General features: G+C 44.5%; 1 protein-coding gene across 1 annotated transcript; it reads left to right on the top strand.

The window, feature by feature from the left end:
* Nucleotides 1-1,854: 1,854 nt before the first annotated feature.
* LOC121586601 (E3 ubiquitin-protein ligase TRIM71-like) lies at nt 1,855-43,641 on the top strand. Its single transcript, XM_041903427.2, has 9 exons — nt 1,855-3,868; nt 21,678-21,845; nt 26,243-26,377; nt 34,627-34,731; nt 34,860-34,997; nt 35,265-35,600; nt 36,330-36,491; nt 36,661-36,855; nt 36,980-43,641. Exons 1-9 carry the CDS (start codon nt 3,107-3,109, stop codon nt 37,496-37,498), a joined length of 2,520 nt encoding a protein of 839 aa, XP_041759361.2. The 5' UTR covers nt 1,855-3,106; the 3' UTR covers nt 37,499-43,641.
* Nucleotides 43,642-72,089: the final 28,448 nt, after the last annotated feature.

Genomic DNA, 72,089 nt, shown 5'->3' on the forward strand with positions numbered 1-72,089 from the left:
GCTGCACCATCGAGAGCATCCTGACTGGTTGCATCACCGCCTGGTATGAAAACTGCTCGGCCTCCGACCGCAAGGCACTACAGAGGGTAGTGCGTATGGCCCAGTACATCACTGGGGCCAAGCTTCCTGCCATTCAGGACCTCTATACCAGGTGATGTCAGAGGAAGGCCCTAAAAATTGTCAAAGACTCCAGCGACCCTAGTCATAGACTGTTCTCTCTGCTACCGCACGGTAAGCGGTACTGGAGCACCAAGTCTAGGTCCAAAAGGCTTCTTAACAGCTTCTACCCCCAAGCCATAAGACTCCTGAACAGCTAATCATGGCTACCCAGACTATTTGCATTGCCCCCCCCCCACCCCACCCCAATCCCCTCTTTTACGTTGTTGCTACTCTGTTTATTATTTATGCATAGTCATTTTAACTCTACCCACATGTACATATTACCTCAATTACCTCAACTAACCGGTGCCCCCGCACATTGACTCTGTACTGGTACCCCCTGTATATAGCCTCCCTACTGTTATTTTATTTTACTGCTGCTCTTTAATAATTTTTTATTATAATTTTTTTACTTCCCTATTTTTTACTTAACTCTTTTTTTTCTTAAAACTGCATTGTTGGTTAAGGCCTTGTAAGTAAGCATTTCACTGAAAGGTCTACACCTGTTGTATTTGGCGCATGTGGCATATACATTTGATTTGATTTGATGTATGGGAGAGTGAATTACACTCTGACTCCAACATACAGTACCTAATACTGTATATACTGCACCTACACACAGTATATTATCTTCTTAAACAAGGCATGTCAGACATGGAGGTTATCTGGAACACATCTGCTGCATACACGCCGATCATATACCTGTACGTGTCATGCGTGTAGTTAGTGTGTTGCTGCCAACTGTGCCAAAGCCTCCTGTTGGTTATTTGTGTCAAGGTTACTTTCTAGGATGTCATGTCAGACATAACACACATACACACACACACTTCACATATATGCATGCTTCACACACACACTCACACAAGCGTGCACACACACACATATACACACACACTACACACACACACAGGGACGGACTGGGACCAGAAATTGGTGCTGGCATTTATATCATACCAGCCCATTTATTGAGGCCCCCACACCGGACAATTGTTTTTCCTTGAAGCCCCCATTATTAGCCAAATAGTGATCATTTTGCGGAAAACACCCAATTTAGACAGGCCCACTGGGCTGAGAATGGACCAGCCCATCTGGCATTTGCCAGAATTGCCCTATGGCCAGTCCGTCCCTGACACATGCACACATGTGCCCACACACACACAGGGAGATTTAGGGAATATCAAATAAGTAAATCTACAGGGGATTCAAGTCTCCCCATGGACCCCATCGATCAGTGACTTTAGCATAAATGTGTACAAAAAGACAGGTGCTTCTAATGGAACAAAGATAAACTGTTATTACAACAGGCTAGGCTACAACACATTCATTCATCTAAATTATTTTACAAGAGGCCCTCCAAACTGGGAGTCGGGGAATAAATAACATTATAAATCACCTGTCTGGAAAATGTATGCACTCACTAACTGTAAGTCGCTCTGGATAAGAGCGTCTGCTAAATGACTAAAATGGAAAATGGAAATGGAAACTTGTATTTATTTTTTGAAATTTGAATTTGCCTGAGCATATGGCACACACCTCCATCACAAGGGCCTGAGCCTCCCTAGCCCCTCGCCCCCATGCAAGCAAAAAGCCAAGCCCCTGCCCGTTTCCCCTCCTCTCTCTTCCACTCCCCTCCCCTCCTCCCAGCCAGGACGGAAGTGTGTCCATTCCTCCCAGTAGGATTAAAGCGGTTGGAGGATCAGTCAGCAACACGCGCCCATAAACAGGACGGGACGAGCGCGCGGCCAGCAATAGGACCGCACCGTGTTGTGTATGTGTCTGTGTTTATATTTCAGAGCGCGTTCACCAGAACGGAAAATAGAACTACAGACAGACCGATTGGGCCTACAGAATCGTTATAAAACGGCATTTCCATAGCACCTTCTGAGTTCCTTAAGGCTTATGCGATTTGAGTGACTCGGAGGCTCGTGCCTTTTCTCCTCCAAGGTTCCAGAGAGGCGCGTGGAAAAGCCCTGTGCATTCCTCCTCGCGAAGGGAGGGAGGGAGAGAGAAAGAAGGGGGATACGCATACGTAAATACATACGTGCCTGGAGCTGGTTTCGACTGTGGGACTGTGCGTAAAGAAGTGGGGGTTTAAAAAAGGAGACGGTTGGGGTTATTTTGTCGCCAAACGGACCTATAGAGCGGCAATGAGATCGAGTCGCTGGTGAGCCAATGCTTTGATGAATAATTTACGGTCTTGTCGGTGGAGAGAGAGCGAACCACAACCACCGCCTTCTGCCAGCCTCTGACGCCGTCGGAGAGGGCCCCGATGGATGACTAGAGAGAGCCAACAACACTGACTCTGAAACGGGACGAAAGATTTGGACATTGAGTGGTGTGATGCTGTGTCGGTTGGAGAGGAGAAAAGGAGCTTTGGGCACTTTGCGGAGGATCCTGTACACATTCTGTTTTCGGATTATTCTATAAACCCGCCATGCCGCGACATCTAAAACAATAACAACAACAAACGAATAAATAAACATAAACCAGTCAACTCTAAAGGTGGCTCTTTTGGACATGCCCTCATGAAAATAACCCATCCCCCCAGAAAAAGAGAATAGATTTAGGCCTATGTAAAGTTGGCCATAATTGTAGTGAGTAGCCTATAATGATTATTCTAAAGCCATATCCAAGTAAAGAGATTTAATCATTGTGAACTGAAATGAATATTGCTAATTTGATTTGAAGAGAATCTTATGAAAGGGCTGCCTTTATTTGCATATCTGGCGTCAGTTGAGGGTAATTTTTTTGAGATAACACCTATAGGCCTATCCTATGTATGTGTATTTTGACTGTAAAAAACAACATATCTACCTCAAGAACCTCAGCCTGTTTTCCACAGAAGAGAACACAAGGGGAGAAACAAACATATGTATCCCAAATGAATACCTCAGTAATACCTCAGTGGATGTTCTTATAAAGTGTAGCCTTGTTTAAAACCCCTCAGATGGCTTCATTCTCAGACTCCGACCTGCAAACCTGTCCTCTCTGCAAGGAGCTCTGCGGCTCCTCCTCCACTCCTATTTCCTCCAACTCCTCCACCTCATCCTCCTCCTCTCATTCCTCCTTGTCGTCCTCCTCCTCCCGGCGCCTCCATGTTCTCCCCTGCCTCCACGCTTTCTGCAGGCAGTGTCTGGAGGGCCAGCGCAGCCCTGGGGACCCTCTCAAACTCTGCTGCCCCACCTGCAATCAGAAGGTCTCCATCTCCGAAGCCGGAGTGGACTCCCTCCCTTCCTCCAACTTCCTCTTCAGTAACCTTCTGGACGTGGTGGTGAGCTCCGAGGAGCAACTCCAACTCGGCCAGAATACGAACGGCCACCACCGGGGGGTCGGCGGGGGCTCCATACCCGGGTTCCACCACCCCCACGGCGGGCTCCTCCGCCCACACCGCCTGGGAGAGCCCCAATGCAGCTCCTGTGACGAGGGGAACCCGGCCAGCTCCCACTGCCTGGACTGCCAGGAGTACCTGTGTGATAACTGCGTCCGCGCCCACCAGAGGGTCCGGCTGACCAAGGACCACTTCATCGAGAGGCTGGCTGAGAGCCTGCACCAGCACCAAGCGGATCGAGGCAAGGCCAGCCCCATCGGAGGAGGTGGAGAAGGAGGGGGAGGTGTGGGCGTCTCCCTGGCCCAGTCCTTTCACTACAACTTCTCACTGCTACCTTTGTTCCAGGACAGGATGAGCTTCTGTCAGAACCACGACAACGAGGTAGGGACACACACTTGCACACACATACACACACACATTCAAATGATAATGAGGTCTGGGCCTAGAGTATATGGCACAGGAGGTAGTGCCTTCACTCTGTGGATCCACAGGGTTTCTGGGTTGAGCACTGCTTCACTACGCTGTTCTCCCTAAATCACTACGCTGCAGCTATAGGCTTAGTCCTTACAGCTGGTCTTCATATGGCCATAGGTGTGGACTTTAGACCCTCTCACATTAGCACTCTGTGCACACACACACACACTCACACACACACAGCCATGTCAAAAACAAACACCAACATAAACTGTTTAAAGCCCAGCAGTTCTGTCTGTAATGCCAGCTAGTTGAGTGATACCAGGCAGCCTTACCCCTGACCCCCTGGTACCACAGTGTAATAGCATTATCTGTGTAGTAACCACACACACACACACACCACACAAACACAGTGTAATAGCATTATCTGTGTAGTAACCACACACACACACACACACCACACAAACACAGTGTAATAGTATTACAGTAAGTGTGTCGTAGCCAGGGCCTTACGGAGGGCCATATGGCCTGGAGTTCAAAGACGAGCTCAGTGGCTTTTCACCTACTTCCCTGGAGACACAGGCAGGCATGTGCACTGTACACACCAGCCAGAGGGAGAGGCATCTCAATCCACATATGTTTCGCTGACAGCATAGAACCCATAGGCAGAGGGAAGAGAAGACTAGTGGCTCGGCGAGGGAGTAGAGAGGGCGACCAATAAAAACATTTAAAAAAAACATGCAACTGGAACTTGGTTACTGTGATATCTGTAGTGGTCAAGGAGAGACATTCCACAAGAGCAACATTACTTAAAAGCAAGTCTTCGTTGTCCTCACTCATTATTATAGGTATTGTTTACCAGATGGCTTCTGTTGGAGGGAGTGACTCACACACACACATACATCATATACACACACATCATACATACACATAACATTGCCAGTAAGGGCTCTGTTTTCCAGTAATGACTCACTCAATGGTGTGTTTGAACTGTGATGTCTCTGCCTCTAGTCCTCCAGCTGATGATTAGTTCTAGTGTTCATCTTCCTATCTCACCCCTCCTCTCACCCTGCCTCACCCCTCCTCTCACCCTACCTCACCCCTCATCTCACCCTGCCTTACCCTACCTCTCCTCTCACCCTATCTGACCCCTCCTCTCACCCTGCCTCACCCCTCCTCTCACCCTGCCTCACCCCTCATCTCACCCTGCCTTACCCTACCTCTCCTCTCACCCTACCTCACCCCTCCTCTCACCCTACCTCACCCCTCATCTCACCCTGCCTTACCCTACCTCTCCTCTCACCCTATCTGACCCCTCCTCTCACCCTGCCTCACCTCTCCTCTCACCCTATCTGACCCCTCCTGTCACCCTGCCTCACCCCTCCTCTCACCCTACATCACCCCTCATCTCACCCTGCCTTACCCTACCTCTCCTCTCACCCTATCTGACCCCTCCTCTCACCCTGCCTCACCTCTCCTCTCACCCTATCTGACCCCTCCTGTCACCCTGCCTCACCCCTCCTCTCACCCTACCTCACCCCTCCTCTCCCTGAGGGCAGATACACACACAGTGACCCAGTTCTCCAACCTTTGCCCTACACACTGGGGTCTGTACGCAGATGAGGAAGATCAGTACAAAGAGGAAACGTTCCCCTTTGATCTATAGAGACTCTGGACCACCATCAACCGCACTGACCAGATGGCTTCACACACACTGCCCCCTTTCCATGCACATACATTCGCAAACACTATATGCACAAGTAAAAATGCACACAAACACACACACACACTCACTATATGCACACACACACACACACTAGACACAGACAAACTAGACACACTCACACACACACGACACACTGGAGTTGGAGGCAGGGGTTGGGGGTAGAGTTGAGTAGTGTAAAGTGTTGGTTGGTTGGTATTCAAGTGGGGATGGTCTCTTCTTTTACAGGCCAATGTGGAATGTGAGTTGTTTGGAAATGGACAGCTATGTGTCTAGTGTGTGTGTGGTGTGTGTGTGTGTGAGCGTGCACTCACACACCACACACGTGTAACCGACTCCCCTCTTGGAAGTCTTGGATCGGAGAGTGGGGAATGTTTGGGGGGTGGGGCAGAAAATCTAGTGTCGGGAATGCTGTTTGTCCAGAATACACACACACACACACCAGTACGCATGAGAGTGAAGCCACCTACTACTCCTCCTGTAAGTTGCTCTGGATAAGAGTGTCTGCTAAATGACTTATACTAAACAAAAATATAAACCCAACATGCAACAATTTCAACGATAGTTACAGTTCAATTGAAATAAATTCATTAGTGTCTAATCTATGGATTTCACATGACTGGGCAGGGGCACAGCCATGGGTGGGCCTGGGAGGGCATAGGCCCACCCACTGGGGAGCCAGGCCCAGCCAATCAGAATGAGTTTTTCCCCACAAAAGGGCTTTATTACAGACAGAAATACTCCTCAGTTTCATCAGCTGTCCGGGTGGCTGGTTTCAGACGATCCCGCAGGTGAAGAAGCCGGATGTGAATGGCCTGGGCTGGCGTGGTTACACATGGTCTGCGGTTGTGAGGCCGGTTGGACGTACTGCCAAATTCTCTAAAACGATGTTGGAGGCAGCTTATGGTAAAGAAATTAACATTCAATTATCTGGCAACAGCTCTGGTGGACATTCATTCAGCATGCCAATTGCACGCTCCCTCAAAACATGAGAGGTCTGTGGCATTGTGTTGTGTGACCAAACTGCACATTTTAGAGTCCCCAGCGCAAGGCGCACCAGTGTAATGATCATGCTGTTTAGTCAGCTTCTTGATATGTCACACCTGTCAGGTGGATGGATTATCTTGGCAAAGGAGATATGCTCACTAACAGGGATATAAACAAATTTGTGCACAAACTTTGAGAGAAATACGCTTTTTTTTTTTGTGCGTCATGAAACATGGAACCAACACTTTGCGTTTATATTTTTGTTCAGTGTAAATATAAATGTAAAATGTAACATCTCGCGAGAGAAAGGGAGAGTTTGAATTCCACAGACTAGGTCTCACTAACTCTACCTGTTTGAAAACTTTGTCAAAATGTTAGTGAACAAATATGCATACGAATGATTTTAATCATATTCCTCACAACTGATCAATGACTCCATACTCTATAGCCCTCAAACTCAACTCTGGACCTCGAAGCCAGTTCCACTGCGTTTTGTCATTGTTCCCCTCTAATCATGAACTGATTTAGACCTGGAACACCAGGTGGGTGCAATTAATTATCAGGTAGAACAGAAAACCAGCAGGCGTCGGACCTCATAGGGTAAAGGTTGAATACCCCTGCTCTATAGTGATATCTATTGAACAGAAAGTCATTGTGATGTCATTGTGTTCCTTGCTGGTCTGAATATTTGCCATGGCTAGAGTTTCTCTCCTATTTCTATGTGTGTAATATGATTTCATGCTTTTAATTCACCACTAAGACACAAATTCCAATATAAATGAAACTTCTGCAGCTTGGGAATGGGTAATATTATGTTTTAAAAATAGGGCTCACTACTAGTCCAAATAATGATTTCAGTTGGTCAGATTGATTTATGGATTCATTGCAGGATAAAGGGTTTGCCGTTAGAATGTTGTTGTGCTTTATAGTTAGTCGTCATGGTGGCCAGCTTGTCTGTGGTCAACATCTTTTCCGTTATATGATAACTACTTGGTTGGGTAAGATGGAGTAGCCCACACACTGAGGGGATTAGATTAATGCCCCGGGTGAACCGGGTTAGCTTTGATTGCATTGGTTTTGGAACCGGGCGGAATCCCGGCCGTGAGCCAGTTACCCCGTTTTGGCTGACAAAATAAAAGTGACCACAATAGGTGAAGCAGTAATGCAGGAGTAATGAGTAGGATTCTGGGTTTTCACATGCTTTATCTGCCTTCCCAATACAAACTAGTTTGAAAATTCAAACATATGTTTTATATCAAATGTTTCTTAATGACGCATGCCTTGTTGACATCATGACCGAGCGGCGCAGATTACTGCTTGATTTGAGAAGGGCGCTCTCCTCCCTCACCGCTTTTGCCCATTCACATCACCGGCCATAGCCCGGTGCACCGCGTTTCAGCTTTATCAAACTCCCTTACTGATAAGCGTGTGTGTGCGTATCTGTCAGATCCCTGTCATCTCTTCTTCTCATGGGCTCTGTCATGCTGTGTAAGCAATGTTGATGGAAAATTGGATGTGTACACACACACACACAGCTCTGTCCAAAGGAGGAGCTATGCTATTGAAATGTCGTCATTATTTTCACCCCCAGCACACACACTTCCCATCTCTGGGTCTTTTTTTAGCTGAGGGTCAGAGGTAAGGGGTGAAGGGTCACTGGGTTAGGCTGGGGGAGGGACAGACACACACACACACACACAAAATCTGCACTATACGGATGAGGCCAAAGATTTTAACTAATCGGTTTCATGCCCTCTCCCCCTACCCCCTCTGTCCCATGGGAGGTAGGTTTTACACATGGGCCTATTGTTTTAATGAAGAGGAGTGTCTTTGCATTGTAGCTCAGTGTAACACCCATTTCCACATCAACACACAAGTCACTCTCATTGTTACTCTTTCTTCACACACCTCCCCCAACCTCTCTCCATTTCCTTGTCTACTGGCTGATCAGTATGTTCCGCTACTACTACTACTGGTTGTTAGGCTAAAACCAGTTCTAGAGAAGAAAAAAAAACACTTACACACACACACACATTTTGCATAACACCCGCTATAACATCTGCTAAACTGTACGCAACAAATACAATTTGATTTGATACACACACACCATTGTGTTGATGGTGCCCAGCAGGATTGGATTGCAGCTATCTGGCCTCCCACAGAGTCTATTTCTTTGTCGCACTGAAATTATTCCCCAAGAGAACGACTGGCTTTAGGTTCCTACTGCCAGAACACGATCAGAGAGAACACATCAGAAAGGAGAGCTTTATCTGACAAACACTCACACACACACACACACACACACACAGTCAGTTTGTGAGGCCTTAGGAGGAAACTCAACCCAAAGCTGAGACCGATACAAGAGCAAAGGAATTCCCGTAACTCGATTTGGGCCTCCTCAAGCTCTCTCACACACACACACACACACACACACACACACACACACACACACACACACACACACACACACACACACACACACACACACACTTATATATAAAAACACACAAATACACATCTGGGATTTCCCCAGCTCTCTGCAGTTCTGTGTTTCTCATCAGCAGTATGTTGAAGACAATGGTGATTATTCCTTCATATGAAGGTGATGGAGGGGCTGTTGACTGTCAATACACCTCATTGAATATACCTTTCTGTCTGGCCTGGGTGTGTTTGTGGAGGGCAGGCATGGAAGTTTCAGAGTTTCTCCTTCTTTGTGTATCTTCCATCTGTGGGCATTTATCCTCTGAAGATGTGTGTGTGTGTGTGTTTCTGAGCGGCCAGCAGAGTTAGATTATGTGAAGTCGGAATTCCAGGGTCTTAATTCACAACATGTGCTTCACAATTAGAGAACTGCCCCAATGTGTGCTTGCTCGTGCGTGTGTGAGTGAGCGTATCTGTGTGTGTCCCTTTGTTGCGTTCCCCTCTGACAACACAACTTATTTTCTGTCTTAGAGAGCTTCTTTCTTCTTAGTCTACTCTCTTCTTCTTTTGTCATCATTTCTTTAACCTGGTGATCTCATCGGGATTAAAAACATTGTCAGTAGTTGTTTGTGTCGTTGGTGTGTACACACACTGTCATTAATATGAAGCTTATTTATATCGACGGCATATTTTTCTGTGTGCGTCTCTTGCGTGCATATGTGTGTACTATGATACTCTTTGCACACCGAGGCATGCACTGACTTGGAAGTGTCAGCTTCCTTGTGTAAGCAGGACACTTCCATGTACGGGTCACTCTCTTTAGGCAGACACGCTGGCATGTGTGTTGTGCCTATGATGTGTGTCTGTATGTATGTGTGTGCATGTATGTATGTGTGTTTATGTGTGTGTGTGTGTGTCAGGTCTCATTGTGTCACTGTGATGGAGGATATCTGCCTGACCCTTGACCTTACAGACACAGCTCCTACACACACATGTCAGACAAGTAAAACAAAATACCTACCAGCTGCTTCAGTACTCTTTCACACACCCAACTTTGCTCCGGCAACTGAGTTAGGAAGGACGCCTGTATCTTTGTAGCGACTGGGTGTATTGATAAGCCATCCAACTGAGTTAGGAAGGACGGCTGTATCTTAATAACGTCACCATGCTCAAATGGATATTCAATGTCATGTATTTTTTTACCCATCTACCAATAGGTGCCCTTCTTTGCGAGGCATTTGAAAACCTCCCTGGCCTTTGTGGTTGAATCTGTGTTTGAAATTCACTGCTCGACTGGGGGACCTTATAGATAATTGTATGTGTGAGGTACAGAGATGAGGTAGTCATTCAAAAATCATGGTAAACACTATTGGTAACACTTTACAATAAGGTTCCATTTATAAAGGGGTTATAATTACATTATTAACTGTTATTTAATCATTTGTAAATGCATTATAAACTCAAGACATTTCATCTTTTCATTTTGTATTAATTTGCAAACAATTCTAAAAACGTTGACTTTATGGGATATTGTGTGTAGATCAGTAATACAAAATATCAATTTCATCCATTTTAAATTCAGGAATAAATTTAGAAAATGCTGTAATGTAACAAAATATGGAAAAGTGAAGGGGTGTGAATAATTTCTGAAGGCACTGTATCTGAAGGCACACCTATATACAATAAAAGCAACATACATTTAGAATCAAGCCATGAATAAATAAATGAAGGTGTTAGAATGGTGTGTGTGTGTGCACGTGTGTGTGCACCGCCACACCAGAGGCAGGTACAGTGCATTCAGAAAGTATTCAGACCCCTTGACTTTTTCCACATTTTGTTACGTTACAGCCTTATTCTAAAATTGAGGACATTCAGAGACTTGTCCCGAAGCCACACCTGTGTTGTCTTGGCTATGTGCTTAGGGTCATTGTCCTGTTGGAATGTGAACCTTCGCCCCAGTCTGAGGTCCTGAGCGCTCTTCAAGGATCTCTCTGTACTTGACTGTATCCTGACTAGTCTCCCAGTCCCTGCCGCTGAAAAACATCCTCACAGCATGACACTGCCACCACCATGCTTCACCTTTCGGGATGGTGCCAGGTTTCCTCCAGATGTGACACCTGTCATTCAGGCCAAAGAGTTCAATCTTGGTTTCATCAGACCAGATAATCTTGTTTCTCATGGTCTGAGAGTCTTTAGCTGCCTTTTGGTAAACTCCAAGCGGGCTGTCATGTGCCTTTTACTGAGGAGTGGCCACTCTACCATAAAGGCCTGATTGGTGGAGGGCTGCGGAGATGGTTGTCCTTCGGGAAGTTTCTCCCATCTCCACAGAGGAACTCTGGCTCTGTCAGAGTGACCATCGGGTTCTTGGTCACCTCCCTGACCAAGGCCTTTCTCCCCCAATTGCTCAGTTTGGCCGGGTGGCCAGCTCTAGGAAGAGTCTTGGGGGTTCCAAACTTCTTCCATTTAAGAATGATGGAGGCCACTGTGTTCTTGGGGACCTTCAATGCTGCAGACATTTTTTGCTACCCTTCCCCAGATCTGTGCCTTGACACAATCCTGTCTCTGAGCTTTACGTACAATTCCTTCGACCTCATGGCTTGGTTTTTGCTCTGACATGCACTGTCAACTGTGGGACCTTATATAGACAGGTGTGTGCCTTTCCAAATCATGTCCATTCAATTGAATTTACCACAGGCAGACTCCAATCAAGTTGTAGAAACATCTCAAGGATGACCAATGGGAACAGGATGCACCTGTGCTGAATTTCGAGTCTCATAGCAAAGGGTCTGAATACTTATGTAAATAAGGTATTTCAGTTTTTTATTTTTAATACATTTGCAAACATTTCTAAAAAACAGTTTTTGCTTTTTCATTATGGGGTATTGTGTGTAGATTGATGAGGATTTTTATTTATTTAATCCATTTTAGAATAAGGCTGTAACATAACAAATGTGGAAAAAGTCAAGGGGTCTGAATACTTTCCGAATGCACTGTAAGTTAGTCAGACTCCCTCTCTCTATACCCTCATCCTTTCCTCGCTCTCCTCCCTCTATTCCTCACTCCCCTTTTCCCTGCATGCCTCCTACAATCCATATCTGGAGGCATATGAGGAACTGTACCTTGTAACTAATGTGAGATCTGTCCAGTCCTGTACAGTTATCATCATACCTTTCTGTCCATCTTTGTTATTGTTGACCCTGCTGGGCTGAGGCATGCTAACAAAGAAACAAGTCCTTACAGCTTGTGGCAGAGTACACGTTTGCGTTGGAGTGTGCGTGCATGTCTGTGTATGAGACAGAGAGGGAGGAATGGAAAGAAACTCTATCCAAATCCAATTTTACAGCCCTCTAACCAATTGTACTATTATGTGTGTTTTTTCGCGTTATTTGTCATTTATTCTGTACATAATGTTTCTGCCATCGTCTCTTATAACCAAAAAGAGCTTCTGGATATCAGGACAGCGATTATTCACCTCGTATTGGACAAAGATTTTTTCTTCAACGAGGCGACCGCGAAGGATATCCTACAGACACCCGACAAGGCCCAAATTCCCGTAATTCGCAGGAGAAAGAGACTGAGATATCGTGGACGTAGGTCGGGGTGCCTCGTAAGGATCCGACGGCGAGCGAGTAAACTGCCTCTTCCATCAATCCTATTAGCCAATCTTCAATCATTGGAAAATAAATTAGATGACCTACGATTACGCTTATCCTACCAACAGGACATAAAAAACTGTAATATCTTATATTTCACCGAGTCGTGGCTGAACGACGACATGGACAACATACAGCTAGCGGGCTATACACTACATCAGTAGGATAGGTCTGTGTATATTTGAAATAACAGCTGGTGCACAAAATCAAATACTAAGGAAGTCTCGAGGTTTTGCTCGCCTGAGGTAGAGTACCTTATGATGAGCTGTAGACCACACTATTTACCAAGAGAGTTTTCATCTATATTTTTCATAGCTGTCTATTTACCACCACAAACCAATGCTGGCATTAAGATTGCACTCAATGAGCTGTATAAGGCCATAACTAAACAGGAAAACGCTCATCCAGAGGCAGCGCTCCTAGTGGCCGGGGACTTTAATGCAGGGAAACTTAAATCCGTTCTACCTAATTTCTACAAGCATGTTAAATGTGCAACCAGAGGGAAAAAAACTCTAGACCACCTTTACTCCACACACAGAGACGCATACAAAGCTCTCCCTCGCCCTCAATTAGGCAAATCTGACCATAACTCTATCCTCCTGATACCTGATTATAAGCAAAAACTAAAGCAGGAAGCACCAGTGACTCGGTTAATAAAAAAGTGGTCAGATGACGCAGATGCTAAGCTACAGGACTGTTTTGCTAGCACAGACTGGAACATGTTCCGGGATTCTTCAGATAGCATTGAGGAGTACACCACATCAGTCACTGGCTTCATCAATAAGTGCATCGATGACGTCTTCCCCACAGTGACCGTACGTACATACCCCAACCAGACGTACATACCCCAACCAACTTTTAAGCAGGTCAACATTCACAAGTCCTCAGGCACGACTCCAACACCATCATTTAAGTTTGCCGACGACACAACAGTGGTAGGCCTGATCACCGACAACGATGAAACAGCCTGTAGGGAGGAGGTCAGAGACCTGGCCGTGTGGTGCCAGGATAACAACCTCTCCCTCAACGTGACCAAGACAAAGGAGATGATTGTGGACTACAGGGAAAAAAAAGAGGACTGAGCACGCCCCCATTCTCATCAACGGGGCTGTAGTGGAACAGGTTGAGAGCTTGAAGTTCCTTGGTGTCCACATCACCAACGAACTATAATGGTCCAAACACACCAAGACAGTCGTGAAGAGGGCACGACAAAGCCTATTCCCCCTCAGGAGACTGAAAAGATTTGGCATGGGTCCTCAGATCCTCAAAAAGTTCTACAGCTGCACCATCGAGAGCATCCTGACTGGTTGCATCACTGCCTGGTATGGAAACTGCTCGGCCTCCGACCGCAAGACACTACAGAGGTTAGTGCGTACGGGCCAGTACATCACTGGGGCCAAGCTTCCTGCCATCCAGGACCTCTATACCAGGCGGTGTCAGAGGAAGGCCCTCAAAATTGTCAAAGACTCCAGCCACCCTAGTCATAGGCTGTTCTCTCTGCTACCGCACGGCAAGCGGTACCAGAGCGCCAAGTCTAGGTCCAAAAGGTTTCTCAACAGCTTCTACCCCCAAGCCATAAAACTCCTGAACAGCTAATCACGGCTACCCGGACTATTTGCAACCCCACCCCATCTTTTTACGCTGCTGCTACTCTGTTAATTATTTACGCATAGTCACTTTACCTCTACCCACATGTACATATTACCTCAACTACCTCAATTAGCCGGTGACCCCGCACATTGACTCTGCACAGGTACCCCCCTGTATATCGCCTCCCTACTGTTATTTTAGTTTACTTCTGCTCTTTTTTTCTCAACACTTTTTTGTTGTTGTTGTTTTATTTTTACTTTTTTATTAAGAAATACATGCATTGTTGGTTAAGGGCTGTAAGTAAGCACGGTAATGTCTACACCTGTTGTATTCGGTGCATGTGGCAAATAAAATTTGATTTGATTTGAATTGAACTTGTGAACTCTGTATTCAGAGAAATACTCTATGTAAAATATTCTTAGCCCTTGTGGACAAATAGTAGTATTCAGAGCTCGTCTTATATGATGTGTCCTCCCGTCAGTTACAGTCACTGGTCCACTTGTTTCACAAGTTCTCTGTTTTCAATCAGGGTATAGATATAGCTGTGGTATCTGGGGCTACCTATGATGAAAATTACAGGCCTCTCTCATCTTTTTAAGTGGGAGAACTTGCACAATTGGTGGCTGACTAAATACTTTTTTCCCCACTGTACACTACCAGTCAAAAGTTTTGACACACCTACTCATTCAAGAGTTTTTCTTTATTTTTACTATTTTTTACATTGTAGAATAATAGTGAAGACATCAAAACTATGAAATAACACGTGGAATCATGTAGTAACAAAAAAATTGTTAAACAAATATTTGAGATTCTTCAAATAGCCACCCTTGATGACGGCTTTGCACACGCTTGGCATTCTCTTAACCAGCTTCATGAGGTAGTCACCTGGAATGCATTTCAATTAACAGGTGTGCCTTAAAAGTTAATTTGTGGAATTTCTTTCCGTCTTAATGCGTTTGAGCCACTCAGTTGTGTTGTGACAAACACAAGATACAGAAGATAGCCCTATTTGGTAAAAGATCAAGTCCATATTATGGCAAGAACAGCTCATATAAGCAAAGAGAAACGACAGTCCATCATTATTTTAAGACATGAAGGTCAGTCAATATGGAACATTTCAAGAACTTTGAAAGTTACTTCAAGTGCAGTCACAAAAACCATCAAGTGCTATGATGAACCTGGCTCTCATGAGGACTGCCACAGGAAAGGAAGACCCAGAGTTACCTCTGCTGCAGAGGATATGTTCATTAGAGTTACCAGCCTCAGAAATTGCAGCCCAAATAAATGCTTCACAGAGTTCAAGTCACAGACATATCTCAACATCAACTGTTCAGAGGGGACTGTGTGAATCAGGCCTTCATGGTCGAATTGCTGCAAAGAAACCACTACTATAGGACACCAATAAGAAGGTCGGTTAAGACATCTACTTTGTGCATGACACAAGTAATTTTTCCAACAATTGTTTACAGACAGATTATTTCACTTATAATTCACTGTATCACAATTCCAGTGGGTCAGAAGTTTATATACACTAAGTTGACAGTGCCTTTAAACAGCTTGGAAAATTCCAGAAAATGATGTCATGGCTTTAGAAGCTTCTGATAGGCTAATTGACATAATTTGAGTCAATTGGAGGTGTACCTGTGGATGTATTTCAAGGCCTACCTTCAAACTCAGTGCCTCTTTGCTTGACATCATGGGAAAATCAAAAGACATCAGCTAAGACCTCAGAAAAAAAATTGTAGACCTCCACAAGTCTGGTTCATCCTTGGGAGCAATTTTCAAACGCCTGAAGATATCACGTTCATCTGTACAAACAATAGTACGCAAGTATAAACACCATGGGACCACGCAGCCATCATACCACTCAGGAATGAGACGCGTTCTGTCTCCTAGAGATTAACGTACTTTGGTGCGAAAAGTGCAAATCAATCCCAGAACAACAGCAAAGGACCTTGTGAAGATGCTGGAGGAAACAGGTACAAAAGTATCTATATCCACAGTAAATCGAGTCCTATATCGACATAACCTGAAAGGCCGCTCAGCAAGGAAGAAGCCACTGCTCCAAAACCGCCCTAAAAAACCAGACTACGGTTTGCAACTGCACATGGGGACAAAGATCGTACTTTTTGAGAAATGTCCTCTGGTCTGATGAAACAAAAGTAGAACTGTTTGGCCATAATGACCATTGTTATGTTTGGAGGAAAAAGGGGGTGCTTGCAAGCCGAAGAACACCATCCCAACCGTGAAGCACGGGGGTGGCAGCATCATGCTGTGGGGGTGGTTTGCTGCAGGAGGGACTGGTGCACTTCACAAAATAGATGGCATCATGAGGAAGGAAAATTATGTGGAAATCTTTAAGCAACATCTCAAGACATCAGTCAGGAAGTTAAAGCTTGGTCGCATATGGGTCTCCAAATGGACAATGACCCCAAGCATACTTCCAAAGTTGTGGCAAAATGGCTTAAGGACAACAAAGTCAAGGTATTGGAGTGGCCATCACAAAGCCCTGACCTCAATCCTATAGGCAATTTGTGGGCAGAACTGAAAAAGCGTGTGCGAGCAAGGAGGCCTACAAACCTGACTCAGTTACAGCAGCTCTGTCAGGAGGAATGGGCCAAAATTCACCCAACTTATTGTGGGAAGCTTGTGGAAGGCCACCCAAAACGTTTGACTCAAGTTAAACAATTTAAAGGCAATGCTACCAAATACTAATTGAGTGTATGTAAACTTCTGACCCACTGGGAATGTGATGAAAGAAATAAAAGCTGATTCTCTCTACTATTATTCTGACATTTCACATTCTTAAAATAAAGTGGTGATCCTAACTGACCTAAGACAGGGAATTCTTACTAGGATTAAATGTCAGGAATTGTGAAAAAAACTGAGTTTAAATGTGTTTGGCTAAGGTGTATGTAAACTTCCGACTTCAACTGTATATGTCATATCTTTCAAACTGTGCTCTTTCACAAAAGTTCTCAACCTATAACCTATATACTTATTATGGACACAGTATGTTTTTCATTAGTTATTTTGTTGTTGTTAGTTGTTATTAGTTGTTATTAGTCCCAACCTTCAGCTCCATTCAACCCCTCCCATCTATCTCTTAACACCATCCATATTGGATTTCTATTTGCCATATATTTTTCAACTGTACTGTGATGTTTCACAAAAGTTCTGAACCCTTCTGTTCTCATTGTTTCTACAGATTGTAAATTGAAAATAATAGTTTTTGCTAAAAGTATTATTATATTATTGATCGATTGACTAATACGTTTCAGATCACCCAGTAGTGCTATCTGCAGGGTTAGCTCCAGGTAAATATTGCAATCCTTCAGCCATTCCTGGACCTGTGACCCAAAACAAGCTACAAATGGACAGTACCAAAACAAATGATCTAATGATTCTGTCTCTTCGCAGCAAAATCTGCAGAGCTGGGAAGATTGTATTCCCCATATAAATAACATTCTATTGGTAGCAAGAATTTTGTACAATAATTTAAATTGAAAAATTCTAAGTTTTGAATCCGGCGTCGTTTTGCGTATCAGTTCATAAACAATTTGCCATGGAATCGGTACGTCAAAATCTATTTTGCAATCTATATGGGATGGCTGTCAATCCTTTGGTTTTTAAATGAAACTGGTATACTTTTTTATTTATCACTTTCTTGCAGGTACACCCCTTTTATGGGGGGTGGGGGGTGTTGTTAAACCATGGGGGCTGTTTTGCATTTCAAATTAGGGAGGTGTTAAACAATAGAAGTATAAATGAATTGACCTGCTAAAAAGCAGAGAACCATTCACACAGACCCAATGCCTGTATTTTGGTTACAGGGTCTGTGAAAATGCAGGAATCATGACTAGGTCTTTAGTGGGGTTTTAAATTACCCTGTTTTTTTTGTTTTTTTTACCACATACCTCTTTCAGATATACAAAAAAGCAGGCATGGTAAATTAGTGGCATTTTGGTCTGTGTATGAAAGGGATAATGTGAAGCAGTCATGGCTGTTCTACAAAAATGTATTTTTACAGTGTTTCTCCAAGGCAGGTAGAGTTTCTGACACCATGGTGTGATGTTACTGGCTATTCAACCCCCTCCCCCGTATCCCTTTGGCTACAAGGAATGTGAACTCCGGTCCTAACTACCACTACAATGCTATTGCTAACCTTTATATTTGTTTACCAGAGAGCTAGCCACCATGCTTGCTAACCTTTTTGTTTTATAAACCAGAGCGGTAATAGCCACCATACTGCTAACCCATTAGCTTTCTTTACCAGAGAGCTAGCAACCATGCTAACCTTATAGCAAACCAGACAGCTAGCCACCATGGTAAAATTTAGCATTGTATACCAGAGATAGCCATTAGCCACCATGTAAATTGTTTAGCTTTATGTTACTGTTATTATTCTACTTTGAAACAAGGAGGTTTATGTGTGTGTGGGGGGGGGGGCATGTCCGGTGCACTAATGAAATACAATAACTCACTTCCCTGTAGCTCTGCTTCACTGAAAGGGTTTTTATGAATGTGTGTGTATATGAGCGAGCGTGTGTGACATCCATCCCCTTCCCAGAAGGCCCCCAGGCTTCCCAGTCCACAACCCATTTCACACACCTTTCATGTTTTCCTGCCTCTGGTGTGTGTGTGTGTGTGTGTATGTATTTACGTGGGTTTATGTGTAATGTGCCCGCTTACGTGGGTGAGTGTATGTGTGACATGCAGGCATACATAGAAGGTCAAATATGTGTCATTCTCTCCTGTCATTAGCAGTTGTATCATCGCACACCATAGGGGAGGCAGATAGCCTAGCAGTTTAGAGTGTTGGGCCAGTAACCGAAAGGTCGCTGGTTTGAATCCCTGAGCCAGCAAGGTGTGAAAAATGCCCTTCTACCCTTGAGCAAGGCGGTTAACCCCCAACAACAACTGCTCCCCAGGCGCCATGGATGTTGATTTAAGGCAGCCCCCCGCACCTCTCTGAGTTAGATGTGGAAGACACAGTTTGGTTGAATGCATTCAGTTGTGCAACTGACTAGGTTTTCCTTTTCCCATAGGACCTTTTCTTTCTTTTAAAATGGTAATGCTTTATTGGGACCTGAGAGCTGAACACAGGGAGCAGAGAATAGAGCCTGGTCTTGGCTTTATGACTTTATGGTCGAGGGTCACACAGCCTGCTTAGAGGGGTCATAAACAGTTATAAAGCCTGCATAAAACAGTTACAATGGCTATACAGAAGGACAGTGGTTGTGATCAGGAGTAGATTGGGGTGGTGAGTGTGCATGACTCTGTGAATGATTTGTCTCTAAAGGCCTCCTCTGGTTCTAGAATGTTCTGTGTAGAATTTACAACCCCCGTTAACTTGGTAGCACACCTATGATGTCAGCTTTTCTCTGAAACATATCTTGTTTTTCATGTTTCTGTGTCATGTGCTTTCTGTGTGTTAGTTGTTCTCAACGCGTGTGTGTGTTAGTTGTTCTCAACGCGTGTGTGTGTTAGTTGTTCTCAATGCGTGTGTGTGTTAGTTGTTCTCAACGCGTGTGTGTGTTAGTTGTTCTCAACGCGTGTGTGTGTTAGTTGTTCTCAACGCGTGTGTGTGTTAGTTGTTCTCAACGCGTGTGTGTGTTGTGTTGTCACTCAGGCTCATGGAATGCCTAGAGAATTTGTGTGTGTTTGTTTAACTATCCTTGTCCCCTGTAGCTCAGTTGGTAGAGCATGGTGCTTGCAATGCCAGGGTTGTGGATTCGTTTCCCACGGGGGGCCAGTATGAAAATGGAAATGTATGCACTCACTAACTGTAAGTCGCTCTGGATAAGAAAGTCTGCTAAATGACTCAAATGTACCAGAAGTGCTGACAAGGATAGTAAAACAAGGAAAATTCGGTCAAGTGGGTACATTTTTTGGTCCCCACAAGGATAGTGTGTGTGTGTGATGTATTCTTGGAGGCTATGAATCTGGGGAATTGCTAGTAGATCCTGTGTGGGTCAGTCAATAATATTAAATCCATTCCAGGTGTTATGTAATCCACAAGAAACCCCAGCCGTGTGTGACTCATTGTTGCAGCTGACATGATAGTGGTGGTGAAGTCCCTATAGTAAGTGTCTTTATACAACTGGCCATGTAGTCTAGCTACAGTGAAAACATGACAACACTGTTCTCTCTATAAGTCTCTCTTTTGTAGGTAAAGGGATCTCATCTCAACATCGCAACCATGCTTGACACAACAATGGTCAAAATCCTTTAGCCAGTTTTTGTCTCTTCTCAGAAAAGCAAAACTTTTTTGTTGTTGTGTCTAATGATCAATGTAAGTAAAGGAATGCTGAATGCTCAATTATTATGTTGGTTTTTCCTCCTTCATATTGAGATATCAAAGTAGTTTTTTTGGTTAGTCCAATCTATCGGAGGTCTTTGAAAAAAGTGAAAGAAAAACAACATGATAAGAAGAGTGAAGAGCAGATGCGTTTTAGGATCTAATGATCAAGATGATTCAGCTCATTGGTTGGAGATGGAAGACTTTCTCTCCTGTCTGACCCTCACCCCTCCATCTATAATCAGCTGCATTCCATCCTTTTGTTCTGCCCTCCCCTTGGAATTTTGGAGCGGTTGAAGAGGGGGGGCTGGAGGAGGAGAAGAGAGGGATCGAGGAGAGGAGAACAGGAAGGGAGTAGCATAAAGTAAAGGAGGGTGTGTGTGAGTCATTATATCATGCCTCCCCTGGGACCGGAGCCATTATTGATGGATTGATTGCTGTTCCCACCCCCCTCCGCTCTACTCACATTGGACAACATTGATCCCTGTCGCTCCAGGATTTGTCGCTCAGCGCATATTTAATGAGTCTTTTGTAACCAATCACAGTGTATAGGAGATTTAGGTCATTCTAATGGTTACGTGTGACTATCAATGAGTCAGCATTAAAACCTTTTTATTTATTTTGTATTTATTTCAATGTGTTGAAATTACAGATTTATCAATGCATTTTGTTATGATCAGTTGATGATGATCTTTTTGGAAGGTTTCACTTAGTGAGTCAGTTTCTCGAAACCCAATGTAAGCTTATATGTGTGTACGTGTGTGTATGTGTGCGGTGTGTGTGTACTAAGCCCTCTTATTGGTGTATTGATCCATAAAGCCCCATATAGCCCTGTCTCATCTCACTGTCAGCCCTCTGAGCCTGAGGAGGACCAGGGGTTGTGTTCAATCAAACAGGCACTGCAGCATTTACATGTCAACACACCTCATAGTCAATAAAAAAACAATCTCCCAATGGTTTCTGGTCTCATACACTCTTCCATGACAATTAATACTTAACATATTAAAGCACTTAACCCATTAGAAAACTATATATTATATATTTGATAATGTTTTGATAGCATGATTTAATGAACTCTCTCTCTCTCCCGCTCTCGTTAAGGTGTTTCTGTTTTTCTGTGAGACGTGCTCGGTGCCTATCTGTAGGGAGTGTAGTGTGGGCAGACACATGGGCCACAGCTTCGTCTATCTACAGGACGCTGTCCAGGACTCCAGAGCCATCACCATCCAGCTACTGGCCGATGCACAGCAAGGAAGACAGGCTGTACAGGTGAGTGTCTGTCTGTGTGTGTGTCAAATCAAATCTATCAAATCACATTTTATTTGTCACATGCGCCGAATACAACAGGTGTAGACCTTACCGTGAAATGCTTACTTACAAGTCCTTAACCAACAATGCAGTTTTAAGAAAATAAGAGTTAAGAAAATACACAGTCCCGTGTAGCTCAGTTGGTAGAGCATGGCGTTTGCAACGCCAGGGTTGTGGGTTCGATTCCCACAGGGGGCCAGTATGAAAATGTATGCACTTGCTAACTGTAAGTCGCTCTGGATAAGAGCGTCTGCTAAATGACAAAAAATGTAAAAGTAACACAATAATGAGGCTATATACAGGGGGTACTGGTACCGAGTCAATGTGCAGGGTTGTTTTTGTCCCAGCACCAGTTTAGAAATGTGGGATATTCTGCATATCACCCACACACTCCTCTCTAGACCTCACTGTAGCATGGGGTTAGATGTAGCCAGCTGGCCCTGGGAGGGGTTGGGTCGCCTGGGGTGACGGGGGTAGGGGGTAGGGCTGGGGGTCGGCAGAGAATGGCATTTACCCAAGTTACGCATGTGAAAGAGAGGAGGTGAGGGGGAGGAGGTGAGACAGGGGGAGAGAGAAGAGGGGAAGTTAAAGCAGGACGAGGGGAGGGGAAGAGAGGGGATGAATAAAGGGGAGACGGGTAAGACGGAGGAAGGGAGAGAAGAGGAGGAGTAGGGGAGAAGATGGGTGTTACTGATAATGCTAGATAATATCTATTCAGCCATGGTGTTGATACCCATGTCCTCCCACACAGACACGTGTTCACTGACAAGCAGCTGGCACTGAGACTGAGAAAAACCGAATCAAATTTTATTGGTTGCGTACATACATAGATTTGCAGATGTTATCGCAGGTGCAGCGAAATGCTTGTGTTTCCAACTCCAACAACGCACTAATATCTAGCAATAATAAAATAAACAAAATAAACAATACACACATAATAATTAAAAAGATATAGATATTAGATCGAGCAAAACTTTTACACATAAATAGTATTCTATTCATTCTATTTCTATGGGTTTAGGAAATATTTCCTTTAAGAAACGTTGCCTTTATTGTTGTACAGTGTTGTGTTATTAGTAATGGATTTTGAGAGTAGGTTCGCCTAATAGTACCAAAGGGTTAACTGTTAAAAACAGTTACTGATGTAATCACTCTGACTGACACACATTCTCTGAATGTCTACTGGAGACCGCAGAGTTATGTTCACTCCCTCTGAACAGTTGAGAATGGTTTTGAAACAGATGGGTATGTTGCTGAATGGGATGCTTTGTTATAGTACTTTCTGGAAACCAGAGTTACCAGGAGTTGTGAGATGTTATGTAACCTCCCTTGAAGGTTGGTCAATGTTGTGAACCTCGACCCTGGAAGGTGTGTGTAAAGCCGGGTGTACAGTAGACAACTCTCAAAATCCTAAAATTGCTGAGCCTCTCACATTAAACGACCATCTTTCCTGTAGTTTTTTTTTTGTCTTGCCAACATAGTGGTGCGCACACTAAACAATGTGGCACAGACGGTGGTCACACACTACAAGATCCTTCACTTGGTCGTGAGGATTCTCCATACCATGCTGTCTCGTTAAAACAATGATGTGATGATGTGATTAGATTTAACGTAGCTACAACAAGCTGTGGCTCAAAGCAGCCTCAGAAATATTTTCAGTCAGACATTCACGCTTGCCATACAGAGTTGAAATATCTAGCCAACATTTTGAATTGAATAACATTGCTTGTGGACTTCAGAACGATTTGACACATTGGCTTTGGCAAGTACAAACGCATACTCGTAGTAGTCATGGCTCCTGCTCGAGAGTCTACACATTCTGGGTGATGCAAAACAACGTCATCATCTCACTGGCTTCTCTGGCGAGCTCTCATTGGCTATGTCTGATTACCGTTCTCAAGACGTGTCTTTGCACATCTCACGCTACAAGAGTATTGCAGATTTTGTGCCGATAAAATCATACATGTTTGAAAATATTGGGACGTCTGGGACTGCTCAAAGACGAGATCTGTAGCCCACAGATTGCGTCTCATTAAACGAGCGTCGGTGACGGCCGCTCGCCCGAGTAGGCAATGACATGGGGATTTTGTCTCCAATCTCAAAAACTAAATCGGGACCAACATCGTGTAGTGTACACCTGGCTTTAACCTGGTCAGGACTCAGCGTAACCCTGAAACACTATCTAGTCCAGCAAGCCAAGCCAAGATTATGTTACGTACGTCATAAGAGGAGTCCACATTATCATCACTCTACAACTAGTCCCTCTCTCTATATCCTGATACAGACCTCGGACAGGCACACACACACATAAACACACCACCTCTGTACCAGAATATTTCTGCCCACTCCACATCCATTATCTCCTCAGACCTCCGACCCTGAACTTGTGACCTGCTGGTTGGCCGGAGCTGCCTTACGCTGCTTCTGATTGGTCAATTTTACCTCCTGTGTCCCAAGCGGACACATTTACCATGATCAGCCATATGGACGCTTAACAGTTAAAACATACATTTGAAAAAATAACGTTTAGTCATTTAGAAGACACTCTTATCCAGAGCGACTTACAGTAGTGAGTGCATACATTTGCATACTGGACCCCCATGGGAATCGAACCCACAACCCTGGTGTTAAGTGCCATGCTTTACCAACTGAGCCACACAGGACTAGGACCACATACTGTATCTCCTAGTTCATTCATTCAATGTCATTTGTGTTACACATTTGAGCTTACAATTAGTCCCAAATCTCTCTCTCTCTCTCTCCTATTACTCTCTTGCTCTCTCTTTCGCCCCCTCTCTCTTCCCCCCTCTCCCTCTCTTTCTCTTTCTCTGTCAGTATTGATAAAGCCATTCCCCTCCTCCCTTCCTGCTGTTGTCTCCAGGGGTCCTGATATAGCTGACCCTTTAGCTGCCCGTCCCAAACGGCCAGCGGGAGAAGAAAGGACCCTGCTGTCAGGCTTTGTTCCCCAGGGTGTGGGTCTTTAGCCATGGGTCAGGGGTCAATGACCTCAGGGGGATTTAAGTGACCTTTGACACCCCACTCCAGGTGATGTCACAAAGGAGCCCCTCCCCCTGGCAGTGTGAGGTCCAACTCACCCCTGACCCCCAAAATGAAGGAGGGAGAGGTACAGACTGATAAAGAGAGAGAGTGGAGGAAAAGAGTGATAAACAGAGGGGGAAGAGTAAGGAGAGGGGGAAAAGAAATGGAGGGAGGGAGAGAGAGACATAAATGACAAATATTATACAAAACATTAAGGACACCTGCTCTTTCCATGACATAGACTGACCAGGTGAATCCAGGTGAAAGCTATGATCCCAAAGTGACACTACTCCCTCTACTGTCGCTTATCTTCCTACTCACACTCATTGACTTCAAAGGCCACTGCTCATGTTGAGTAAGATCTGCGAAGTGAGGAGTTGGGAACTACCACCTATGTTAGGAGGGATGTAGTGTCATTGTGTTGTGTGAGGTTATGTGCTATTCCTGACTCCCAGATATCCTGTGTCCTGTCTACTTTCTGAATTTTAGTATGTCATAACAGAGCAGGTGTCTGGTCACATGAGAGGGTGATGATGTGTTATAGAGTGTCTTTAAAGGGGCACTGCAGTTGCTACATCCATTTTTGTACCCATTGATTCTTGAAAAATATAACTTATAAATAAATGCCTCATGAGCTTAGTTCAACTGTCATACACCATCAGAACCCAAAATATAAGCTTGTTTTACTCCACTGTTTGTAAACAAAGTAAATGTAAACAAACACTGTATAGCCTCAAAACATGGTTAAATCTATACTTTTGATTCCATGGATGGTCAGTCCTTTTCTCTACAGCTCTGTCTATACTTTTGAGAGTGTTTACATTTCTCCAGCCCTATCCCTCAGCTTTTTACCGAATGCTTTGTTATTGTTTTAACTGCGGATTGCACCTTTAAGTCATATTTCCTGGCCACTTCCTGTTTCCTGCATGATATAGTTGATATTCCTGTGTGGAGTTGACTATGGACCAACCAGGAGGTGGTGTGTGATTGTTCAAACCCCCTGTTATATTCTATTACATCTACTGTAGCTGAGTATATGGAGAAGTGTGGTATTTCTAACCTTGTTAGTTCTTGTTCATCTGAGAATGGAGAAAGTCCAGTGGTCTTGTATGATATTTCTAACCCCGGTCAGTTTGACCCTGTAGTATCATGTTCCCCTGTTATAGCTGAGTATGGAGAACGTGCAGGTGGTGTTTTGTCAAATCTCTAACCTGTTATTTATTGTATTGCCCAGGTCATAGCAGAGCAGCTAGAGATCAAGACCAAGGTGGTGGTGTGTATTATTTCTAACCATGTAATATCGTGTTCCTGTGTTCTAGCTGAGTATGGAGAAAGCCCAGGCCATAGTGGAGCAGGTTGAGATCAAGGCCAAGGTGGTTCAGACAGAGGTGAAGAACATCATCCTCAGACACAAGAAAGCCCTGGAAGAGAGAGAGTGTCAGCTACTCTGGAAGGTAAGTATTTTATTTTCTCCATCTGTGTGTGTGTGTTCCTCTCTGCTCTCTGCTCTCCTCTCTCTCTCTCTCTCTCTCTCTCTCTCTCTCTCTCTCTCTCTCTCTCTCTCTCTCTCTCTCTCTCTCTCTCTCTCTCTCTCTCTCTCTCTCTCTCTCTCTCTCTCTCTCTCTCTCTCTCTCTCTTGTTCTCGCTCTCTCTCTCTCTCTCTCTCTCTCTCTCTCTCTCTCTCTCTCTCTGGTTTACATGGTTAGTGGAATGAGTGGAATGGTATCAAATACATCCAACACATGGTTTCCATGTGTTTGATGCCATCCCATTTGCTCCGTTCCAGACATTATTATGAGCCGTCCTCCCCTCAGCAGCCTCCACTGGTGGGAATCTATTTACACATCTATAGACACATTGTGCTGGTTCTACATGTCTGCATACACACCTAACAGTGTAGTGGAGTATTTGCATGTAGCTGGAATGTGAGGTGTGGTATGTTGGATTTTTACACGTGTGTTGCCTGACACAGGTATGACTATGTGGCCTCAGAACCAGGAAGCGTGACCTGATTCTCCCTGTCCACCCACATGACTTTACTAGTGCTTTGTGTGTGTGTGTGTGTGTGTGTATGTGTGTGTGTGTGTGTGTGTGTGTGTGTGTGTGTGTGTGTGTGTGTGTGTGTGTGTGTGTGTGTGTGTGTGCGTGTGTGTGTTTGACTCATGACTCAGCCAGTGTTTACGAACCTCTCTCTTTACCTGGCCTAAATGCAGAGTGAAACCTGACCCATTGAAGATTCAATAACAAACAGGGTAAACTGTACCTAGTATCTCCGGGCTCTGATACACAACTCTCTCTGACTCTGAAGAGGAAGTCTTGGATTTAGAATCAGAATGGGCTGCTGTTGGAGCTCAAGAATAGGATATATCAACTCATGTGAAACCCAGAGAGCCAGTGGTAACACATGCATATATTCACAAACAAGTTAAAGGGACATTTGATTTGATTTGATTTGATTTAAAGGGAAATGTCACAATTTTTTATCTTCATATTCATCATCTCCAGCACCACCCAAACATCAACATGGGCGGCAGGTAGCTTAGTGGGTAAGAGCGTTGTGCCAGTAACCGAAAGGTCGCTGGTTCTAATCCCCGAGCCGACTAGGTGAAAAATCTGTCAATGTGCCCTTAAGCAAGGCACTTAACCATAATTGCTCCTGTAAGGCGCTCTGGATAAGAGCGTCTGCTAAATGACAAAAAAAAAAAAAAAAAAAACATATGTAAAAAAAGGCACATTTCTATGTTTTGTAGAAAAAAAGATAGAGGAAGATAAATGTTTCCAATGACATCATACGTGTACATCATGTAATTTTAACCAATTATGAGTAGGCATTGCTTACTAATTCCTATATTTTTTACTACAAAACATAGAAACGTGCTATTTTCACATTTGTTGGTATTGGGATGGTGCTGGAGATCATGAATATGAAGTTGAACATTTGAGAAATGTCCCTTTTAATATGCAGAATACTCATATTTGTGTGAGTGTGTATGTTTGTGTGTGTGTTCGAAAGGTGCAGGGGCCGGAGAGAGGAGATCATGGTTTTAATCATGTAATCAAAGGACACAGCTGGCCCGCCACACGCCCCCACACACACCCTTCCCTTCATGTTTTAACCTGTCAGAGGTGGACCCATAGCTTTAACCTGATCCTCACCAGTCTACCATTAAAACCAACCTTTACTCATAGCCTTCCGCTAGCACCATAAAAACTACAGCTGCTGGCGGTGTGTGTGTATGAATGTGTGTGTATGGGGAGAACAAGTTTTTGATACACTGCCGATTTTGCAGGTTTTCCTACTTACAAAGCATGTAGAGGTCTGTAATTTTTGTCATAGGTACACTTCAACTGTGAGAGACGGAATCTAAAACAAAAATCCTGAAAATCACATTGTATGATTTTTAAGTAATTAATTTGCATTTTATTGCATGACATAAGTATTTGATACATCAGAAAAGCAGAACTTAATATTTGGTACAGAAACCTTTGTTTGCAATTACAGAGATCATACGTTTCCTGTAGGTCTTGACCAGGTTTGCACACACTGCAGCAGGGATTTTGGCCCACTCATCCATACAGACCTTCTCCAGATCCTTCAGGTTTCGGGGTTGTCGCTGGGCAATACGGACTTTCAGCTCCCTCCAAAGATTTTCTATTGGGTTCAGGTCTGGAGACTGGCTAGGCCACTCCAGGACCTTGAGATGCTTCTTACGGAGCCACTCCTTAGTTGCCCTGGCTGTGTGTTTTGGGTCGTTGTCATTCTGGAAGACCCAGCCACGACCCATCTTCAATGCTCTTACTGAGGGAAGGAAGTTGTTGGCCAAAATCTCACGATACATGGCCCCATCCATCCTCCCCTTAATACGGTGCAGTCGTCCTGTCCCCTTTGCAGAAAAGCATCCCCAAAGAATGATGTTTCCACCTCCATGCTTCACGGTTGGGAAGGTGTTCTTGGGGTTGTACTCATCCTTCTTCTTCCTCCAAACACGGCGAGTGGAGTTTAGACCAAAAAGCTCTATTTTTGTCTCATCAGACCACATGACCTCCAATTCCTCTTCTGGATCATTCAGATGGTCATTGGCAAACTTCAGACGGGCCTGGACATGCTCTGGCTTGAGCAGGGGGACCTTGCATGAGCTGCAGGATTTTAATCCATGACGGCGTAGTGTGTTACTAATGGTTTTCTTTGAGACTGTGGTCCCAGCTCTCTTCAGGTCATTGACCAGGTCCTGCCGTGTAGTTCTGGGCTGATCCCTCACCTTCCTCATGATCATTGATGCCCCACGAGGTGAGATCTTGCATGGAGCCCCAGACCGAGGATGATTGACCGTCATCTTGAACTTTTCTAATAATTGCGCCAACAGTTGTTGCCTTCTCACCAAGCTGCTTGCCTATTGTCTTGTAGCCCATCTCAGCCTTGTGCAGGTCTACAATTTTATCCCTGATGTCCTTACACAGCTCTCTGGTCTTGGCCATTGTGGAGAGGTTGGAGTCTGTTTGATTGAGTGTGTGGACAGGTGTCTTTTATACAGGTAACGAGTTCAAACAGGTGCAGTTAATACAGGTAATGAGTGGAGAACTGGAGGGCTTCTTAAAGAAAAACTAACAGGTCTGTGAGAGCCGGAATTCTTACTGGTTGGTAGGTGATCAAATACTTACGTCATACAATAAAATGCAAATTATTTACTTAAAAATCATACAATGTGATTTTCTGGATTTTTGTTTTAGATTCCGTCTCTCACAGTTGAAGTGTACATATGATAAAAATTACAGACCTCTACATGCTTTGTAAGTAGGAAAACCTGCAAAATCGGCAGTGTATCAAATACTTGTTCTCCCCACTGTATGTGTGTGTGTGTATGTGTGTTCATGTGTGTTAGATCTGGGATGATAAACCAGAAATTATCGACACTGACCAAATGGATCACTTATCGCAGGCATTTTGCTGATATTGTTCATTGAGTAGCCACGATAAATAGCCTATACAAGAGAAATGTGACATGTGAAATGAAATACATTTGCTAATATGTGTGATTGTTAATGGGACAATTTATGGCTACAACCATCAAACTAGTAGTAGTAGTTTAAAATATCTTTAAAAAAAACAACTGGTTTATCACATCAATTCAGGCAGTTTATCGCGATATGGATTTTTGTCCATATCGCCCAGCTCGTGTGTGTGTGAGGTCAGAAGATCATACAGGAGGTTTTCACTTACCGTGGTCTCTCTTTAAAGCCCTCATATATACCCACAGAACCCAGCTTCACTTTTCTCTCCTGATAAAGTCATTAAAGGCTAACCCCCTTACACACACACACACACACACACACACACACACACTCTCTCCTTCTCTTTGAAATCCAAGCAGTCTTTTGTGTGTGTGTGTGTGTGTGTGTGTGTGTGTGTGTGTGTGTGTGTGTGTGCGTGCATGTGTGTGAGGGAGAAGGAGTACACCTAAACAGGAGATGGGGAGATTTCTGTAGCGTGGTTTAACCATTGTGCACGCATGTGTGTGCAAGTCTATTGTGAGACAGACAGATCCAGGTTAGGGGCTCCCTCCCGTCTCCGTAACAGGATTATCCCTGATTCAAACCACACTTCTACTTCCAACAGGGTCTAACAAAGACCCCGTCTCTCTTTTAGATTCTCCTTTGTTTCTGCTAAAAGGTTCTATTTAACATAGAACCAGACAGGCTGGGGGGTTTAGTCCTTCTCTTTAACATAGGAAGAGGTTAGCCTTTTGTTAAGTTTTGTGTAGTAATGTTGTTAACCCCTACCTCTTTGAACCCCCCTTATCCCTTCTCCTTCTGTTGAATGGCCTTTTCAGTCAGTCAGTACTGTCACTGTATTACCCTTTACAGACAGACTTTACAGTATGTTGCCTGTAAACAAAACAAAAAAATCGGGCAATGTATTTTAGAGCCCAATTCCTACAGTCCCATTTTTACCACATTCTTGCCAGGATAAGCCTTTTATATCTCCCGTGCACATGCCGGCAAGTTTAGGAGTGGGAGTAGATGTGGGCCGATGTGGGTGGATGTCTATTTTAATAAAACCATTTAATATACACCATCACAAAGAAATCCCTTATTAATTAGTTTAGGCAAGTCCTATGAAACATTCTAAGACTAATAACATTTATTTTCAAAATAATATAATGGCATATATGTTACTGGTCTGTGCAGTCTATAGGCTACATGGCTGCGCAATGCAAATGAAATCAATAGTTATTTTGTTCATTAAACAGACAAGACACACTTAGACTACACTGATCACAGTCAACATACATATTTTATAGTAGGCTAAGAATATAATGAAATATAACAGGATAAAATACAAATAATATTTTTCCCACACAATGTCACGAGAATCTGTGTAACCTCTGTCATATAAAAATAGTGATATTTTGAAACCGAGCCCACGCCAAGCCCATGCTTTTTTGATACGTGTCATCTCTTTCCTACCCAACTCCGCTTTGTTAGGGAGCAGGCGTAGGGTCTTACATTTGAGGGTATCTTCATCATGATACCGATAGAAAATAATAGCAATCTATATTTTCAAAAGCATGTGAGTCTCGTGTTCATATTTCTCAACCTCTGCAGGCTTTTGGAGTTACCAACACGCGATCGAGCAAAATAATAGGCCTACACTTGATTTAGGCTACATTATTGCATGCTAAATGTTTCTGATCAGTGATAGATGAGCAAACATATAGATGAGCTATACCACCTCCACTTATTTGCCCAGCCAGGAAATTAACCAAATATACAGATGGAGATTCAGTGATACAAAATCCCATTGATTGGTTAAGACAAGTCACAGGCTTTTGGTCGGAAGAAGGCCTAGGGTACTAAGCGACAGAGTGAAGAGCAAAATAATCCACTTGTTAAACTATATAACATGCTGGCAAAATGTTCTGATCAGTGCTAATAAATGAGCCAACTAGACAAGATGATCATGAGCAGCACTCACCTCAGCTTAGCTAACATTTCCACAGCCTAATTGTTGCTTAACCAATATCCAACTGGAGATTCAGTGATTGATTTATCAAGACGAGTCCCCACGCTTGTATCAAAGCAGAGAAAAACGGTTATGAAATAGTTTAACACACGCTGGTAGACTATTGGTTCAAATGTGTTATAACAATTGGATGACTGGGAGTTTCAGTAAGCAATACTTTGATGCCTTCAATTGCATTAGCCTACTTTTTTCCAATATTTACGCAGTAATTCTTTATTGATCCATCCAGTTATGGTCAAGAAAACTGTGCATGTGGTGGGCTATGCAAAGAGATGGGTGAAGTGACATGCCTCGCAAAGTTTAGAACTGGCAGGAGGATAGTAGTAACGGGCGCTGCCTAGCAACCATCAAGAGCTTAAGAGCGTAGTGCGTGCCAATGCTGCCTCAGCATTACCGCTACATTTCATACTAAGCAGTAGGCAGAACTTTACCGCAATCATGACTAGGTTGGTTGGCGGCAATACCTTTCATATATAATGAAAAGTTGGCGGGATGCTAAAGTTATTGGAAAAACGTCTTGGTTTGAAAGATGTACATGTGTTCCACAGGTCACTATAACCTGTACACTGATTTACATTCTATACTTTTTGTCATTTAGAGCAGGGGTCTTCAAACTTTTCTTGCCCAGGGACCCCCACCGAGGCAAACCAGCTACCCAGGGACCGTTTTTCATTATTTTGACCTCCCCACATATATAATTGGAAGAGGAAGTGTCAACTCTAACATAGCCTATTAGCTAGAAAGGTAACTCCAAACACATTTTTGCTAAGAGCAGCAGCTGTTTAGCTGGTTAAACAAAGGTTAGTCATGTGTTGGCAAAAATGTATGTCTAAGTCAAGAAAGCTTACCAAAAGCCAGCTGCACCTGTCCAATCTGGCCTTCATACCATCATGGCCACCTAATCATCACCAGCTTCCAATTGGCTCATTCATCCCCCCCTCGTCTCCCCTGTAACTGTTCCACAGGTCGTTGCTGTAAATGAGAACGTGTTCACAGTCAACTTACCTGGTAAAATAAGGGTAAAATAAATAAATACAAATAATAATTGCCGCGACTGGTACTCGCGGTTACTTTTTCAAAGCCTATGTCAGATTCTTCAAAGTAGCCACCCTAGTAGTAGTTTGCCTTGATAACAGCTTTGCACACTCTTGGCATTCTCTCAACCAGCTTCATGACATAGTCACCTGGAATGCATTTCAATTAACAGGGGTGCCTTGTTAATTTGTGGACTTTCTTTCCTTCTTAATGTATTTGAGCCAATCAGTTGTGTTGTGACAAGGTAGGGTTGGTATACAGAAGATAGCCCTATTTGGGAAAAGACCAAGTCCATATTATGGCAAGAACAGCTCAAATAAGCAAAGAGAAATGACAGTCCATCATTACCTTAAGACTTGAAGGTCAGTCAATCCGGAAAATTTCAAGAACTTTGAACGTTTCTTCAAGTGCAGTCGCAAAAACCATCAAGCGCTATGATGAAACTGGCTCTCATGAGGACCGCCACAGGAAAGGAAGACCCAGAGTTACCTCTACTGCAGAGGATAAGTTCATTAGAGTTACCAGCCTCAGAAATTTCAGCCCAAATAAATGCTTCACAGAGTTCAAGTAAAAGACACATCTCAACATCAACTGTTCAGAGGAGACTGCGTGAATCAGGCCTTCATGGTCGAATTGCTGCAAAGAAACCACTACTAAAGGACACCAATAATAAGAAGAGACTTGCTTGGGCCAAGAAACACGAGCAATGGACATTAGACCGGTGGAAATCTTTCCTTTGGTCTGATGAGTCCAGATTTGAGATTTTTGGTTCCAACCACCGTATCTTTGTGAGACGCAGAGTAGCTGAACGGATGATCTCTGCATGTGTGGCTCCCACCGTGAAGCATGGAGGTGGAGGTGTGATGGTGTGGTGGTGCCTTGCTGGTGACACTGTCAGTGATTTATTTAGAATTCAAGGCACACTTAACCACCATGGCTACCACAGCATTCTGCAGCGATACGCCATCCCATCTGGTTTGCGCTTAGTGGGACTATAATTTGCTTTTCAACAGGACAATGACCCAACACACCTCCAGGCTGTGTAAGGGCTATTTGACCAAGAAGGAAAGTGATGGAGTGTTGCATCAGATGACCTGGCCTCCACAATCAACCGACCTCAACCCAATTGAGATGGTTTGGGATGAGTTGGACCACAGAGTGAAGGAAAAACAGCCAACAAGTGCTCAGCATGTGGGAACTCCTTCAAAACTGTTGGGAAAGCATTCCAGGTGAAGCTGGTTGAGAGAATGCCAAGAGTGTGCAACGCTGTCATCAATGCAAAGGGTGGCTACTTTGAAGAATCTCAAATATAAAATATATTTTGATTTGTTTAACACTTTTTTGGTTACTACATGATTCCATATGTGTTATTTCATAGTTGTGATGTCTTCACTATTATTCTACATTGTAGAAAATAGTAAAAATAGAGAAAAACCCTTGAATGAGTAGGTGTGTCCAAACCTTTGACTGGTACTGTACATTTGCAGACCCCCTGCAGTAAATCATACCCCTGATTTAGAGCAAAAAATGTGAGATTTAACAAACTACTGTTTTCACACTACTGGAGGTTGCCCTTACCCATATGAACTAATCTCTCGCTCCACCCTTCTCCCACTCTCCTCTCCTGCCCCCCCCCCCCTCTCCCAGGTTGAGAAAATCCGCCAGCTGAAAGCCAAGTCCCTGTACCTGCAGGTAGAGAAGCTGCATCAGAACCTGACCAAGCTGGACAGCACCATTGCAGCCGTCACTCAGGTATGGGAGAAGTTGCATGTCCCCCTCTGTGGGGGGGTGGGGGGGGGGGAGGGGGGCGTTAAAGTCATCAAAGGCGTTAAAGTCATTATATGTTGTCTGTGTCTCCTCGCTTCATAACTTAACATCAGGTCCTGGACGAGGGCCGTCACCTGGACGTGCTGCTGGCCAGAGAACGTATGCTGACCCAGATCCAGGAGCTCAAGTCTCTCAGAGGACTGCTGCAGCCACAGGAGGATGACAGGTTCATGTTCATGCCTCCAGACCAGGTAAATAACTGCTCTATGTTCACTCCTCCTGACCAGAGGAGAGGGGTTAGAGATTTTTGGGCTCTCTGTGCACTCTGAGCCAATGTTATTGACTGTTACAGTAATAGTACAACACTGTTGCCAAATTTCTGGTCTCTTTGGACGAATGGAAGTATTGACTTGTCTGCGAATTTCATGTACATTATTTTTCTATATCCACTCGTCCATGACTTATTAATAGTATTATTGATGATATTATTCATGTGATATCATTATTATCTCTCCCAGGCCCTGTACATAGCCATCCAGTCCATGGGGCTGATCAGTAGTGGAGCGTTCGCTACCGTCACCAAAGCTCACGGCGAGGGTCTAAAGACTGCACTCCGCGGCAAGCCTGCCTCCTTCACCGTGATTGGCTACGACCATGACGGGGAGCCCCGCCTCTCGGGCGGTGACGCGGTGTCAGCAGTAGTGATGGCAGCGGCGGATGGTAACCTGTCGGCTGCGGAGGTGTCTGACCACCTGAACGGGTCGTACACAGTCAGCTACCTGCCCAAAGCAGAGGGAGAATATCTGGTGTCAGTTCTGGTCTGCAACCAGCACATCATGGGCAGCCCCTTTAAGGTAAAATGTATAGTATTATTATAGTTACAACAACCAAATAATATATTTGCACATTTCAATTTTCTATGACCATCTTAAGCCAGTGGTTTTTTTTTAAGGAACTCAGTCTGTCTTTCAACTTACTCTTGAAAGTTGTAATAGTAGAATGCACAACAGGCAGTTTCGAAATTGGGTAGTGCATCATTAGTTTTCCTCTTGTCATATCAGTCATTGCATACTTTAGAGAGCTATTTATAACTTGTCAGAAATGTCCAGATCAACTAGCCCATGTCAGCTAACATTTTTTATCTAGGTTTTTTAGCCCATAGATTTTGTAGTAATGTTTGAGTCTCTCAAATATCACATGAATACACATTAGACATGGCTAAATGTATCAAATTGCAAGATGCAAGAAAATTTGCTTTAAAACTGCAACATTTTATCTGCACCTCATGACAGAATGTGTAGAATTGCAGGAAATAAGCTTTAAACCTGCAAAATGTTCTCTCCGCCAACAAGAGGGGTGTGAACAGTTTGTGTCATGAACAGTGCTTGTGCCCATAGAAATAGACGTGGCTCGTGCGCGCGTGCAGGGGGGGCATGGATGTTCCCCAATGCTGGGAGGGGGGCCTGAGTGAAAAAGTTTGGGAACCCCTGTCTTAAGCAACAAGAAAGTAATTAAACTTTAACATTGCAGCAATGTAGAATGTTAAGTTAGAATGTTAACATTCTCCCTGCCTGTGTTCTAAGGTGCTGGTGAAGTCTGGGCGGAGCTACGGCGCCCTGGGGTCCCCGGTGTCTGCGTTCGGTGGTGAGGGGGAGGGGGAAGGGCAGCTGTGTCGCCCCTGGGGGATCAGCGTGGACAAGGAGGGATACGTGGTCGTGGCCGACCGCAGTAACAACCGCGTACAGGTGGGTTTCATTCATTCAACTGGAATCCTAAGGAGAAATGGTTTTATGATGCTAGCTAGCTCTCTCTAGCCCTCTCTAGTGAGAACTGAAGCATAGCGTGTACAGTGGCAACCTAATATCACGTTTGAAAAAATAATGTTCTTCTTCTGCTACTGCTCCTATCATCCAGATCTTTAAGCCGTGCGGTGCGTTCTACCACAAGTTTGGCTCCCTGGGTTCTCGCCCCGGTCAGTTTGACCGTCCAGCGGGCGTGGCGTGCGACAGCCAACGCCGGATCATCGTGGCGGACAAAGACAACCACCGTGTGCAGGTGTTCACCTTCGACGGGCAGTTCATGCTGAAGTTCGGCGAGAAGGGCACTAAGGTAGAAACAATCAAACAATCTCACACACACACACACAAACACACACACACACACTCTTACTTACAGTATACACACACACTTTAGAGCTGAACTAATAATGATATTCTACTGTACTCTATTGTAGAACGGGCAGTTCAACTACCCCTGGGATGTGGCGGTGAATTCTGCAGGGAAGATACTGGTCTCTGACACCAGGAACCACCGCGTCCAGCTCTTTGGCCCTGATGGCTCCTTCATCAACAAATATGGCTTTGAGGGCGCCCTGTGGAAACACTTTGATTCACCGCGCGGCGTCGCCTTCAACCACGAGGACCACCTGGTCGTCACCGACTTCAACAACCACCGTCTGCTGGTGATCCGGCCGGACTGCCAGTCTGCCCGGTTCCTGGGCTCAGAGGGAACCGGTAACGGGCAGTTCCTGCGTCCACAGGGTGTGGCTGTGGACCAGGAGAACCGGATCATTGTGGCCGACTCTAGGAACCACCGGGTGCAGGTATTCGAGCCGAACGGGAACTTCTTATGTAAATTTGGCATGCAGGGGAGTGGCTTCGGACAGATGGACCGCCCCTCCGGTGTTGCTGTGACGCCCGACGGAGTCATCGTGGTCGTCGACTTCGGAAACAACCGTATCCTCAAGTTCTGAAGAGTTCTAATAACTATTTGCTTTCTTTCTTTCTCTCGCTCTGTTTTCTCTCTCTGTTTCTCAGTTTGGGAGAGGAAATAAAAGAGAGGGAGAGGAGGAATCAACAAACAGACACACAGAGAGGACAGTTTAAATAGAGAGACGATCAGAGTAGACGGAAATACGTTATTACGAAATTAAGGGAAAACGGATTTGTAGATAATGTTTTGTGTTTCTTTACTTTTAGCTTCAGATTGTTTAATCAGATTCCTGTGGTATACTGTATGACAAAGGGGACCACTAAGATGATTGATACTCAGTAGTGAAAGTGACAAAGAAGAGATCCACCATTTCTCTTTCTTCTTTTAAACTGCTCGGAGCTCTCTCGCTAAACTCTCCTCAAATCGCCATCTCAGGGACTTTTCTCACTTTTTCTTGAAATATTGAACCCTCTGCTCCACCACCTACCTCATCTAGTTCTTTATGAATGTACTCACACTCTCCGAGCAGAGGTCTAGTCCGTCAAGTTTTACAAAGAAGAAAAGAAAGTCTACCTCAATACTTAATTTTTTATTTAAAGAGAAACATAAAAATGTTTTTTGTTTGTTTGATATTTGCACAGGATGAATAGGATTCATGATGTGCATCTTGGGTAATGTGGTTTGTTGCTGAGACACTCGGACGCTGTAGTTCTACGCTGCATGTTTAGTTCTGGTTATAGAAGCCCAACCTGACCTGACCTGGAGTGTAGTCTGGAGCGTTCAGTGGTGTCATTTCATGTTATCTAGGTTTAGGGTAGCTTGTTAGTTAGTAAATCTCTGTTTAGCATTGCCCCCTCATCTCTCAATGTGTAGTGTCATGGCAGACTGTCAAAAGAAGAAGAGAGGGTTTTATGTAATGCCAAGCCTGTTAGACTGAATCAGCATTAGTTAGTTAGCTCAAGTCACAGGAGGAGACTGATGTTGACAAAGGTAAAACTGATCAGTAGAATCAGAAGAATCTCCTTTAAGCTTTACTAGTTTATTGATTATTGATCGTAGCGGAGCTGGGACAGATGCAGTTTGATGATTGGTTGAAATCATGAGGTAGTCGGTGTTGTTGTTGTTGTTATTGTGGGGAGATTGTCCCTGCTGTCCCAAAGTATCCAATTATCAATTGAATATTGTCAGGCATCATATAGTATTACAGGAATATGTTTATGATTGATTAAGCAAAGCACGCTGGATCTATATATAAGAAAAATAATGAAAATCCATATGCAAAAAAATATATAGTATTTGTCTACTCCGAAACAGAGTATTTTAGAAGTTTATCAGGAGTTATCAGGATGTTGTATCAGTTATTGAAAAAAATGTTATTGATTAGGAGATTGATTAGGAATTGTGTCGGAGTGACATCTCGTTGTGAATGATGCGGGTGGAGAACGATGCCTCCATAAAGAGGGCATCTTGAGTGGCTGTCCACAGGACGTGACCGACAGCGGTGAGAGCCAATAAGAGATCAGGGTTGGATTGTGGGTTGAATTGTGGGGCACTCCGATTGGCTCTTGGGGCCTAGAATTGAATCTAATCCCCTTGTGACGTCACTGCGAAGCCCCACCCTATTTATTGACTTCCAGTCAGGAATGCTGGAGAGAGAGTGTTCCGGAACATGTGCATGCAGACCAGACCTCTAAAAGATTGAGGTATAGAGCCCAGCTACTGGAGTCAACCAAAGGTAGAATTTCTGCACAACTGCCAACTGTAGGTTTGGCATCTAAAGAACTACAAATCGAAAGAAACACAAGACCCCTTGAAGACACTTTGTTGTTTAATCATTAGTGTTGGAGGTCTAAAACACTCCAACTCTCACCAAAAAGATGTGTTCAAAGCACTGTCAATGCCGACAGTCAGATGGGGAGAAGAGGAATATAGGGCCAACTGTGGTGAAATATTATTAACATTCACACAGTACTGTGACATCTTGTTGAGACAAGAATCCCAGCCATATAAAACTCAATAGTTTTATGTAGCTTTGAATTTGAAGTACCTTTCAGGCCCATGTCTGAGGAGAATGTTGTAGAAAGGTCTGAAACCAGACCATGTCGCACAGCAACCAAAGAGTATCTGTGTGTGATTCAGTCTAGCATCACCACCTATGTTAACGTGACATTGCCATGAATGACTCATAACTAGCATCCCATATTAGCATTAGCATCTCAGCCGACACAACCATTGAGCGCTAACAGATTTCTGATTCATCACCTCTGAGGTGGAACTGTTAGAGGGGTTGTAAATCCCCCTTTCCCTTGTAAAGTTAGCCACTCCCTTAGCATATCCTAGCCTAGCGGTATGGGTGCTATTAGTGGGTCGCTGACTGAACTTCTTACCTCAGAGGAAAGAGCAGGCCTGCGCTTTCCAACCTAATTTCCATCAACTTTCACATCCCTTCATTTACCTCAACGGTCAGATACCTCAACATTTATATACCTCAACTTTCATATTCCTCACATTTACTTATGTGTATCTCAATTCTAATAAAGCCTACCTCAACCAGTAACTTGCATATACATACTGTTACAGTACCTCAATTCTCAGACCTCATCAACATACAAATGTAATTTTACAAATATACCTCAACACATATGACCTCACACTTTAAATACCTCTCAAGTATGTTGACTAGTAACTTATAAACCTTAAGTCTCTTATACGGACTGTATACCTCAGTTTCAGACTTTACTTTAAGTTAGTCTACATTTTTTAACATCATGTTACTTTTACCTCAACTCACAATTTAAATCATGTTACCTCACCCGTCGGACCAAAGATCTCAATCATGGTGTCTCCATTTCATTTGAAATGACAAGTTACAAATGGTCATCTCTCCACACTGTGTCCATGAGTGGGTTGTTTAGAAGTGTGGTGAATTATGCCTTTTAATCGTATGGAGAAACCAAATAGTGCAGATCTGAGAATTGTGCCAAAAAGATATCCGTGAGAGTTTGGTGCCAAATGGAGTTGGCATCAGAATGACACTGTCATAGACGGAGAACGTCATTGGACCATTATATCCTAGATATAAGTGTTTAGCGAATCAAAGCAGTTGTGGACAGATCCCTGTGCTTTGATTGGATGCACTTAGGAGGGCTGGCTCCCTTTTGCTTTACCTCATTATGCAGATCAGCAGAGCTGTAACCTGATTGGCCAACAGTGAGAGTGATTGCGATGTCACTGTTGGCTGATTAGTGATGTCAGAGGCACATGATCATGTAAGATTCCACTTGTCCTTTGTTGCGGTCCGTTAGGGGAGAGAGGGAGTGTTCTCTCTATCTTACTCCCTTTAGACATACAAGAATTACCTCTAATTTCAGCACAATACACCATTTCTCCTCAGTAAGAACATTTACAAGTGTGGACTTTAGAGTTAGCGTAGTATTGGTTGAGGAGGATAGTAATTTATTTTGAGACAAGTCTAAAAGTCAAACTCTTTGACAATACAAAACTGTGGTGTATAGGAACACATTGAGTGAATAAGATGTTAATTTTTCGCATTAATAAGCCTGTTTATTATATACATGTTAATACAGCACATTAAAAGGCAAGTGAGTTAGAGTCCCCAGACCCTGCTGCTTAAAACCAACAACTGCTTCACCGATATGATCTGTCGATGGGTTTCAGTATTACTATATGAAATGTGTCGTCAAGTCTGCATCAATCTTTTTTTTATTAAGTTGCAGGAAACGCTATCTTTAAGATCCTTAGGTCTTCACTCTTAAAGAGGAAAAACATGTATTTTAAACTGTTTTGTTCATTGTTTTTATTTTTCATTTGTTGCATTCTTTCAACATTCTCTACAGTGAACCAACGTCTCACAGATATATAGGTGTTGTAAACTCAGATGGGTGGGTAGCTGAATCTGGGGATGGATGATTTTATCATGATTATATAGCCAAAGATGTGTGTTTTAGGAGTACATTGGATGTATTTAACCTTTTGACCTTTGCGATTGTATTTCCTGTTCCCAAGAGGCTCTGCAGAAGCCAATCAGTGCTCGGCTGGCCATGTCTGGAATCTTGAGATGGAGAAAAAGAGCTCAATTCGCCATCCCTTAAAACAAAAATGTAACAGAGCCAGTTAGTACAACAACAACTTTTAAAGCTACACAGTTTAAATATCTCTCTCTCTCTCTTTCTCTCTAAGTTTCAGATGTCCTTCTGTGTCGTCAGATCAGACGCTAAAGCAGTCCCACTAATGCTGTTTCACAGGGACCTGTGACATCATTTCCTCTCAACACTATTAATCCCCCCCCCAATCCCCCCCACCACTAGTGTTTCCCTCCTGATGAAGACTGATTTACAATGCAGTCATTTTGTTTTTGGCCTAGTAATTACAACCTCATACACTCTCTGTGAAAATAAGCTAGGTTTCTTGACAAGTTTAGCCGCCTAGCATCGCTAGAATCAGTTGATTCCCCCTCACAATGATATCCAGGAAGTGTGGTGATGTCTTCTGAGCATGTGATTGGTAGCCTGTACTCTTGTTGGGCGGGGGTTTTATTGGCCCCTGTGGTTCTGTCCACCATTTTGTTTCTTGCCTCTCATGGCTTTAAGAGAAAATAAAAAGAAGAGACGTTTCTAAAAGTGAAACTGCACCAACTGGAAGTCTGCAAGATCTTAGACCTCTGTCAATGATTGTATCATCTTTAAAGAAAATAAAAAATACGGGAAAAAATGGAAAGATAAAAAATAAAAGAAACTCAGGTAGTTCTGTGTCCCTACCCTGTGGGTGTCACAGTGTAACGTGTCCCCCCAGTGATGCGGTTGTCACAGTGAAACTTGTCCCCCCTAGTGATAATGTAGTGAACCTTTCTGTTATGACCTCAGTACTGGTCTCATTGGTCACGTTCCAGGACATTCTTGTTTTGCATTTGCGCTGTGCAAACAATGAGATTTCTATATGGTTCCTATGCTTTTAAAACACCTCTACAGGCTTTGTGAGATGTGTAGCACAACTGTGGGAAAGACGGGCTGGAACGTGACCAAAAGTTATATGTGTGTCCGTTTAGCATATTACACATTAGTTCTCAATCTGGAAAATAAAAGTATAATTTTTTTTTGCTTTTTGGATAATCTCCCTCAAATGTACTGTTTTATTTTCATGTTTTATTTTTGTTACATTTTTCAATTGTTTGATAAACACAAAAGGACAAATACTCCAGATCATATGACTCTCTGCGACCCTTTTGGAATGTATTTTTTTGAAGAAAAGGGTTTGCTGGGAGTTCTTGTTGATTTTCGCTCACACCCTGTCCGTTGCTAGCAGGAACACAGAACAGGACTGATACTGTACTACCAACCAATCAGAGTCTGGAGAATTACAACGGATGCCACATTGTCATCCGATGGTCCATGCCAATGATGTTCCACTGATGTTCCACAATTTAGAATGTTACTGTAAAGGAGCTTTTGGTGACAATATGGCATCTTTAAGAATGTTAACTCTCAGTTTATCAACACTTAGAATCTCTGTAAGCCTATTTCTCCAGGGCTTAGTAATGCACAGCTAATTCAACATCACAGCTTTTAACAAGGAGTTGTCCTAAAAAGGTGTCTCGAGAAAACAAGGAGTTAACGGCTAGAGAAGTGGCCTTGTCTTAATAAAAATGTACCCTGTTCTGTCCTGTATCCTGTGTGTGGCAGGTAGTGCGTGTGAGAGTGTGTGTGTTTGTTTGCTGCATCGTGTTGTTGAACAGAAATCCACTGAATGTATTCTCCTCAGTCCACGAGGCAGGAGGAAGGCAGGGACCAGCCAAGTTTAGATGGGTGATGCTGGCGCTTCCACGCTTCTATGTGTGTGTGTGAGTGTGTGTGTGTGTGGGCGCGCATCCATGTGTGTTTTGTGTTGGTGTACAATCACATACACACTGAAATTCTCTGCGAGGAGTGTGTATGTTTGTGTGTGTGTGCGCATAGGTGTATGCGTGTGTGTGTATGTGTGTGTGTGTGTTTCCCCCTCCCCTCCCACACTGGTCGGTGTGGAAGTGCCGATGTCAGGTCTTCAGTCTAAATTTGGCAAAGTAGACTATAATATATCGGTTACCTGCTACACTCTATCTTCTGTGGACTTTAAACGTTTCCTATGCAGTTATTTGGTTTACACTTAAATAAACTTGTATTTCTTTGATTTCTGACTGGAGCTCTTTTTTTCTTATCAATTGCAAAGCTATCAAATGATTAAGTGAGAATGTATGACCATTGTTATGATTATTTATTGTTTATTATAATGAAAGAATATACTTCATTACAAACACTCATGGAGGAATCTCGCCCCCTTCTGGAGAGAAATGACAGAGCAATGGAGCGAAATGACAGAGTCACAGTGTAACATACCTGAACCATGTTCCATAATAGAGCTTTACCACAGACAACATGCTGGAACAAATGAGTGGATGCTGCATGAAGCGCTACTTGGGGGAGAGGTAAAAAAACATGGACAATGACAACCATTCTCCACAGTAGGCAGATAGAAGGTTTGTGAGACCATCTAATGGTGCCTTGTGGCCCTAGATATTTACAGAAATCTTAAAGTCCTACTCCAGTCAAATGTTTATCTCATTTAACACCTGATTTACTTAACAAAAGGCATCTCAATAGGTGGTCCAGGTATGACATGACATGGCACAACTGAGCTCCTACGTTGTATAAGAGTTAGGATTACATTATCTAGACATTTATCTAGCGTTCAGTGCTCCCTCCTCTCTCCTTTACCCGGCCATGGGATCCCTGAGGCATAGAACAGAATATTAGTCAATTGCAAGTGTGTGCCTGCACACGTGTGTGTGTGCGTGCACCATAACAATTAGATTTTTTTTCGAAGCGCTCCTAGAACTCTGGTACCCTCTCCTGTTGTGCTGGAGGGGACAGAGCTGCATGCGTGCAAGGTCATGTTAACAGAGGCTGCATTTACACAGGCAGCCAAATTCAGATATTTTTCTTACGCCAATTGGTCTTTTAACCGATCACATCAAATATTTTTCAGAACTGATCTGAATGGTCAAAAGAACAATTAGTGAAAAGAATATCAGAATTGGGCTGCCTGTGTAAACACAGCCATAGAGATAGTAATATGTTTATGGATAATGTATGTAGGCTATGCTTCTAGTCTCATCTCTCTCATTTGCCCTCTCACCTCTTTTTCTCTCTCTCTCTCCCTCTCTCTCTCCCTCTCTCGCACAGAAACGTATAAACCATTCCTTTTCCATGTATCTCCATTCAGAAAGCTTTTGGGAAATGCTCATATAATTATACAACTGATTTAGTTGAGTTCTTGGAAAACAAGAATAGAAAGGAACATTGGGCTTCTTTAACTATTTATGGTGCAGCGGGGAGGGACGCAGTCGTCCATCAAACTAGTGGAACATACATTTAGTACACTACTGGAATGTACACTGTGTCCCCCTAGTGGCGAAAAGGGAAGTTGCAGGATATGCGATTATCCATCCTTAAATCAACAAGGGCCAAATCCTGAAATGCTTGTGTATAACTGGATTTTTGTTGTTGTTTCACAAATCTCCTATCAATGTTGTTGCATGATTCAAATACAAGTTATGCATGCACATCTCAAGTTGCCCATCCCTTCCCTACCAGACTCGGTACCGGTACCCCCTGTATATAGCCTCATTACTGTTATTTTATTGTGTTACTTTATTTTTTTTACTTTAGTTTATTTAGTAAATATTTTCTTAATTCTATTTTCTTAAAACTGCATTGTAAGTAAGCATTTCACGGTAAGGTCTACATTTTACATTTTAGTCATTGAGCAGATGCTCTTATCCAGTTAGTGAGTGCATCCATTTTCATACCGGCCCCCCGTGGGAAACGAACCCACAACCCTGGCGTTGCAAGCGCCATTCTCTACCAACTGAGCTACTGGGGACTACAACTATTGTATTCGCCTCATGTGACAAATAAAATGTGATTTGATTTGATTTGACATTGTATTCTTCAAATCTGGTCCAGGGTTAATTCACACCTGATGCAGTTTAATCATCAAGCCATTCATTATGGGGATCAAAAAGTGTGTTAGTGCTGGGCTGGAGCTAAAGCCTGTATGCCTTTAACTGTTTGGAGTAGCTGACCACTGGTTTACTCTGTACCAGCTGTAGTGGTACCAGCTGTAGTTGTACCAGCTCTAGTGGTACCAGCTGTAGTTGTACCAGCTGTAGTTGTACCAGCTGTAGTTGTACCAGCTCTATTTGTACCTGCTGTAGTTGTACCAGCTGTAGTGGTACCAGCTGTATTTGTACCAGCTCTAGTTGTACCAGCTGTAGTTGTACCAGCTGTAGTTGTACCAGCTCTAGTTGTACCAGCTGTAGTTGTACCAGCTGTAGTTGTACCAGCTGTAGTTGTACCAGCTCTAGTTGTACCAGCTGTAGTGGTACCAGCTGTAGTGGTATCAGCTGTAGTGGTACCAGCTGTAGTGGTACCAGCTGTAGTGGTACCAACTGTAGTTGTATCAGCTGTAGTGGTACCAGCTGTAGTTGTACCAGCTGTAGTGGTACCAGCTGTAGTTGTACCAGCTCTAGTGGTACCAGCTGTAGTTGTCCCAGCTGTAGTTGTACCAGCTGTAGTTGTACCAGCTCTATTTGTACCAGCTGTAGTTGTACCAGCTGTAGTTGTACCAGCTCTAGTTGTACCAGCTGTAGTTGTACCAGCTGTAGTTGTACCAGCTCTATTTGTACCAGCTGTAGTTGTACCAGCTGTAGTGGTACCAGCTGTATTTGTACCAGCTCTAGTTGTACCAGCTGTAGTTGTACCAGCTGTAGTTGTACCAGCTCTAGTTGTACCAGCTGTAGTTGTACCAGCTGTAGTTGTACCAGCTGTAGTGGTACCAGCTGTAGTGGTACCAGCTGTAGTGGTACCAGCTGTAGTGGTACCAGCTGTAGTTGTACCAGCTGTAGTTGTACCAGCTCTATTTGTACCAGCTGTAGTTGTACCAGCTGTAGTTGTACCAGCTGTAGTTGTACCAGCTGTAGTTGTACCAGCTCTATTTGTACCAGCTGTAGTTGTACCAGCTGTATTTGTACCAGCTCTAGTTGTACCAGCTGTAGTTGTACCAGCTGTAGTTGTACCAGCTCTAGTTGTACCAGCTGTAGTTGTACCAGCTGTAGTGGTACCAGCTGTAGTGGTACCAGCTGTAGTGGTACCAGCTGTAGTGGTACCAGCTGTAGTGGTACCAGCTGTAGTTGTACCAGCTGTAGTGGTACCAGCTGTAGTTGTACCAGCTGTAGTGGTACCAGCTGTAGTGGTATCAGCTGTAGTGGTACCAGCTGTAGTTGTACCAGCTGTAGTGGTACCAGCTGTAGTTGTACCAGCTGTAGTGGTACCAGCTGTAGTGGTACCAGCTGTAGTTGTACCAGCTGTAGTTGTACCAGCTGTAGTGGTACCAGCTGTAGTTGTACCAGCTGTAGTTGTACCAGCTGTAGTTGCCTCTCTCTACAAGTTGATGTCACTATTGCCTTATAGTACACTTATCCAAAGAACGTAACCTTTCATACTGTTACAATGGTGCACTTGAGCAAACACACACACACGCAACACACACACACACGGGCCAGACAGAGTTTCAGTCACGACTCAGATGCCAGTAGGACACAACGACCCACAATACACCTGGCGAAACCCACCAGATGGTGGGGAAGTGCCTTTCAGTACACACACCAATAAGGATGACCGCAGACACACACCAATGAACACACATATGTGTGTGTCTGTGCGTGTGTGCGCAGGCAAGCGGGTGTGTGTTTTTGTGTGTGTATGTATGATTTTCAGTGTGTGTGTTTCTCAGAGGAGCCAATTAGCTGTATAAGGCTTATCTTGTCTACAAAGTGCCAGAGAAATTATCCAGGTTGCTACGCCTGAGTAAACGCACACATAATCATCCCAACAATCTGTTTGTTGTTCAACAAGAAGTTTTCTGTTGACAGAGCTCTACAATGTTCTCATGTCAGACTGAGGGCTCTATTCAATCAGATCCGCTTTAGCCGACATCCGCATAGCGGTTGTTTTGGTTGTGTCCGAGGTGGAACTGTGTTAGAGCTGTCAAATCCACAAGCGGCTCTTGGCATTATACCTAAAGCATTATACCTAAAGCATTATACCTAAAGCAGGCATTGCCATTGTTTACTGGGTGATTTGTGAAGTTTTATTTGTGCTTCCCATGACTGTGTTTTTGAATTTGAATGTATATATATATATATATATATATACATATATATATATATATATATATGTATATATATATATATATACATACAGTACCAGTAAAAAGTTTGGACACACCTACTCATTCAAGGGTTTTTCTTTATTTGTTTTACATTATAGAATAATAGTGAAGACATCAAAACTATAAAATAACACATATGGAATCATGTAGTAACCGAAAAAAGTGTTAAACAAATCAAAATATATTTTATATTTGAGATTCCTCAAATAGCCACCCTTTGCCTTGATAACAGCTTTGCACACTCTTGGCATTCTCTCAACCAGCTTCATGAGGTAGTCACCTGGAATGCAATTAAATTAACAGGTTTGCCTTCTTAAAAGTTAATTTGTGGAATTTATTTCCTTCTTAATGCGTTTGAGCCAATCAGTTGTGTTGTGAAAAGGTAGGGGTGCCGGAGAAGATGGCTGCCGTTTTACAGCCCTCTAACCAATTGTACTATTATGTGTGTTTTTTCACGTTATTTGCAATTTATTCTGTACATAATGTTTCTGCCACCATCTGTTATGACCAAAAAGAGCTTCTGGATATCAGGACAGCGATTACTCACCTCGTATTGGTCGAAGATTTTTTCTTCAACGAGTCGGACGCGAAGGATATCCTACAGACACCCGACAAGGCCCAAATCCCCGTCATTCGCATGAGAAAGAGACAGAGATATCGTGGACGTAGGTCGGGGTGCCTTGTAAGGAGCCGACGGCGAGCGAGTAAACTGCCTCTTCCATCAATCCTATTAGCCAATGTTCAATCATTTGAAAATAAATTAGACAACCTAAGATTAAGGTTATCCTACCAACGGGACATTAAAAACTGTAATATCTTATGTTTCACCGAGTCGTGGCTGAACGACGACATGGACAACATACAGCTGACGGGATATACGCTACATCGGCAGGATAGAACGGCTGACTCCGGTAAGACAAGGGGTGGCGGTCTGTGTATATTTGTAAACAACAGCTGGTGCATAAAATCTAATACTAAGGAAGTCTCTAGGTTTTGCTCGCCTGAGGTAGAGCCCACACTATTTATCAAGAGACTTTTCATCTATATTTTCGTAGCTGTCTATCTACCACTACAAACCGATGCTGGCATTAACATTGCACTCAATGAGCTGTACAAGGCCATAAGTAAACAGAAAAACGCTCATCCAGAGGCAGCACTCCTAGTGGCCGGGGACTTTAATGCAGGGAAACTTACATCCGTTCTACCTCATTTCTACCAGCATGTTAAATGTGCAACCAGAGGGAAAAAAAACTCTAGACCACCTTTACTCCACACACAGAGACGCATACAAAGCTCTCCCTCGCCCTCCATTTGGCAAATCTGACCATAACTCTATCCTCCTGATTCCTGCTTATAAGCAAAAACTAAAGCAGGAAGCACCAGTGACTCGGTTAATAAAAAAGTGGTCAGATAACGCAGATGCTAAGATACAGGAATGTTTTGCTAGCACAGACTGGAATATGTTCCGGGATTCTTCAGATAGCATTGAGGAGTACATCACATCAGTCACTGCCTTCATCAATAGGTGCATCGATGACGTCGTCCCCACAGCTGCCCAGTGACACAAGCCTACCAGACGAGCTAAATCACTTCTATGCTCGCTTCAAGGCAAGCAACACTGACGCATGCATGAGAGCACCAGCTGTTCCGGATGACTATGTGATCACGCCCTCCGCAGCCGATGTGAGTAAGACTTTTAAACAGGTCAACATTCACAAGGCCGCAGGGCCAGACGGATTACCAGGACGTGTACTCCGAGCATGTGCTGACCAACTGGCAAGTGTCTTCACTGACATTTTCAACATGTCCCTGACTGAGTCTGTAATACCAACATGTTTCAAGCAGACCACCATAGTCCCTGTGCCCAAGGACACTAAGATAACCTGCCTAAATGACTACCGACCCATAGCACTCATGTCTGTAGCCATGAAGTGCTTTGAAAGGCTGGTCATGGCTCACATCAACACCATTATCCCAGAAACCCTAGACCCACTCCAATATGCATACCGCCCCAAGAGATCCACAGATGATGCAATCTCTATTGCACTCCACACTGCCCTTTTCCACCTGGACAAGAGGAACACCTACGTGAGAATGCTATTCATTGACTACAGCTCAGCGTTCAACACCATAGTGCCCTGAAAGCTCATCACTAAGCTAAGGACCCTGGGACTAAACACCTCCCTCTGCAACTGGATCCTGGACTTCCTGACGGGCCGCCCCCAGGTGGTAAGGGTAGGTAACAACACATCTGCCACGCTGATCCTCAACACGGGGTGCGTGCTCAGTCCCCTCCTGTACTCTCTGTTCACCCATGACTACATGGCCAGGCACGACTCCAACACCATCATTAAGTTTGCAGACGACACAACAGTGGTAGGCCTGATCACCGACAACGATGAGACAGCCTATAGGGAGGAGGTCAGAGTCCTGGCCGTGTGGTGCCAGGTTAACAACCTCTCCCTCAACATGATCAAGAAAAAGGAGATGATTGTGGTCTACAGGGAAAAAAAGAGGACTGAGCACGCCCCCATTCTCATCGATGGGGCTGTGGTGGAACAGGTTGAGAGCTTCAAGTTCCTTGGTGTCCACATCACCAACGAACTATCATTGGTCCAAACACCCCAAGGCAGTCGTGAAGAGGGCACGACAAAGCCTATTGCCCCTCAGGAGACTGAAAAGATTTGGCATGGGTCCTCAGATCCTCAAAACGTTATACAGCTGCACCTTCGAGAGCATCCTGACTGGTTGCATCACCGCCTGGTATGGCAACTGCTCGGCCTCCGACCGCAAGGCACTACAGAGGGTAGTGCGTACGGCCCAGTACATCACTTGGGTCAAGCTTCATGCCATCCAGGACCTCTATACCAGGCGGTGTCAGAGGAAGGCCCTAATAATTGGCAAAGACTCCAGTCACCCTAGTCATAGACTGTTCTCTCTGTTACCGCACGGCAAGCGGTACCGGAGCACCAAGTCTAGGTCCAAAAGGCTTCTCAACAGCTTCTAAACCCAAGCCATAAGACTCCTGAACAGCTAATCATGGCTACCCGGACTATTTGCACTGTCCCCACCCCATCCCCCTCTTTTACGCTGCTGCTACTCTGTTTATTATTTATGCATAGTCACGTTAACTCTACCCACATGTACATATTACCTCAATTACATCGACTAGCCGGTGCCCCCGCACATTGACTCTGCACCATTACCCCCCTGTATATAGCGTCCCTCCTGTTATTTTATTTTACTGCTGCTCTATAGTTATTTGCTTTTATTTTTTACTTAACACTTTTTCTATTTTACTTTTTTTTTAAACTTTTTTTTAATGCATTGATGGTTAAGGGCTTGTAAGTAAGCATTCACTGTAATGTCTACACCTGTTGTATTCGGCGCATGTGGCAAATACAATTTGATTTGATTTGGTACACAGAAGATAGCCCTATTTGGTAAAAGACCAAGTCCATATTATGGCAAGAACAGCTAAAATAAGCAAAGAGAATCAACAGTCCATCATTACTTTAAAACATGAAGGTCAGTCAATATGGAACATTTTAAGAACTTTGAAAGTTTCTTCAAGTGCAGTCGCTAAAACCATCAAGCGCTATGATGAAACTGGCTCTCATTAGGACCGCCACAGGAATGGAAGACACAGATTTACCTCTGCTGCAGAGGATAAGTTCATTAGAGTTACCAGCCTCAGAAATTGCAGCCCAAATAAATGCTCCACAGAGTTCAAGTAACAGACACATCTCAACATCAACTGTTCAGAGGAGACTGTGTGAATCAGTCCTTAATGGTCGAATTGCTGCAAAGAACCCACTACTAAAAGACACCAATAAGAAGAAGAGACTTGCTTGGGCCAAGAGCACGAGCAATGGACAATAGACCGGTGGAAATCTGTCCTTTGGTCTGATGAGTCCAGATTGGAGATTTTTGGTTCCAACCACCGTATCTTTGTGAGACGCAGAGTAGCTGAACGGATGATCTCTGCATGTGTGGCTCCCACTGTGAAGCTTGGAGGAGGAGGTGTTATGGTGTGGGGGTGCTTTGCTGGTGACACTGTCTGTGATTTATTTAGAATTCAAGGCACACTTAACCAGCATAGCTACCACAGCATTCTACAGCGATACGCCATCCCATCTTTGTTTGGGCTTAGTGGGACTATCATTTGTTTTTCAACAGGACACTGACCCAACACACCTCCAGTCTGTGTAAGGGCTATTTTACCAAGAAGGAGAGTAATGGAGTGCTGCATCAGATGACCTGGCCTCCACAATCCCCCGACCTCAACCCAATTGAGATGGTTTGGGATGAGTCGGACCACAGAGTGAAGGAAAAGCAGCCAACAAGTGCTCAGCATATGTGGGAACTCCTTCAAGACTGTTGGAAAAGCATTCCAGGTGAAGCTGGTTGAGAGAATGCCAAGAGTGTGCAAAGTTGTCATCAAGGCAAAGGGTGGCTATTTGAAGAATCTCAATTATGAAATATGTTTTGATTTGTTTAACACTTCTTTGGTTACTACATGATTCCATATGTGTTATTTCATAGTTTTGATGTCTTCACTAGTATTCTATAATGTAGAAAATAATAAAAATATAGAAAAACCCTTGAATGAGTAGGTGTGTCCAAACTTTTGACTGGAACTGTAGATACAGTTGAAGTCGGAAGTTTACATACACCTTAGCCAAATACATTTAAACTCAGTTTTTCACAATTCCTGACATTTAATCCTAGTAAAAATTCCCTGTCTTAGGTCAGCTACGATCACCACTTTATTTTAAGAATGTGAAATGTCAGAATAATAGTAGGGAGAATTATTTATTCACATTCCCAGTGGGTCAGAAGTTTACATACTGTCACGGTTTCGGCCGAGGCTGCTCCTCCTCCTGGTTCGAGCAGGCATCGGCGTTCGCCGTCCCCGGAGTACTAGCTGCCACCGTTGGATGTTTCGTGTGTGATTGCTTTTGTCTGTCATGCACACCTGTGTCTGTTTGTGTCTTGATTACCTGTCCTATTTAGTTTCCTGTTTTGTTTGAGTAGATTGTGTGTTGTTGTTCGCCTGTCGTTGTGCTGCGTGTTTTGTTTCTTGTTTACTGTTTTAGTGTTTTACGCATTGTGTGTAAATGCTCGCCTCTGTATATTTTCGAGGTAGTTTGTTTACTGTTTCCTTGTTGGATTTTTTGAGTAAACTTTGTTGGACTGAGCCTCGGTGTCCTGCGCCTGACTTCCACACCACATACACCTCACCTCATGACAGAACAACACACCGAAATGGAGTCAGCAGGAGCAGTGGCGGCACCCAGGTCGTTGGAGGAGAGGATAAACGACCAAGACACCATGATCCAGCGACTTGGGTCCGCCATGAATGAGGTGTCCAACATGCTGTGCCGGTTGATGACTAGGGAGGAGCCCACGCCGCACACCATCCCATCACCAACGGCCAGTCCTCCTCTCTCAGCACCGGAACCCAGTGGTATTCGGCTCTCGCTCCCGAGGGCATATGACGGTTCTGCAGCCGGGTGTCAGGGATTTCTGCTACAGGTGGAACTTTACCTGGCTACTATACACCCGGCGCCCTCGGGATACGAGAGCGTCTCCGCCCTCATCTCCTGTCTATCCGGCAAGGCGTTGGAATGGGCCAACGCCGAATGGAGGGGAATAGACGCCGCAACCATCACCTACGCGGAGTTCTCCCGCCGCTTCAGGACTGTCTTTGATCATCCACCTGAGGGTAAAGCGGCGGGAGAGCGTCTGTTCCACCTCCGACAGGAGAAGAGGAGCGCCCAGGAGTTCGCACTGGAGTTCCGGACACTAGCAGCGGATGCGGGGTGGAATGAGAGGGCCCTCATCGACCACTACAGGTGTAGTCTACGAGAGGACGTTCGCCGTGAGCTGGCCTGCAGGGACACCAACTTGTCATTTGACCAGTTGGTGGACATTTCCATCCGTCTAGACACCCTGCTGGCTACCCGCGGACGTCCCAGTGGGGGGTCGTCCATTCCGCCCTCCAGCACCTCCGATCCGATTCCTATGGAGATCGGGGGTGCTGGCGCTAGAGAGAGGAGGAGAGGGAACCCGAGGGGAGCCATCCCCTGCACCACCTGCGGTCGTGGAGGGCACACCGCGGCCAGGTGCTGGGAGGGTCTCTTGGGAGAGGTGACAACAGGCCACGCACTGGGGAGTCATTTCAGGTGAGCAGGCGCCCCACTTACCCAGAGCTTTCTGTTGGTCACATGAGTATTCCTGTGAGATTTCCACAGGTGGCACCTCATTCCCAGCATAAGGCGCTAGTAGATTCAGGCGCTGCTGGGAACTTTATTGATCGGGCATTTTGTAGTAGGTTAAGGATTCCCCTTCGGCCGGTAGAAACTCCATTTCCTGTCCACGCCTTAGACAGCCGGCCGTTGGGGTCGGGTCTGATCAGGGAGGTCACGGCACCACTGACGATGACAACGCAGGGGGTCACGAGGAGATCATTCAGTTTTATCTGATTGACTCTCCTGCGTACCCTGTGGTGTTGGGACTTCCCTGGTTAAGCACCCATGATCCTACCATAGCGTGGCAACAGAGGGCTCTTATGGAGTGGTCTTCCCAGTGTGTAGGGAGATGTCTAGGTGTTTCCTTAGGGGCGACCTCGGTAGAGAGTCCGAACCAAGTGCCCGCACTGCGCATTCCCCCTGAGTATGAGGATTTAGCACTGGCGTTTAGTAAATCGAGGGCAGCGCGGCTACCTCCTCATAGACAGGGGGACTGTGCGATAAATCTCCAAACAGGAGCGGCTCTGCCACGGAGTCATGTGTATCCCCTGTCTCAAGAGGAGACAGCGGCTATGGAGACGTACATAGCCGAGTCCTTGGCACAGGGATACATACGGCCTTCTACTTCCCCGGTCTCCTCGAGTTTCTTCTTTGTGAAGAAGAAGGATGGGGATTGCGCCCGTGTATTGACTACCGTAGTCTCAATCAGATCACAGTTAAATACAGCTACCCACTTCCACTGATTGCGACGATGACGGAGTCATTACGCGGCGCGCGCTTCTTCACAAAGTTAGATCTCAGGAGCGCGTATAATCTGGTGCGCATTAGGGGGGGGGATGAATGGAAGACAGCATTTAGCACAACCTCGGGTCATTACGAGTATCTCGTCATGCCATACGGGTTAATGAATGCTCCTTCAGTCTTCCAATCCTTCGTTGACGAGATTTTCCGGGACATGCATGGGCAGGGTGTAGTAGTTTACATCGACGACATTCTAGTGTACTCTGCTACACGAGCCGAGCATGTAGCCCAGGTGCGCCGAGTGTTGAGAAGACTGTTGGAGCATGACTTGTATGTCAAGGCAGAGAAATGCCTGTTCTTCCAGGAGTCCGTCTCCTTTTTGGGTTATCGGTTGTCCGCGTCTGGTGTGGAGATAGAGGTAGACCGGGTATCGGCCGTGCGTAATTGGCAAACTCCAACTACTGTAAAAGAGGTGCAGCGGTTCTTGGGTTTTGCTAATTACTACCGGAGGTTTATTCGGGGTTTTGGACAGGTTGCAGCTCCCATTACATCTCTACTAAAGGGGGGTCCGGTTCGTTTGCAGTGGTCGGCTGAGGCGGACAGGGCATTTGTTAAACTTAAGAACCTGTTCACCTCGGCTCCTGTGCTGGCGCACCCGGATCCCTCTTTACCCTTCCAAGTAGAGGTGGACGCGTCAGAGACCGGTATTGGGGCAGTCCTGTCACAACGGTCCGGCGCGCCACCTAAACTCCGCCCCTGTGCCTTCTACTCTAAGAAGCTCAGCTCGGCGGAGAGCAACTATGACGTTGGGGACAGGGAGCTGTTAGCCGTAGTCCAGGCTCTAAAGGTGTGGAGGCATTGGCTTGAGGGGGCTCAACACCCTTTCCTCATTCTGACAGATCACCGTAACCTGGAGTACATCCGGGCAGCTAGGAGATTGAACCCTCGTCAGGCTAGGTGGAACATGTTCCTAACCCGGTTTGTTTTCAAGATCACATACATCCCAGGGTCCCAGAATGCTAAGGCAGACGCCCTGTCCCGGCGGTATGACACAGAGGAGAGGTCCAACGAGCCTACTTCCATATTGCCGGAGTCTTGTTTGGTGGCTCCGGTGGTTTGGGAGGTCGATGCGAAATCGAGCGGGCACTGCGTACCAACCCTACTCCCCCCGAGTGTCCTGTGGGGCGGACGTACGTTCCGCTCGAGGTTCGTGATCGACTTATTTATTGGGCTCATACATCACCCTCCTCTGGACATCCAGGCATTGGCCGGACCGTGCACTGTCTTAGCATGAAATACTGGTGGCCAACGTTAGCTAGGGATGTGAGGGTTTATGTCTCCTCCTGCTCGGTGTGTGCCCAGTGTAAGGCGCCTAGACATTTGCCCAGGGGTAAGCTACATCCCCTGCCCGTTCCACAACGACCATGGTCCCACCTCTCGGTAGATTTCGTTACGATCTACCCCCCTCCCAGGGGAATACCACCATTTTGGTCGTTGTGGATCGGTTTTCTAAGGCCTGTCGTCTCCTTCCTATGCCGGGTCTCCCTTCTGCCCTACAAACCGCTGAGGCCCTGTTCACCCATGTGTTCCGGCACTATGGGGTCCCCGAGATATAGTGTCTGACCGAGGTCCCCAGTTCACCTCCAGAGTTTGGGGGCGTTTATGGAACGGTTGGGGGTCTCGGTGAGCCTTACCTCGGGGTACCATCCAGAGAGCAATGGGCAGGTGGAACGTGTCAACCAGGATGTGGGTAGGTTTTTGAGGTCCTATTGCCGGGACTGGCCGGAGGAGTGGTCTAGGTTCCTTCCCTGGGCAGAGATAGCCCAGAACTCTCTACGCCACTCCTCCACCAATTTAACACCTTTCCAGTGTATTCTAGGTTATCAGCCGGTCCTGGCACCTTGGCACGAGAGCCAGATCGAGGCCCCCTGCTGTGGACGAGTGGATTCGGCGCTCGGAGGAGACGTGGGACGCTGCCCATGTCCATCTGCAGCGTGCCATACGTCAACAAAAGGCGAGCGCCGATCGCCACCGCAGTGAGGGGCCGGTGTACGCACCGGGAGATCGAGTCTGGCTCTCGACTCGAAACCTGCCCCTCCGCCTGCCCTGCCGGAAGCTGGGTCGGCGGTTTGTGGGGCCCTTCAAAGTCCTGAGAAGATTGAACGAGGTGTGTTACAGGTTACAACTGCCTATAGAGTACAAAAATATTAACCCCTCGTTCCATGTGTCTCTTCTCAGGCCGGTGGTAGCTGGCCCACTCCAAGAAGTTGAGATAGGAGAGACCCCTCCGCCCCCTTTGGACATCGAGGGGGTCCCGGCGTACAGGGTCCGGACTATCTTGGACTCGAGGCGCCGGATGAGTGGTCTCCAGTATCTCGTGGAGTGGGAGGGGTACGGTCCGGAGGAACGGTGCTGGGTGCCCAGGAGGGACATTCTCGATCCATCCCTCCTGACGGAGTTCCACCGTGGGCATCCCACACGCCCGGGTCCGCGTCCTCCTGGCCGTCCCCGAGGCCGGGGTCGGCGCACGGCTGGAGCCGCGCGTCAAGGGGGGGGTACTGTCACGGTTTCGGCCGAGGCTGCTCCTCCTCCTGGTTCGAGCAGGCATCGGCGTTCGCCGTCCCCGGAGTACTAGCTGCCACCGTTGGATGTTTCGTGTGTGATTGCTTTTGTCTGTCATGCACACCTGTGTCTGTTTGTGTCTTGATTACCTGTCCTATTTAGTTTCCTGTTTTGTTTGAGTAGATTGTGTGTTGTTGTTCGCCTGTCGTTGTGCTGCGTGTTTTGTTTCTTGTTTACTGTTTTAGTGTTTTACGCATTGTGCGTAAATGCTCGCCTCTGTATATTTTCGAGGTAGTTTGTTTACTGTTTCCTTGTTGGATTTTTTGAGTAAACTTTGTTGGACTGAGCCTCGGTGTCCTGCGCCTGACTTCCACACCACATACACCTCACCTCATGACACATACACTCAATTAGTATTTGGTAGCATTGCCTTTAAATTGTTTAACTTGGGTCAAACGGTTCGGGTAGCCTTCCACAAGCTTCCCACAATAAGTTGGGTGAATTTTGGCCCATTCCTCCTGACAGAGCTGTTGTAACTGAGTCAGGTTTGTAGGCCTCCTTCGTCGCACACGCATTTTCAGTTCTGCCCACACATTTTCTATAGGATTGAGGTCAGGGCTTTGGGATGGCCACTCCAATAACTTGACTTTGTTGTCCTTAAGCCATTTTGCCAGAACTTTCGATGCTTGAGGTCATTGTCCATTTGGAAGACCCATTTGTGACCAAGCTTTAACTTCTTGACTGATGTCTTGAGATGTTGCTTCAATATATCCACATAATTTTCCTTCCTCATGATGCCATCTATTTTGTGAAGTGTACCAGTCCCTCCTGCAGCAATGCACCCCCACGGCATGATGCTGCCACCTCCGTGCTTCACGGTTGGGATGGTGTTTTTCGGATTGCAAGTACCCCCTTTTTCCTCCAAACATAACGATGGTCATTATGGCCAAACAGTTCTATTTTTGTTTCATCAGATCAGAGGACATTTCTCCAAAAAGTACGATCTTTGTCCCCATGTGCAGTTGCAAACCGTAGCCTGGCTTTTTTATGGCGGTTTTGGAGCAGTGGCTTCTTCCTTGCTGAGCGGCCTTTCAGATTATGTCAAGATAGGACCTATTTTACTGTGGATATAGATACCTTTGTACCTGTTTCCTCCAGCATCTTCACAAGGTCCTTTGCTGTTGTTCTGGGATTCATTTGCACTTTTCGCATCAAAGTACGTTCATCTCTAGGCGACAGAATGCGACTCATTCCTGAGCGGTATGACAGCTGCATGGTCCCATGGTGTTTATACTTGCGTACACCTCCAATTGAGTCAAATGATGTCAATTAGCCTATCGGAAGCTTCTAAAGCCATGACATCATTTTCTGGAATTTCCCAAGCTGTTTAAAGGCACAGTCAACCTAGTGTATGTAAACTTCTGACCCACTGGAATTGTGATACAGTGAATTATAAGTGAAATAATCTGTCTGTAAACAATTGTTGGAAAAATTACTTGTGTCATGCTCAAAGTAGATGTCCTAACCTACTTGCCTAAACTATAGTTTGTTAACAAGAAATTTGTGGAGTGGTTGAAAAATTAGTTTTAATGACTCCAACCTAAGTGTATGAAAACTTCAGACTTCAACTGTATATACACTACCATTCAAAATTTGGGGTCACTTAGAAATGTCCTTGTTTTCGAAAGAAAAGCAATTTTTTTGTCCATTAAAATAACATCAAATTGATCAGAAATACAGTGTAGACATTGTTAATGTTGTAAATGGCTATTGTAGCTGGAAACAGCTGATTTTCTATGGAATATCTACATAGACGTACAGAGGCCCATTATCAGCAACCATCAGTCCTTTGTTCCAATGGCACGTTGTGTTTGCTAATCCAAGTTTATCATTTTAAAAGGCTAATTGATCATTAGAAAAATATTTTGCAATTATGTTAGCAAGGCTAAAAATTGTTGTGCTGATTAAAGAAGCAATAAAACTGGCCTTCTTGAGACTAGTTGAGTATCTGGAGCATCAGCAATTTTGGGTTCGATTTCAAGCTCAAAATGGCCAGAAACAAAGAGAGAGAGAGAGAGTATGGAGAGAGAGAGAGAGAGAGAGTACAGAGAGAGAGAGAGAGAGAGAGTATGGAGAGAGAGAGCGAGAGAGAGAGTATGGAGAGAGAGAGTATGGAGAGAGAGAGAGAGAGAGTATGCAGAGTGAGAGAGAGTATGCAGAGAGAGCGAGAGAGAGTATGGAGAGCGCGAGAGAGAGTATGCAGAGAGAGAGAGAGAGAGTATGGAGAGAGCGAGAAGGATGGAGAGAGAGAGAAGGATGGAGAGAGAGATGGATGGAAGGAAGGAATAGAAAGTCGGAGAAGAGTGTTCATGACAGCTGTCGTAGGTTTGACATAACCCTGACGTAGGAGTGTCGTAAGTGTGACATAGATTAAACTTGTAGGACCTGATTGGCCGCGGCGCCCTCGTAGCATCATCCCACTCAGCCAATGGAGAGAGGAAGGAGGGAGGGAAGGAGACAGGGAGAGGGGCAGAGTGAGATGGAGAGAAGGACAGAGAAAAAAGAGAAAGAGAGACATAATCAGACACAGAGAGAAAGAAAGATAAGAAGAAAGAGATATAATGAGAAAGAGAGAAACCTCCAGAAAGAGAGAAACCTCCAGGGAGTTGTCTGAGATTTCAACACAAACATTGTTCAAAGCTCCTATCTGTGCCAGGCTGGATTTATTGTGAAGGTGTAGGCTATATTACATGGATTTATTAGACTTTTTCAAATGTAGATGTTCCAAAGGTCTGCATCAGTGGCTTGTAGGCTATGTGTGGAGGCCAGGAGATGCTAAATGTGTTTATGTTAATTAACGGTCAACGGTGAGACCGATAGTTATTTGCTAGACAATCACCGGCTGACGAAATTTTGTGACTGCACAGCCCTACTCCCAGCCAATCAACCGACATTTCTACAATGTTGATCAGAGCTCTCATTGGATGAGGTGGTTATGGGTGATTGGTTCATTGACAGCTAAAACAAACCTGTGCTACGTCAGTGCTGTGCCTTCACCCTTTTCCCAGGTCATGCTTCCTGTGCGCCCAATCCTACCACTAGCTTCACATCTACATCCTGGCCTTAACCCTAACCCTAGCTCATTCTTACATAGGCTACTGAACGTCATTCAGCAGAGATTTGTCTCTGTGTTGCAGATGTAAAAGCAGTCTGTAGCTATGCTTCCATTAACCTGTCCAGTGATTTTTTTGTCGACGTTTAGAAAGTAGATGCAACAATTGCCTGCTACGGTGTGTTTCCATTTACTATCTTGTTTTGATAAAAACAGTTGGACATAATGTCATCACACCTAAAAAAATTAATAATTGGTGACAGTCTGTATGCCCTCCCACCTAACTGTTTCATGTCTCAGTTAGCCCACAAAAGCCAACATGGATAGAATGCAAGAATTGACTAAGATTTGCCATATTCTAATCATTCTCATGTGCCAACGTATTGCAATGGTCTGTGCCATGATGAAACCTGCACTCCTGTGGATTTGAAATAATTGGATGGTGGAACTTGCCAGCCAACCAGAAAAGCAATGCGAAGCAAATCAAGCATTCTTGAAAGTCAGGACAATCCTTGTCCTGCAAAGAAACATACTTTTTTACAGTTGAACAAATTGATTTTGCAGAGTGGAGCTTTATAGTTAAGCGATGACATCGCGTGCCCCGCATACCTTAAATATTTGTCTGCAAACACAATTTCATCAGAATTTGTCACAATAAAGAATGTTCAACAAAAGCTAAATCCATACCTGTCGAAAGGATCAATATGTTGTCGATCTTTAAAAAATGTTCCTATATCTGCCGTTTCCATTTGACATGTTGCAATGTTTTTTTCGCGACATTGCTTTTGTCAAATAAACCTGGGTCAATGGAAACCTGCCTGGTAACTGTGTCTGCATATGCTATGATGTTATAGTATGTGAGTCAGACCTACAGTCATATCATCTGACACTCTATGTTCCCTCCTGCCATTTTCATGCCTACTCTCCGCCACTCACTACCACAATACAGATGGACACACACACACACACACACACACACACACACACACACACACAGACACGCACACACGCACACACACACACACACACACACACACACACACACACACGCACACACACACACACACACACACACACACACACACACACACACACACACACACACACACACACACACACACACACACACACACATTGAATGTTTATCTGCATTAGTGACACAGAGCAGAGGAGACAAACAAGGCCGAAGAGAGAGAATGTTCTCTCCTCTTCTCAGTAATGGAAGCTCACTATCTACCTTCCTCCTCTGTGATGAAGGATCAAGGTGACATTCTACTGACTCATACTGAATCTGAAACAACATTCTACTGACTCATACTGAATCTGAAACAACATTCTACTGACTCATACTGAATCTGAAACAACATTCTACTGACTACTGAATCTGAAACAACATTCTACTGTCTCATACTGAATCTGAAACAACATTCTGCTGAATCTGAAACAACATTCTACTGTCTCATACTGAATGTGAAACAACATTCTACTTACTACTGAATCTGAAACAACATTCTACTGACTCTACTGAATCTGAAAAAACATTCTACTGTCTCATACTGAATCTGAAACAACATTCTACTGTCTCATACTGAATCAGAAACAACATTCTGCTGAATTTGAAACAACATTCTACTGTTTCATACTGAATCTAAAACAACATTCTACTGACTCTACTGAATCTGAAACAACATTCTACTGACTCATACTGAATCTGAAACAACATTCTACTGGCTCTACTGAATCTGAAACAACATTCAACAGAAAATAATCTGCTCTCTGATAAATTGGGTCTTCTTTGTAGATTGATGAATAACTTAAAACTCCCCAAAACATAAGAGTATTAGAGATTAAAGCTGGTGAAACAGCCATGTCTGTTTGCGATATTACAACAACAAAGAAGTCACTGCAAACAATCAGCACAGTTTTTTCCCCTCTGACATCATTGCATGGGTGATAGAAGAGCACAATATGTACAGTAACAACAGTGGTGGGGCGGCCAGTGGTGCTGTTTCCCCAACTGCAGATTCCATCTATAAAAGGATAGTTATTAAAGATATTCTCCGGTACTTTTGTAAACTTTTTAGCCAGTAGTTCTGAAAGTAACGCCCACGAGCCAAAAGTCCCCGTAGATTGTGTACTACGTCACAAATGTGCAGATATGTGAACCATGTCATTGTTCTCTCTCTTGCTCTGCTGTGTGTATGTCTTGCTAGCTGTCATTAAAATGTTGAGGGGCTGAAGCTCATTGGCTGAAACTTTAATTGTGTCACGACTTCGGCCGAGGCTGCCTCCCCTCCTTGTTTGGGCAGGCGTCGGGACATGCTTGGTCGCGGTGTAGTGGTCTACATCAATGACATCCTGGTGTATTCCGTTACTCACGCCGAGCATGAGTCCCTGGTTCGCAAAGTGCTGGCCAGACTGTTGGAAAATGACCTTTATGCCAAGGCAGAGAAGTGTATGTTTTTCCAGCAGTCCGTCTCCTTCTCAGGTGTGGGGATGGAGGGAGATCGCATTTCAGCCGTGCGTAATTGGCCGACTCCAACCACGGTTAAGGAGGTAGAGCGATTCCTTGGCTTTGCCAACTACTACCCAAGGTTTATCCGGGGCTTTGGCAAGGTCACAGCTCCCATCACATCCCTGTTGAAGGGTGGGCCGTCCCGGCTCCGCTGGTCTGCTGAGGCAGAACTGGCCTTCAGGAGACTGCGGGGTCTGTTCACCTCAGCTCCGGTTCTGGCCCACCCCGATCCATCACCACTGTTCGTAGTGGAGGTGGATGCGTCCGAGGTAGGGATAGGCGCTGTCCTGTCCCAACACTCGGGCACACCACCTGAGCAGAACTACGACGTTGGTGATCGGGAGCTGTTGACTGTTGTCCAAGCTTTGACCATGTGGAGGCATTGGCTCGAAGGGGCGAAACACCCTTTCCTCATCTGGACGAACCACCGTAACCTGGAGTACATCCGTGCAGCGAGGAGGTTATGTGGGCCCTATTCTTCACCCAGTTTGATTTTACACTATCATACATTCTGGGTACGAAGAACGTGAAGGCAGACGCACTGTCCCGGCTGTATGACACAGAGGAGAGGCCCAGAGACACACCCCCATACTCCCGGCCTCCTGCATTGTGGTGCCGGTAGTATGGGCTATGGATGCGGATATAGAGCGGGCATTACGCACATATCCATCTCCACCGCAGTGTCCAGCTGGGCTGCGGTACGTGCCTGCTCTTATCCGTGATCGTCTGATCTTCTGGGCACACACGTCACCCTCCTCTGGTCACCCAGGTATCGGTCGTGCAGTGCGCTGCTTGAGCGGAAAGTACTGGTGGCCTACCTTGGCTAAGGACTTGAGGGTGTACGTCTCCTCCTGCTCGGTGTGTGCCCAGAGTAAGGCACCTAGGCACCTCCCAGTGGGTAAGCTACAACCGTTACCAGTTCCACAACGACCATGATCTCACCTTAGCATTGATTTTCTGACTGATCTTCCCCTCTCCCAAGGTAACACCACCATCCTGGTCGTTGTCTCCCTACGGCCCTGCAAGCTGCTGAGGCCCTGTTCACTCACGTCTTCCGGCACTACGGGGTGCCAGAGGATATAGTGTCCGACCGAGGTCCCCAGTTCACGTCCAAGGTTTGGATGGCATTCATGGAACGTCTGGGGGTCTCGGTCAGCCTGACCTCTGGGTTCCACCCCGAGTCAAATGGGCAGGTGGAACGAGTAAATCAGGATGTGGGTAGGTTCCTGCAGTCCTACTGCCAGGACCGGCCGGGGGAGTGGTCGGTGTTCTTGCAATGGGCAGAATATGCCCAGAACTCTCTCTGCAACTCCTCTACTAATCTAACACCATTCCAATGTGTTATAGGTTACCAACCGGTTCTGGCACCGTGGCACCAGAGCCAGACCGAAACTCCTGCAGTGGATGACTGGTTTCAGCGCGCGGAGGAGACGTGGAACGCTGCCCACGTTCACCTCCAGCGCGCCGTGCGTCTTCAGAAGGCCAACGATGACCGTCACCGCAGTGAGGCCCCGGTCTTCGTACCGGGGGATTGGGTCTGGCTCTCGACCCGGAATCTGCCCCTCCGCCTGCCCTTCCAGAAGCTGAGCCCGCGGTTTGTGGGGCCGTTCAAAGTCCTGAGGAGAATCAACGAGGTTACATATAGGTTGTTACTCCCCCCTGATTACCGTATTAACCCCTCGTTTCATGTATCTCTCCTCAGGCCGGTGGTGGTTGGTCCGCTCCATTAGTCTGAGGTGCGGGAGGTTCATCCACCTCCTATGGACATCGAGGGGGTCCCAGCGTACTCTGTCCGTGCCATCCTGGATTCGAGGCGTCGGGTGGGGGGCCTTCAGTATCTCGTGGAGTGGGAGGGGTACGGTCCGGAGGAACGGTGCTGGGTCCCGGTGAGGGATATCCTCGATCCCTCCCTGTTGCGGGATTTCCACCATCGCCATCCGGCTCGCCCTGCTCCGCGTCCTCCTGGCCGTGGTCGGCGCGCTGCTGGAGCTGCGCGTCGGGGGGGGGGGGCACTGTCACGACTTCGGCCGAGGCTGCCTCCCCTCCTTGTTCGGGCAGGCTTCGGCGTTCGTCGTCACCGGAGTACTAACCACTGCCGCCCCAATCATCATCACAATTGTCTTGTCAATCACACACACCTAGTTCTAATCCCCTAATTAGTCTGTGTATAAGTGTTCCCTCTGCCCCCTTGTCCTTGTGGGTGATTGTTAATTGTGAGAGTATGTAGCTCAGTGGAGCTACTCATAACATTGTGTTGCCAGGGTAGATTTTCCCCCTGTGCCCATGTATTATTGGATTCCGTTACAGAGTAATTGCCAGGGATGTTTGTTTCCCCTGTGCCTGTTTTGTTGATCGCTATTGGAGTGCATTAGTGTGTCAACGAAGGAATAAACTCTGTATGCGCCTGACTCCTTTCACCACACTCACCACAAATTGCTAGGGGGCTGGCCTATGTGGGGGTAATTTAAGGGAAAATGGCGCCGCACAGCTTCCAGAAAACAGTTGCTTTCAAACTAAGGATTTGATGGCTAATTGAGTTAAGACTACGCATTGACACATCCACCAGCCCAAAGCAGGAGGTTTAAAAAATACTTACTAGTCGCCAAAGTACTGGACCATGTCTTTAAAATGGATGAAACATTTATGAAATGGACAAAACAACAACAGCCAAGCATAATACTCACCCCAAACAATATTATTTAAAAAATTAAAACTGAAGAAAACAATTGAAAATAAGCAAAACAATCTAAAAAGTTAACGGTTGACCTGCTTCTGTTTTGTGGGTGGCACTGTGTGCTGTTTTCGAAGGATGGGTCCTGGCCTCACGGGGTGCCTAGGGATCCGGGGGGACGGGGGTGGTATGCCGATCACTGGGATGATATCCCAACTTGGTATGGGGAGGGGCTTTAGCGGGGGACAGTAGAGAACAATTGGAGGGTTACTTAGTAGCAATGCAAATATCATGGTACAGCTACAGTTGAAGTCGGAAGTTTACATACACTTGGGTTGGAGTCATTAAAACTCGTTTTTCAACCACTCCACAAATGTCTTGTTAACAAACTATAGTTTTGGCAAGTCGGTTAGGATATCTACTTTGTGCATGACACAAGTCATTTTTCCAACAATTGTTTACGGACAGATTATTTCACTTATAATTCACTGTATCAAAATTCCAGTGGGTCAGAAGTTTACATACACTAGGTTGACTGTGCCTTTAAACAGCTTGGAAAATTCCAGAAAATGATGCCATAGCTTTAGAAGCTTCTGATATGCTAATTGACATCATTTGAGTCTATTGGAGGTGTACCTGTGGATGTATTTCAAGGCCTACCTTCAAACTCAGTGCCTCTTTACTTGACATCATGGGAAAATCAAAAGAAATCAGCCAAGACCTCAGAACATTTTTTGTAGATCTCCACAAGTCTGGTTCATCCTTGGGAGCAATTTCCAAACGCCTGAAGGTACCACGTTCATCTGTACAAACAATAGTACGCAAGTATAAACACCATGGGACCACGCAGCCGTCATACTGCTCAGGAAGGAGACACATTCTGTCTCCTAGAGATGAAAGTACTTTGATGCGAAAAGTGCAAATCAATCCCAGAACAACAGCAAAGGACCTTGTGAAGATGCTGGAGGAAACAGGTACAAAAGTATCTATATCCACAGTAAAACGAGTCCTATATCAACATAACCTGAAAGGCTGCTCAGCAAGGAAGAAGCCACTGCTCCAAAACTGCCATAAAAAAGCCAGACTACGGTTTGCAATTGCACATGGGGACAAAGATCGTACTTTTTGGAGAAATGTCCTCTGGTCTGATGAAACAAAAATAGAACTGTTTGGCCATAATGACCATTGTTATGTTTGGAGGAAAAAGGGGAACGCTTGCAAGCCGAAGAACACCATCCCAACCGTGAAGCACGGGGGTGGCAGCATCATGCTGTGGGGGTGCTTTTCTTTAGGAGAGACTGGTGCACTTCACAAAATAGATGGCATCATGAGGAAGGAAAATTGTGGATATATTGAAGCAACATCTCAAGACATCAGTCAGGAAGTTAAAGCTTGGTCGCAAATTAGTCTTCCAAATGGACAATGACCCCAAGCATACTTCCAAAGTTGTGGCAAAATGGCTTAAGGACAACAAAGTCAAGGTATTGGAGTGGCCATCACAAAGCCCTGACCTCAATCCTATAGAAAATGTGTGGGCAGAACTGAAAAAGTGTGTGCGAGCAAATAGGCCTACAAACCTGACTCAGTTACAGCAGCTCTGACAGGAGGAATGGGCCAAAATTCACCCAACTTATTGTGGGAAGCTTGTGGAAGGCTACCCGAACCGTTTGACCCAAGTTAAACAATTTAAAGGCAATGCTACCAAATACTAATTGAGTGTATGTAAACTTCTGACCCACTGGGAATGTGATGACATAAATAAAAGCTGAAATAAATCATTCTCTCTATTATTGTTCTGACATTTCACATTCTTAAAGTAAAGTGGTGATCCTAACTGACCTAAGAGAGAATTTCTACTAGGATTAAATGTCAGGAATTGTGAAATATACTTATCCCATGGGCAAAGAAACTCAAAAGGGGTGATGTTATTAATTAACAGTAATTTTGATCCGAATCTGCAAATTGTCCAAACAGATCCGCAAGGTAGATGGATGATTTTAAATATGATATTGGACCATAAACAAATATGGCTCATTAACCTTTACGGACCAAATAATGATGATCCACACTTCTTTGACAATGTACAGTGGGGCAAAAAAGTATTTAGTCAGCCACTATTTGTGCAAGTTCTCCCACTTAAACAGATGAGAGAGGCCTGTAATTTTCATCATAGGTACACGTCAACTATGAAAGACAAATTGAGGAAAAAAAATCCAGAAAATCACATTGTAGGATTTTTTATGAATTTATTTGCAAATTATGGTGGAAAATAAGTATTTGGTCACCTACAAACAAGCAAGATTTCTGGCTCTCACAGACCTGTAACTTCTTCTTTAAGAGGCTCCTCTGTCCTCCACTCGTTACCTGTATTAATGGCATCTGTTTGAACTTGTTATCAGTATAAAAGACACCTGTCCACAACCTCAAACAGTCACACTCCAAACTCCACTGTGGCCAAGACCAAAGAGCTGACAAAGGACACCAGAAACAAAATTGTAGACCTGCACCAGGCTGGGAAGACTGAATCTGCAATAGGTAAGCAGCTTGGTTTGAAGAAATCAACTGTGGGAGCAATTATTAGGAAATGGAAGACATACAAGACCACTGATAATCTCCCTCGATCTGGGGCTCCACGCAAGATCTCACCCCGTAGGGTCAAAATGATCACAAGAACGGTGAGCAAAAATCCCAGAACCACACGGGGGGGACCTAGTGAATGACCTGCAGAGAGCTGGGACCAAAGTAACAAAGCCTACCATCAGTAACACACTACGCCGCCAGGGACTCAAATCCTGCAGTGCAAGACGTGTCCGCCTGCTTAAGCCAGTAAATGTCCAGGCCTGTCTGAAGTTTGCTAGAGTGCATTTGGATGATCCAGAAGAGGATTGGGAGAATGTCATATGGTCAGATGAAACCAAAATAGAACTTTTGGTAAAAACTCAACTCGTCGTGTTTGGAGGACAAAGAATGCTGAGTTGCATCCAAAGAACACCATACCTACTGTGAAGTATGGGGGTGGAAACATCATGCTTTGGGGCTGTTTTTTCTGCAAAGGGACCAGGACGACTAATCCGTGTAAAGGAACGAATGAATGGGGCCATGTATCGTGAGATTTTGAGTGAAAACCTCCTTCCATCAGCAAGGGCATTGAAGATGAAACGTGGCTGGGTCTTTCAGCATGACAATGATCCCAAACACACCGCCCGGGCAATGAAGGAGTGGCTTCGTAAGAAGCATTTCAAGGTCCTGGAGTGGCCTAGCCAGTCTCCTGATCTCAACCCCATAGAAAATCTTTGGAGGGGAGTTGAAAGTCTGTGTTGCCCAGCGACAGCCCCAAAACATCACTGCTCTAGAGGAGATCTGCATGGAGGAATGGGCCAAAATACCAGCAACAGTGTGTGAAAACCTTGTGAAGACTTACAGAAAACGTTTGACCTGTGTCATTGCCAACAAAGGGTATATAACAAAGTATTGAGAAACTTTTGTTATTGACCAAATACTTATTTTCCACCATAATTTGCAAATAAATTCATAAAAAATCCTACAATGTGATTTTCTGGAATTTTTTTTCTCATTTTGTCTGTCATAGTTGACGTGTACCTATGATGAAAACTACAGGCCTCTCTCATCTTTTTAAGTGGGAGAACTTGCACAATTGGTGGCTGACTAAATACTTTTTTGCCCCACTGTATATAATAAATTATCAACCCTGCAAGCAATACAAGACTATATTATTATGGTGGGAGATTATAATACTGTTTTAAATAGCTCAATGGACCGTAAAGGAAATCACACCACAAACTATCACCTTCATGCTCTTAAGGAAATCATGAATGTCATGGATACATTAGAACTAGTAGATATATGAAGGCTTAAATATCCTGACCTAGTGAGATATACATGGGGGAGGCACAATCAAGCTAGTCGTCTTGACTTCTTTCTTATGTCATTCTCGTTGGCACCAAAAGTTTAAAAAGTGTTGATAGGGGACAGAATGCGGTCGGACCATCATATAATTGGCATATACATTACTCTTACTGAATTTCCACATGGGCGAGGATATTGGAAATGTAATCAAATTCTATTGGATGATAACTTGTTTTTAACTAGTACAGAGGAATTTATAACATATTTTTCCAACATAACATAGGTACAGCAAATCCCCTTATTGTATGGGACACTTTTAAATATGCCTTTAGAGGCCATGCAATTCAGTACTCATCTCGAAAACAAAAGCAATTTAGGTCAAAAGAGTCCATACTAACAAAGGAAATAGAAGGTCTAACAGAACAGATAGATAGCAATAAAAACTGTAACATAGAGGCTCAGAATAAATTAGAGGAAAAACAAAACTTATTAAAGAAAGATCCAGTGAAATATATTATACAAATAAAGCAAACTGGATGGGGAAAAATGCACCAAATTATTTTTTAATCTTCAACATAGAAATGCTACCAAAAATAATTGACTGAAACTGGTTACAATGACGGAGTCACCCATGATTCACCAAATTATATTTTGAAGGAGGAAGCAAAGTACTTTAACCCTCCCGTTGTCCTAGGGTCAAAATGACCCGCCACTGTGTTGAACCAACTTTATTTAATTTTTATATTTTGGGGATCATTTGTGAGAAGGAGGCAGTGAGACTTTAAAGAAAGTATCACTGCCTCCTTCTCACAAATGTTCCAAAAAATATAAAAATTAAATAAAGTTGGTTCAACACAGTGGCGGGTCATTTTGACCCTAGGACAACGGGAGGGTTAAGCATATGTTTTCGTTTCAGTCGCCTCCATCTCCTCTAACTGAATCTAATTGTAGGGATTTTTTTCTATTGATAATGTAAAATTAACAGCCATACAGAAAGACTAATGTGAAGGTGAAATTACAGAGGAGGAACTTCTGGATGCAATTAAAGACTTTAAGTCCGGGAAAACCCCAGGGTTGGATGGCATACCAGTCGAGGTATACCAAACCTTTTTTGATATACTCAGAGGACCGTTATTAGCATGTTTTAACCACTCCTATGAAAATGGTAGATTATCAGACACTCAAGAAGAAGGTCTGATTTTATTATTACTGAAACAGGATACAAGTGGGAAATATAAAGATCCAGTCCATTTTAAAAATTGGAGGCCCCTTGCACTTCAGTGTTTTGCTGCAAAAATTCTAGCAAAATGTATAGTGCATAGAATTAAAAAGGTATTGTCGGACATAATTCATTCTAATCAGACAGGTTTTTTACATGGACGATACATTGGAGATAATATAAGGCAAGTACTGGAAACAATAGAACACTATGAAAAATCTGGAAAACCAGGCCTGCTATTCATAGCAGACTTTGAAAAGGCATTTGATGAAGTACAACTGGAGTTTATATACAAATGCCTGGAGCATTTCAATTTTGGAGAATCTCTTACAAAATGGGTTAAAATCATGTATATTAACCCTAGGTTTAAAATAGTAAATAATGGCTATTTCTCCGAAAGTTTTAAACTGTCAAGAGGAGTAAAACAAGGTTGTCCAATATCGGCATATCTATTTATTATGGCCATCGAAATGTTAGCTATTAAAATCAGATCCGACAATAATATCAAGGGATTAGAAATCCAGGGCTTAAAAACAAAGGTGTCATTATACGCTGATGATTCATGTTTTCTTTTAAATCCACAACTTGAATCCCTCCACAGCCTCATAGAGGATCTAGATACATTTTCTAACCTCTCTGGATTACAACCAAATTATGATAAATGTACTATATTACATATTGGATCACTAAAAAATATATATATACATTACCATGTAGTTTACCAATAACATGGTCTGATGGTGATGTGGATATACTCGGAATACATATCCCAAATGAAATAAATGATCTCACTCCAATAAATGTTAATAGAAAGTTAGCAAAAATAGATAAGATCTTGCTACCATGGAAAGGTACATACCTGTCTATCTGTGTAAAAATCACCCTGATTAACTCTTTAGTGTTATCCCAGTTTACCTATTTGCTTATGGTCTTGCCTACGCCTAGCGAACAGTTTTTTAAATGATATGAGAAAAAAAGATTTTATTTGGAACGGCAAGCCAGACAAAATTAAACGGGCCTATTTATATAATGAATATGAATTCGGAGGACAGAAATTATTACATATTAAAGCATGAGACCTATCACTAAAAGCTTCAGTCATACAAAAGTTATACTTAAATCCGAACTGGTTCTCTAGCAAACTAGTAAGATTGTCTCACCCTGTGAGAGTGTGATTTGAAGGAGTCAGGCGCAGGAGGGTAAATCACTGAATACAGAGTTTATTCCGTAATACACAATTACGCTTGATAGCGTCAACAGCACAGGGCGTAATACAGGCGCACTGGAACACAATACAGGCACACGGGGAGAAATAACCCCGGCAATACAAAGTACGGATAGCTCAACCGGGCTACACTCATCTTCACATAAAACAATCACTCACAAGGACAAGGGGGCAGAGGGAA

This window comes from Coregonus clupeaformis, chromosome 17, assembly GCF_020615455.1.
Source record: "Coregonus clupeaformis isolate EN_2021a chromosome 17, ASM2061545v1, whole genome shotgun sequence".
NCBI classification, from domain to species: domain Eukaryota; kingdom Metazoa; phylum Chordata; class Actinopteri; order Salmoniformes; family Salmonidae; genus Coregonus; species Coregonus clupeaformis.

Coding starts and splice junctions, on each gene's coding strand:
- LOC121586601 (XM_041903427.2), top strand. CDS start 3,107: ATGGCTTCATTCTCAGACTCCGACCTGCAAACCTGTCCTCTCTGCAAG. Junction 34,732..34,859: donor CCATTGCAGCCGTCACTCAG/GTATGGGAGAAG, acceptor ACTTAACATCAG/GTCCTGGACGAGGGCCGTCA. Junction 36,856..36,979: donor TCGGCGAGAAGGGCACTAAG/GTAGAAACAATC, acceptor ACTCTATTGTAG/AACGGGCAGTTCAACTACCC.